Source organism: Lutra lutra, chromosome 1 (assembly GCF_902655055.1).
Source record: "Lutra lutra chromosome 1, mLutLut1.2, whole genome shotgun sequence".
Taxonomy (NCBI): Eukaryota; Metazoa; Chordata; class Mammalia; order Carnivora; family Mustelidae; genus Lutra; species Lutra lutra.
Window position 1 is genome coordinate 55,450,739 of NC_062278.1, and position 72,089 is coordinate 55,522,827.

Sequence of the window (72,089 nt, forward strand, 5' to 3'; positions counted from 1 at the left end):
AGGCAGCTGTTTGCACAGAACTCTCTGACTCTACAGAGTGTTTGCAGATATTTGTAAGATAGTTTCTTAGAAGAGTAAAACTTATCTTTCCCATAAATATAATATTAATGTTTCTGTCACCAACTAGTTTACAGAGCCTGTTTTACCTAAAATGTGTTTAAATAACTTACCCTTTTGGATTTTTTTTTTAAAGATTTAATTTATTTGAGGGATGCTTGGGTGGCTCAGTTATTAAGCATCTGCCTTTGGCTCAGGTCATGATCCCAGGGTCCTGGGATCGAGTCCCATGTCAGGCTCACTGCTTGGCAAGAAGCCTGCTTCTCCCTCTCCCACTCCCCCGCTTATGTTCCCTCTCTTCCTATTGTCTCTGTCAAATAAATAAATAAAATTTTAAAAACAACATTTATTTGAGAGAAAGTGCAGGGGTAGGGGGAGAGGGAGAGGAAGAAAGAGTCTCAAACAGACTCTGAGCACTGAGCAAGACACAGGGCTTGATTTCACAACCATGAGACTATAAACTAACCCAAAACCAAGAGTCAGATGCTTAGCCAACTGTGCCACCCAGGTGCTAATTTACATCCAGTATTTTTGCAAATGTGCATCCAATATTTCAACCTAAGTGGCTTATCATATGGTCATATAAACCTCATGAAATATGGTTTCTCAATATACAATCTGATAAAAACGTGAAAACACATCCAAAATGGAGTCTTTTATGGTAAGCCCCATGTCGCCAAACTGAGACTTAATTAGTTTCAGCTCCCAGAAATGGTATCTTAAATCAGACAATCATGAATTGCCTGATCAGCGCTAGTTCAGGGATCTGATAGGCCCCTGCATTCTGCTAAAGGAAAGTAATCTTACAATAACCAACTCACATTTTGCCTCATAAAACTTCTTTGTTCCTACCTTTTTTGCCTATAAAAGTCTTTCACTTTGTATAGCTCCTCAGAGCTCCTCTTTATCTACTAGACTGGATGCTACCTAATTCATAAATTACTGAATAAAGACAGTAAGATCTTTAAAATGAGTTCATTTGAATTTTGTTGTTTAACACATCATAGGAGATGAAGATTAAAAGAAGCCCTACAAACAGGCTGACCAACTCTCAGTCTACCCAGCACTGTGAGGACTCCTAGGACAAGGGACTTTCAGTTTTAAAATTGGGAGTAAGGGATTCCTGGGAAAGTCCCAGGCAGACAGAACAAGTTGGTTACTCTGCATCTCATCTCATCCAAGCCCTCATTTCACAGGTAAAGAAGCCAAGGCCCAGGACACAAATCAGATCAAGCAGTTAGTGACCCACGACACCTATACTTTTTCTCTTATTTACATGGACTTGTTCAGCCTGTGGACATACTGTGATTTCTCTGATTTAATCACTGGTTTAATCATTTATCATGTACACTACCCCTTAGGGTCTGTATATCAAGAACTCAATCTCTGTTCCCTTTGTATTTTCAGCACTGGTCCAATTCCTGACTCAGTGTGTGCAACTTGATATATGCTTGTTGGCTGCTAGTGAAGAATGAAAGTGTGTGGTCTGGGGGAACCGAGATCTTTATTCAAGTTGTATTGGACCAGAAAGACAATAATACATCACAGATAGAAAGCTGAGAGCTGCATAAAGGAACATCTTCACCAATTTTTTCCTTTATGTCCTATATATTATACAATAAACATGTATTACTTTATAGTGAAAAACAATCATTTTTAAAAGAATGCTTATCAGTGCTTTGTTTTTCCCAATGAACCAGAGGACCGCTGGATCTGCAGGCAAAGGATAAATGTCATAGGATAAATTACCACCTCAAATGTCCTGCTTGCCACATTTCTTGCCAAGAGAGCAACAACAGAGAACCTTCTTATCCTCCCTCATTGTGCCTCACCTGCGGTCCTCACAGATTATTTGTGGAGACAAAAAGGGCAACCGGTGAACAGATTCTGATCTGTTTTCAAACTATATTAATAAACATTCCCTAATTCCAGTTCATATTGAAATCTGAACTGGCAGTAGAACATGCTTAAAAATTGATGTAGCATTTGAGATATGAGATTTCAAAGAAGGGACTTTTTCTCCAGCTGTGCTGCATCTCCACATCTGCCAAAATGCTCATGGTCTGACTTTGCACATTCTGAGTTACATTCCTCCCTCTTAAAGAGATGAGAATCATGTGCCAGAACTCATTAAGAAATTACCCAGTAAACACTCTGGCTCCCAAGCGGCTTTCTGACACCAAATAAGTTTCTTTGATCAGTAGAATGGTATATTATATTCATTATAAAACTTTAAGGGGGAATCACTGCCAAAAAATTCCAACAGAGATGAAAATACCAGAATTTTGAAGTTGACCAACATTGCTTCTTTATTCCACAGTCCACAGTGATTCAAAGAGTTTAATTCATTAATATTTAACTTTGCAAAGTTAAATATTATATCCACTTAGAAACATCCTTTTTCATTTTTTGCCTCCTTAAAACTTATTGAGTATCACTGTCCTGTAACTTGAAACTATACCCTGGGATTACTTTATTATAGGTGTGAAAGTAGATTTCCAGGGATCTGTGGGCTGCTGGTTGTTATTTAATGTGTGCAACAACTCAAAAGTGGTGGTGCATGTGTGGATTTCCCACTCCCAACCCTCTCTCATTTCCATAGGTTAAAATGAGCAGTGTGTGTATACAGGGAGAGAAAAACACCCATCACCAAAGGATAGTCTGGACTGAGCATCTAATAGGAATCAAGGCTAACTCTTTCTTTAGGAGAGACTATAAAGAATTTTCTCAACATAGATGGGAGATGGTTTTAGCATCAGTTTATAGGGTCACTTTCTTCTGCACTATTGGCTACTTTTCTTTGAGTTACTGAGCAGAACAAACCCTCAAACCATAAAGCTTTGTAGGACAGCCTTGACGAGCTCAATACCAAATACAATTCTTAGAGCAGCATTCATACTTTTGGGTACAAAACACAGAAACAAATTTTAATCCAGTGGAACCTATATTAGAATCACTTGGAAAGACTGGCCAAATTACTCAAGCTCACTCCCATTCCCAAGACACTCTGAAAGATATTCATGTTCACCCACCCACACTCCCATTAAAAACTGTTGTTCTTGTAGCCACAGCCTATGTACCACAGATCCACAATGAACTGTCATCAGGAGGTCACTAGTTAACCTACCATTCCAAGTAACAGATATCAACATCTGAAATGTGCACAGCCTGTGATCCAGCAAGCCCCCTTGTAGGAATTTATCCTACTGACACCTGCACAAGAAGGCAAAAATATGCAAATGAAATATGAAATTTACCAGCTTGCAGTAAATAAAAAAAAACTAAACAATTAAATACATTATGGTATCAAAGCATTGGAATTATTCTACTCAGCTGTTAAAGAGGAAGAGGAAAATCTATATTCAATTATATGGGAAAAATAACTCAGTTTCTCAAATATTTTGACTGTCTCTGAATGGGCTTTTAGCCATCATTATTACATAGGATTACATAAGAAAAGGGATCTTGGGTCTGGGTCTCTGTAGCACATTCACAAGAGCACCTACAAGGTGCTGTGACATGAAAGCCAGAAGACTTGCAATAGAATTTCCTGGCCTGCATGGCACAGTACACTGGGATGATGTACATTTCCTATAGCTATGCCAGGACACCCTGCTCCCAACCACCGCCCTCAAAGTGGCCCCATAAGGCAGAGGGCTGCCTGGACCTGTTATCTCCAGCAGTGAGCAGCCTCTTCATTCACTCTGACTGTCGCACCAGTATCTGTGGTCCTTGTGTGCGGAGGGGAACAGGTTTGGGAAGTTGTGAATTTCAGGAACTGAAAAAGTTACCAGGATCCTGTGTCACTGTTTGTGTCAAAGGCTAATTTCTAATGGAAAGAGAACAAAATACTGACTGTAACTAGAGCATCTTATGCAAAAGAATGAAGATAACTGGGGTTATTTGAAACTTTTACCTTAAAGTCACTTTGAAATGTTAAATGAGGGGTGCCTGGGTGGCTCAGTGGGTTAAAGCCTCTGCCTTCGGCTCAGGTCATGATCCCAGGACCCTGGGATCGAGCCCCACATCAGGCTCTCTGCTCAGCAGGGAGCATGCTTCCTCCTTTCTCTCTCTCTGCCTACCTCTCTGCCTACTTGTGATCGCTGTCTGTCAAATAAATAAAATCTTTTTAAAAAAAAATGTTAAATGAAAGAAGCCAGACACAAAAGATCATAAAATCCATGATTCCATTTATGTGAAATGTCCAGAAAAGACATATCTATAGAAACAGAAAGTAGACTGGTAGTTGCCTGGGGCTGGGGGTAGGAACAGACTTGATTGCAAATGGACATGAGGAATCTCTCAGGATGATGAAAATGTTCTTAAATTGGACTGAGTGATGGCTGCACAATGCTGTAAATTTACTAAAAATCACTGGTGCTGTCAAAATGGGTGAATTTCAGAATATGTAAATTGTATTTCAGTAAAGCTCTTAATAAACAATTTAAAGTAATATTACACAATTTATAATTTTAGCCATATTACTTAGATGTCTATACAACAGAAATATATTGAGGTTATAAAAGGCAAGTTGCATATATTGATTTTTTTATTTAAAAAAAGCTGTAATTTAGGGGCGCCTGGGTGGCTCAGTGGATTAAAACCTCTGACTTTGGCTCAGGTCATGATCCTAGGGTCCTGGGATCGAGCCCCTCATCGGGCTCTCTGCTCAGCAGGGAGCCTGCTTCCCACCCCCCCACCGCCTGTCTCTCTGCCTACTTGTGATCTCTGTCAAATAAATAAATAAAATCTTTATTTTTTAAAAAAAGCTGTAATTTAAAGAATCAAAAAATGTATTTAATCTTCAGTATGCATAGAAAGTAACTAGAAGGAAATAAAAGGAATGTTGTTTTTAGAAGGTGAGACTAGAGTTCCCTTGCAGGGAATTTTTTACTTCTTACTTCATGCATTTTCACCCCATTAAATATTGTTATAGGCAAATATTCCTGTTATTTAATAATATGTAAATTATCTTCAATGTCTACATTTTTCTTTTGCTCTCAAAAAACCTTGTTATCGAGATCCTCAGAATATAAGTATTCTTTTTAAAGATTTTATTTCTTTGAGAGAGAGAGAGAACAGAAGCATGTGGAAGAGGCAGGAGGAGAGGGATGCAAGGCTTGATCCCAGGACCCTGGGATCATGACCTGAGCCAAAGGCAGACACTTAACCAATCGACCCACCCAGGTGCCCCATAAAGTAAGCATTTATAATTACATATTTCAATTCCACAATAAAAAAGTAAAATATTGACTGATTCTGGAAATGTGATTAAATATAATACACACTGTCTCTTGACAAGTGCACTACAGTAATGTTTTACAGAATTGTTTATGTGTTCTACTGATGGCATGGAGATAATTTTAGGTCAGAGGTTGGTATATTTTTTCTTATAGAACAAAATAATAAATACATTAGTCTCTGTGTGCCACTCTGTCTCTGTTTCAACTACTTCATATGTCAAAAGCAGCCACAGACCATTCATAAATGAAAAGATGAAAAGAACAGGTTATAATGTTCTCTGTATTCAGTGGGAGAATAGGGGTTTTTTTTTTTATTTTACTATGTGCCTGAAAATGTATTCGAAAAATATAACAAGCTCATGAAGCCCATGCATTCTTAAGTATTATAACTTGGGTTAGGCTAACTTTATTTAAGTTTTTAAGAAAACTATTAAGTAAATATACAACAGAAGATACCTGGGTATGACAGAAATCATGGGGAAAAAAGAAATTGTGAATGTTATCTGCAAATGACAAATATTTGGGAAAACTGCATTTGAGCATAAATAACAATTTATTAACAATAAACAGTAGAATGAAGAAAATCTCTCCAGATTAGGTAATTCTTACTAGAACTCAACCCAAAGGAAAACTCCTGAAAGAAATATCAAAATGTAGACCAAAATCCCCCAAAAGTAGTGATCCTTAATATTTACTGGATCATAAGTTACAAACCTATTATCCAGGGGGAAAAAATGCAAAAACACTGTGCTTTCTGAAACACTTCCAAATTCAGAGACTTCAGCTTGGTGAAAGAAAAGAGAACATACCCAACAGCATCATTCCAAGATTTTTTTCAGGCACTCCAGTGCACATGACCCGTGCTCAGCACTTCACTCAGCAAATCAAACAGGCAGACAAAGAATGCAGTGCCCTCTGGGAACCAGTGCCCTCATCACATACCAATTGTGATGACACAGGAAACTGTGTATTGTCAAAATAAAGTAATGTTGTTGCCGACTACTGTCCCCATTCAACTCAACATGCCACAATCCAGGTCAGAAAAAGAACAGAGTTTTAAATCTTTTCATTCTTCCTGCACTTTGCTAAATACAGCCATAATTTACAAACTGATACCTTAACCAAAGATAGGGTGTTTTCTACTTCAGAAAATCTGAATTGAGAAAGGGCAGAAGAGGATAGATGGTAAGGAGAAAAAGGAGCTAATATTTTTGAGCAACTATGTACTAAGTACTCTCCGTTCTATGGAGTGCTTACAACAAATCTAAGAGATATATATCATTATCTTCATTTTAAGAAAAGGAAATGGAACTATGTGTCTAGATTTATCTCCCTTGTCTCCTCAAGATAAAACTTTTATATCAGTAATACTGAAGAGCAAATATTGATCTATAAATATATTACTCATGTTTCCATTAACTTTTGCTCATGCTGCTAGAATGTTCTTTCCATACCTATATTCAACTGAATTGTACTTGGCTTTGAGGCTCAGCTTAACCATGACTTTCCCTGAAAAGCCTTCCCTCATGCCCTCCCCCATTCATGATTCACCCTTGCCGTGGTGTTACTTCCACAGGGCATCACCACCGTACACAGTCTCATGTACACTACTGAAATTGATGATTTAGTTGCCAATCTCCCCTTGTAGATTAAAAATTTCTGAAAGTTCAGAGACCACTTCAATCTGACTTCTCTCCTCAGAGCTTTAATACTGTGTCTAGCACAAAGTAAGAACTCTGTAATCTGTTGAATGAATGAATGAACAAACTGCATTGCCCAATGTCTAACATGCAAATGGTAGAACCAGGATTTGAACCTAGTATCTCTTTCCAATATACCATCATGTGAGCACCTAAATAAATAAATAAATAAATAAATATTTATGATTAATTAATTATTAGTTGCTCTTTAGGATATTAAAGGATTGTCTACCAGTGACTCAGTTGCTCCAAACTGCCTTGGAAGTCCTTCAAGATGTACCATAAACTGCCTTTTAAGGGACCAAAGAAAATGTTCTAAAATGTCTTAAATTCAAAGAAAATAAAAATTCTGTCCTATAAAAAAACATATATAGGCACTGTACTCAAAAATAAAACCATCAAAGTCAAATAAGTGTATCCTTGTTAAGTCCCTCTGGCCTCATAGCAGGCCAAAAGTATTTCTGTCGTTCCATTTTTAACAAACCCTCAGGAAGGTCCAAGGTGGAAGCTAGCTCATATCATATTGCCTCTGAAATTTCCCTAGAGTAGTTCATAACCCCGAGCACCCAGGAATCTCTATATACCCCATCACCCCTGGCTGACTAGGAAACAAGTTGAGCTCCCCTTTACTACCAAGTTGCTTGTTCCTGCTTCTCTTGACTTTTCTCAAACACTTTTGTGATGTATGAATGTGGGGAGGCCTGAAGGCCTTTGCCAGAGCGCATCCCCATCCTGCAGGGGCATAAGAACCCACACGCTGCTGGCCCTACCACCATACCCAGCCCTGTGGTTCCAAACAAATTTTAGAGACTGACATTGAGCAACAAGAAGCTATTGCAAGGTTATAAACAAAATAGTGATCAGACTGATGTCTGAAATGTTCCAACTATACCCTTATAATTGTTATTATCATTATCATTACTATTATTGTTAGTATTATTACCTCTACAATAATGTGTTCTCAGGCACATTCTCCCCAGAATGGGACAGAAGGCACAATTACAGCTGGTATAACATGAAACAATGTTGAGGAGGCGTGTAAAAATGTATTTAGAAGCTGAAACAAGTATCTTTCATGCCTGTCATGAAGGGAAAATGACTGGCAACTGTTGCTTTAGACTACAATATTCTACTGCACTGACAAAATTAAAAAGTATTTGTTGCAGGCCTACTGTGTGCAAAGCATCACACCAGAGGCTGCTGCATCTCTATATATAATGAAATGAAGAGATTTGTTGGCTTCTCAGGCAAAAATCTCTGGAGAAATTTTGGGGAAATCATAACCATTGTTTAATATTCTTGAGCCTTTCTGCTTCAATTTTTCTAAGACATGGCACACTCAAAATACTTAAATAGAAAGAATCTTCTGCTATGTTTTGCAAAGAATATACTTTTTCCAGTGACCAAAATATTAGTATCTGCTTTCTATGCTATTGTCTTTTAAGTATCAAGGTATTTGAGAAATTCAATTATTGATAAAAACTTTGGAGAGCACATACTGAGAAATAAAAGACAACTGGTTAATTTTAAAGGGTTATCGTATGAAAGTTTGAACCATACCTGCTCCCAAGCTATCCCTAGACCAAATATGCCTATGCCTTTAAGTCATATGATCTCTCTTCTTTGAATAAAGATGTCAACTGCTGTGCTCGCTTCGGCAGCACATATACTAAAATTGGAACGATACAGAGAAGATTAGCATGGCCCCTGCGCAAGGATGACACGCAAATTCGTGAAGCGTTCCATATTTTTAACATGGACGGGACTGGAAGAGATTATGCTGAGTGAAATAAGTCAAGCAGAGAGAGTCAATTATCATATGGTTTCACTTATTTGTGGATCATAACAAATAGCATGGAGGACAAGGGGAGATGGAGAGGAGAAGGGAGTTGAGGGAAATTGGAAGGGGAGGTGAACCATGAGAGACTATGGACTCTGAAAAACGATCTGAGAATTTTGAAGGGGTGGGGGGTGGGAGGTTGGGGGCACCAGGTGGTGGGTATTGTAGAGGGCACGGATTGCATGGAGCACTGGGTGTGGTGCAAAAATAATGAATACTGTTATGCTGAAAAAAATAAAAAAATTTAAAAAAAAAAAAAAAAAGATGTCAACTGCTTACACTCAATCACCCTTCATGAAAAGTAACACAAATACCATCGTACCATGTAATGGAAGTTGCAATACAATGAAATATATTATATTTTTCATTTACATTCCCACTGTGTCTCTTTAAGGATATACCCTCATCAACTCCAGTGGATTTCGGCACTGCTCAACTCTGTAACAGCAACACAGTTAGAAACCAACTCTTACAATGGCCACAGACACAGTTCATTCATTTAATAAGCAATTACTGAGCTTATGTGCAGGATATTGCTCTAGGTGCTATGAATTCAAGCAAAGATGATGTGGAGACAAGCAGGTAGCAGATAAATACAATCAGTGTGGTATGTGTTATGATCAAAGAAGTGTACCTAATTGGGCTTTCCTGGTCACTGGTATAAGGTAACCAGTTGAAAAATCATGCTAAGCTCATCCACACTAAGCTAATTAAAAGGAAAAATTAGCTCATCGGGCTGCTCCAGTCAATGGCCAATCTTTTTCTGATTTCAACCCCATGGACAGTTCCTATGGGAGATACCATGAACAGTAAATACCCTCTTCACCCAAACGACCTATAATCTAATTAAGGCAATAGATACACATTTAAAATGATGCTCCAGCAACAGAAAACTTGGGATGAAGTCCTAGACTTGCCACTTACTAACTATGTGATTTGGGACAAGTTGGTAGCATCTCAAAGCCTCAAGCTTATTGTATAATGGGTAATAGTATATACTTCATGTGACTGCAATAAAGATGCAATGAAATAGTGCAACCAAAACACTAAGTCCAAGCCTGAGAACTCAGAAACCATTAGCTATTACAAAAATATCATTAACATAATTAATCTTAAGTTGAGTGCTCAAATACTCAAAAGAACCAACAGTCGGTTTCAAATGTGGTTGTTTAAAAAAGATTTAGCAGAAACACTAAGATTTGAGCTCCAACTTAGAGGCATCACAAAAAAAAGATGATCCATGATGGAGCAAACCACAGTAAGGAAACTCAAGATGATGACAGTTTCTCCAGCAGGTAATGAGAAGACAATATGAGCAGAGCTTGTGTAAGGAAGTGAAGGAAAACAGAACTTGAAAGGCAAACTGGTGCCAGATGACAAGAGGCTTTCAGTGCCCGACAAACAAGTTTGAGCTTTGTCCTGTTCTTGATGGCGACTGAAAGGTTCTGCCGAGAAAAGTAAAATGACCAAAGCAGTGCTTTCTAAGACTAAGTGAAAAAGTTGGGGGTAGGGGGTAAACAAATCAGTTAGAATGGATTGTAACAGTCTTGCTGCTTGGCAATAAGGACATACTTTGCAGAGGTGTCAGAGGAGAAAGTTGGAGACTGGAAGCATTTTGAAATGAGAAGAAAAAAAAAAAAGATACATTTACTGAATGCCAAGTATTAGTCACAGTCCTGCTCTAAAAAAGGTTGTCAAGCCATACTTTCCCAAGGAGTAGTTAAGTCTCTAAATTAAAGTTATGAAATTCCAGAGATATGTTGATTCTTCCAGGTATTTTAATGACTGAGAAGGGTACCTTTCTTGCTCACTATAAGCATTAAATCCATGTTGGTGCTCATAATAATGTGATCTGCATTTGTTACACCCATTCTGCTAGCAACATTATTCACAACAGCCAAAAGGAAAATAATCCAAACGTCCACCAATGATTAGGTAAACAAAATGTGATATTCACATACAATAGATTATTATTCAGTTTTAAGAAGGGCTGAAATTCTGAAACATGTTACAATATGGATGAAACTTGAAGACATTAAATTAAATGAAATAAGCCAGAGACGAAAGGACAAATACACTATGATTTCACTTATATGACCTACCACAAATAGTCAAACTCACAGAGACAGAAAGTAGAATGGTGGTCGCCAGTACCAAAATGAGAAAACGTAATAGTGGGAATCTGATGCCCTGAGAAGCAGGATGTTCACTCAAAACAAGATGAAGGCCTGCTAAGTCCTTTAGCCTAGCTGCCCAACCAAAAAAGACCAACTCTCTCCCCAGGTCAGACATCATTAGATAGGATGTCCAGCTTGAAAAATAAAAAGGAAAAAAGCCAACTGGATCACCCCCATCAGAATGATAATGATAGCCCAATGGTGCATGCCTCTCTGCTTTTAACATGCCCTGGTCTGACACTAAAGGAGGGGGGAGGGGGAAGCCATTTTACCAAAGTAACCCCTTACCTTGGCTCCTTTAAAGAAAGGAAACTTGAGGAAGGAAAAGTAACTTGCTGAGATGTCTCTGTGCCCTTAATGCCACAGCCATGACAAATGCTCTAGAGACAAACTGAGTGAGCTTTGAGGGACGAGAATTACTTAATATATTTCTAAATTTAAATTTCCCAAGTAATACAAATGTAGTGAACTGAAGGGGCACCTACACTCCCAATGAGTTTGGCAGCAATGTCCACAACAGCCAAACTATGGAAAGAGCCTAGATGTCCATCGACAGATGAATGGATAAAGAAGATGTGGTACAATAGAATACTACTCAGCCATCAAAGAAAATGAAATTTTGCCATTTGCAACAACATAGATGGGAACTAGAGGGTATTATGTTAAGCAAAATAACTCAATCAGAGAATGGCAATTATATGATCTTACTGATATGTAGAATTTAAGAAACAAGGCAAAGGATCATAAGGGAAGAGAGGGAAAAAATGAAACAAGACAAAACCAGAGAGGGAGACAAAACATAAGACTCCTAATCTCAGGAAACAAACTGAGGGTTGCTGGGGGGTAAGGTTGCTTGTGTACCTGGGTGATGGACGTTAAGGAGGGCACATGACGTAATGAGCACTGGCTATTATAGAAGACTAATGAATCACAGTACCTCTGAATCACTGTACCTCTGAAACCAATAATACCTTATATGTTAATTAATTTAAATTAAATTAAAAGATAATAAAATTAAAAATAATTTTTAAATAATAATAAAATTTCCCAAGTAGTTTACTGTTTTCAGCACTATGCTAGATGGAATGCAGATATTGGAAAAGTTTAAGATACGGTCCTTGCCTTTTAAGATCATATAACTTACTCAAGAAGACAAGAATCATACAGTGATATAATAATGAACATTATGAGACAGAATATAATTAGGTGCTAAATTGTGTAGTACAGATTATAAGTACTCCAGGAGGTCATAAAAATGTCTAATGTCCTATAGAAATGAATAATGGGACAGGAAATCTTTACTCACTGCCCACTTGTAGGAGCAAGCAGAGAAACCTATAAAATGAAATGAAGGCTTTTAAAATATCTATTATATTTTAATTTTATGTGCAATATACCTCCTCTACCAAACAGTCCTTTTCTTAACTTTTTTTTTCCAAATTTGCTTTTTTCTCAGCCTGTTTACAAGTTTCACCATTTGAAAGAATGTGTAAATTACCGTGAAACAGTGGTATTCAATGAAAAATTAGTAAATTCAGGCTTCATAAAAATAAACCTTTTATTGAAAGCCTGACTTGTTCAAAGCCAAGAAGAAATAGCTATATGAATTCCCCTCCTTCCCACATGAGGGCTAATGAGATCCAAGGACAATTTTATTCATTTAGCTTCAGAATTCAGACCATCTGTTTTAAAATGGGAATTTCACATCCCTCTGCATGACACAGATCAAAACAGACAGGGATTTTGTTTCTATAAGGACTCAAACTGTGAGTGTGTATCTTTTTGTTCTGGCCAACCTCACACGTTAAAAGTTGCGTGGCTATGTAGCGTAAGCAGTGAGCTGAAGAAGCAAGGCATTAAATTCTATTTCCTAGGCTGCCAGTGACTATAATCTCTCCTCACTTTCTTCATCCCTTCTTCCTGAGTAGCAATCAAATATATTCTACTCCATCAGAACTGAGTAAATAGAGGGTTATCTGGTATTTCGCCTCACCTATCAGCACCATGTGAATACTGGCACACCTTGCAGGTAGTTGGGGTAATACACCGCTGCATAACAATACTTTGTGGTTTAAAACCACCATTTTGTTTCACTCATGGTTTTGTAGATCAGAAATTTAGGAAGGCTCAGCTTGGTGGTTCATCCCACCTACCTGGTGCCAGCTGGTAGCTGAGGCCAGAGGATCAATATTCAAGAAGGTTCTCTCACTTAACTGCCTTGTAAAGCTGTGGTTCTTCATGCTTACTTGTGTGCACAAGTGCATGCACCTGTGTGCTGTCTCCCCCCACCCCCAGCTCTCTCTCAACAGATGGTGTATCATCCTCCAGGAAGAGTGACAACTAGAGCAAGGCAAGAAAAGGTGCCTTGGCCACAACATTTAAGGAGGCAAGTTCCCAAGTGCAGCCTCTGTACTTGTTCAACCCTAAGATTGAATGCTTCCTTAAAATGAAAGCTTCCAAAGTGCAAAATTTATAAACTTTTCTTCCCATTATTCCTGGAACACCATAACAACCTTCTAATTAATATCACCCCCTCTAAACTTCATCTTCAGTTCAGTACATTGAAGCATATTGCTCGTTAGCGGACCTTCCTACAATAACTCTCATTAGTACCCTTGCTTAAAGTTTCCAGTGGTCCCCCTGGCTTATAAATAAAACCCCTACTCTTTAACCTATCATTAAAGTGTTCCCTGATTTGGTGCCATCTCACTTGTTGTTGGTTGAACTGTATTCCCCCCCCCAAAATATATTCAAATCCTACCCCTCCCATACGTAAATGTGACCTTATTTGGAAGTAGGGCCATTACAGACGTAAGAAAGATGAGGTCTGGATCGTTGGGCTTGTACCCAGTGACTGCTGTCTTTATATGAAAAAAGAAAGAGATCTAGACACAAAGGCACAGAGGAGACACAGGAAAGTAGGCCATATGAAAATACAAAAAGAAAAGGAGTGATGCATCCACAAGCCAAAGAATGCCAAAGACTTCCACGAGCCATCAAAGCTAGGAAGAAGCCAGGAAGGAATCTTCCCTGGAGCCTTCAGAAGGAAAATGGCCCTGCCAAAACTTGATTTCAGACTTCTGGCGCCTTGACCATAACACAACAAATTTCTGCTGTTTTAGGCTACAAAGTTTATGTTAACTTATTATGGTAGACCTAGGAAATTTGTTCAATTCTACCCCCAGTGCTTCCTAACATGCCCCTTTATTTAGGCAGGTTTCTTCCCTGTCACTAATCTGCCAATCAATTACTACATCTGTCTCTGTCCTTAACCTCCATTAAAAGGACAAAGCAGAGCAGCGTACACACTTATATATTGTAGCTGACTTATAGCTGGCATCTTCTGGTACTCTGCCAGGCAGGGATACTGGTCCCAAACCTGAGTCAGAGCACATTTGGCATAGAGTTGCACACATGGGTTAACTTTAAAAAAAAATGTTGAGAGGATATTAAGTTTTCTTAATAAATGCTTAAAGTCAGAAGTAAAACAATTCTATCCCTGTCATGTTCTCTGTCCATCAAAAAGGAAAAGAAAATGTTTAAGTGAGAACTAATTTATAGAAAGAGATCATGCAAAGCTATAGAAGCCCTCCCTTGGCTATTTACCTCTTAGCTGTCAAAAATGTATGAATTACAGTGATTTTAATCACCTGGACCAAAAATGACTTACAAGTGGTAATTCAATAATCTGGAGCTTAAGCAAGGTTGCCCTCATTATTGTTCCCATTTCAGTTGTTGGAGAAAGTGTATTAAAACCTCCTCAAGGAAGTAGGGATATCATTTATCCTTTTTCAAAAAATGACCTTACATGGTAACATGAGCAAAATAAATACAATTCTTTTTAATATGGTAGGGAAAGGACATCTTATAAGCACATAGTGATAACTCAGTTGTGAATAAAATTCATGCCAGAGATTGGAGGGATAGTATCAGGAATGTAGGAAGTGATCGCCGGGCTGTATCCTGTTTTAGTCAGTTACACCTGGAGCCCTGAATACCCCTGGTGGGTACCACATCTATAAGGGAAGCAGAAAACCTGGAAGGTATTCAGGTGAGAAAGCAAGATGGAAAAGAGGCTTGAGGAAAAGTAGCAGAATGCAGTGGTGCTTAAAATGAAGGGTATATATATATATGGTAAAGAATCAAACTTAGTTTTTGTGCCCCAAAGTGTAACGCTAATGCAAACAAATGAAAATTATAAGAGGACAAATTTTGAACTGTCATAAAACAAACTCCTAAAAATCAATTTACTAATTATGAATAGTCCCTGGAAATGTTCATGCAAAGATATGTAACTTTTCACAATAGTAACTTATTTATCTTTATGGCCCTAGCGCATACCACAATTACTTCCATGTAGTAAGTGACTAACACACATTTGATAAAGAGAAATTCCCATGGTCTCATCTAAACCTAGGATTCCAGTATTTTAGGATTCTAAAGAAGCTCAACCATGAGTCAGTCACTAGTAGGTCACATAGTCATAAGTTTCCTTATGTTGGATATGAATTCCTCAGTAAAATAAAAAAGAATCCCAAACACCTGTTAAGAATATTTTTGGTAGTACCATGCAGTAATTAAGTGTAAAATGTGAAACACTTAACAAATTCAAAGATACAAATAAATTATTTACATAAACACTTACCCTCTTATTCAAGAAAAAAGTGACCTGCAATTTGTCAAATCTTAAGCACAGACATTACCCTCAGTGTTTTCAAAGTCATTCCAAAACATTTATTGAATATTAACTGTGTGCCAGGCATGTCTAATACTTTCAAACAATTTAGTGAGGTAAGTATTAATATCTTCCCTTGAAGGCCAAGGGAGTTATGTAAGTTGTCCAAGTTCAGGCTGCTACTAGTCCCTATAAAGCATTTGTGCAAATTTTTAAAAAGCAAGGTACCTCTTTCTCAAGACATTTTACTTCCATTTGTCAGAAAATGTGTCACAATGTATGAATTTTACTAGAGCAAGAAACTTTACTGTCCCCTGCCATAAAACTAGCACATAAATATTCAAATTGATCATATCTATTATATAAATAGTGTACATTTTGGATAGGTTTCTTTGTGCAGTATGCAATCTACTCAACAGTAAATGACAATTCTGTATGAGCTCTGATAAATGAAGCACAAGGAATATTACCCCAAAGTACTCCATTAACTCTCAACCTAAATGAGAATGATCAAGAACTCACATGAATTAAATAACCCTCCGGCTGCATAGGACTACTGTCTCCTTTCGGCATTGTTTCATTCTCAAAGCACTCATAAAATGTATTTACGTGGATGTAAACCCACTGAATACATAGAAAGCAACTAATGCTGAATGGATAGTTTCTCAGAGAGACCACCATCAGCATCTTCCAGACAAGAACTGCTTCTCCAAAGCCTATTTTTACCTAAGAGGCAAACTGGAAAATATTCTTAAGATTAGTATAAAATAGGGATGTCTGAGTGACTCAGTCAGCTAAGCATCTGCCTTTGGTTCAGGTCACGATCCCAGGGTCCTGGGGTTAATGCTGGCATTGGGCTCCTTGCTCAGCAGGGAGTCTGCTGCTCCCCCTGCTTGTGCTCCCTCAATCTCTCTCTCCAACAAATAAATAAAATCTTTTAAAAATACATACCTAAAAAAAGATCAGTACAAAATAACTGCTCTCACATCAACAAACAGTCTAAACCTACAGATCTTAATTATTACAAAAATTACTTGAATTAGATTTCACTAAGATATCAAGTGCCTCAGACCAATATTCAGGCAAGTTCTAGAAGGAAGATATTTAGATAACAAAGGCTCTTATGAAAAGATTTTGCCTTTTTCTAGGGAAAGATATCTCACAGTATGAAATGGCCTGAATACCCAATGAAAACAAAAATTCCTCAGAAAAAGCAGTGTGTGTTTATATGGTGTTTTATTTTCCAAACCACGCTTTTTGGGTCTCTATCGGGTTTTGTGTTACACACTGAGAACACAGTGATGATCAAATTCAGACCATGTGCTCCCCTCATTCCAGCAGGCACAATTAATGTAAAAAAGGAGTGTGATATGTGCTACCATAGAAATCTAGATAAAGTGTGATAGGCCCACTTGTTCTGTTCTCCGTACATGATTTCTTAGAATTTAGGTAAACAAAGCTTATAAAAATATAAGTAAGATTTAACATTCACTTAAAAACACTAATCACTACCATCATACCTGGCACACAGTAAACATGTAATAGACGTGGAATGAATAAATAGATGGACTTCCTAGCTAACATATTAGAGTCAATGGTAAGCAAACATCCACATCAATTATAAAAGAAGTGTTCATGAATACAAAATATTTTTAAATAGCCAGAAGCCTAAGGCAATTTGAATTGAGAAAGGAGGCCATTTAAATACAAACCCCATACTGACCGGCTTAAAACATACATAAATTATTTGTGAGGTCTCTTAGGGCTATTTAATGATATATTTTCAGCACCTCCGTAGCACATTTATTTTTATTTGCGAAGTCATGTGGACCCCCCCCCCCCCACCCCCCAAATCCCAACCAGATCTATCACTCTGGCTTTGGCAAGAGTAATCAATTATAAGGAGCTCTAATAATTCCCATTGTTTTCAGCCACCCAGAGAAGATCTGGGTTTAAAAGCAAAGAAAGGCAGAGGAGGATTTCCTGGTGTCCAGAGGGTATCAATATTTCCGAATTTCAACTTTTCAAGTGGATAATGAGAGATGCAGGTTTGTAGCTTCAACAATTTTAACCACCGTTTACTAACCAAGCCTCTCCTGAGATATTTTACCGAAACAGAAACAAAACGCTACAGACAGTACTCACTTTTTCTTCTAGTTCTGTGCTTTAAAGTTTTTTTGTTTTTGTTTTTGTTTTTTTAACCTCGTCTCACATTCTAGTATAAATAACCCGAGGATGGGAAGGCGGTCTGTGCCGGTCTGTCTCACGAGCACCTGCCCAGCATCATACCTCAATGAAGCATTTCTAAAATGCTCTGGGGTGACTGTCCTAGACAGTAAGCCATCTCACACAGGAAACTCAGAAGTTGGCCTAAATACTCTTAGGCAATGTCTGATGAGAATAGTCACAAAACTCTAGAATTCAAAGAGGACTTAGCACAGTTTAAATACGGTTGTCAGCGATTTTTTTTTTTTTTTTTAAGTCTGTGAGCTTCTTCCACCCTAATTCCCACCACCACTTAACCAGAAAAGAGTTCCCAAGTTTCTACAAGGAGTCTATGGAACTGTAGAAGAGGAAGAAAGGAGGTCCTAACCAAAGTGCAAACTCACACCCTTGCTGCAGCGTCGCGGTGCGCCTGCGCCCTTGGCCTTTGCCGCTTCCGGTTCCCTCTCGCCCCTGCGCCTCCTTGGTTGGCGCTTGCGCAGAGGACCCGGCCCAGGGGCCTCAATGGGCCCCTGCAGAACTCCAGTTGTCTAAAGCCCCTGAGAGAATAATGGGACACGTCACCATCACCGATGCTGGAAAGAGACATTTGTGTCTTGCTTTGTTCTTTTCTTAAGCTCCAAATTAGGCTTCATATATCCCGTATGGACTTTTATTCCTAAATTTTGGCCCAACTCCTCAGGCTTGACCTACTGGCCTCCAAAATATGAGGCAGTTGCATTGCCTCTCTACCTCCTTGTAACTATAGTAATCGGTTATGTACTCTTAATTAGAATAAACACGAGTAATTATTCACTCAGTTCCATTCATAGAATCACAGATAACTATGCTAAAAATCAACAATAGACGAGACACCAGAGAGAGGCCACCCAGCATCAAGAGATAGTCCTATTAGTCATTTGTGTAGCGGAAGAATTATGCACCAAAATGAATAGTATGTCGCCTAACACCAAGCATGTATTATAAGTTTTTGACATAATAATTTTAACCGTAATTATTTTGACCATGTCTCTTATTAATACCCGGTATGGAAATGTGTGTGCATGTGTAATATATATATATATATATATGTATATATATATATATATACATATATATAAAACTTCTCTTAGATTAAGTCCCATTCATATTATAAATGTTCTCAAATATTAGTCATTAACAGGCAGAATAAATAAAATATTGCATTACCATTGGGAAATGTATGTAACTACCCCATACCACACTTGCAAAGAAGATCCATTCCTCAGTAACTCGATGAAATTTTGGAACAAAAAAAAAAATTTTTTGGAACCATTTATGCTTACAGTTTTGTTTTATATTGGTACTCAATACAGTTCATGTAGAACAATTAAATAGGAGCAGACAATTTGAATTGCACAATTAAGGTGGCAAAAAGCAGGTTCCAAAATACTGAGAACTTTGTATACTGAAAGACTGATAAGTTAGTTCTTGATTCAAAAAGAGAAATAACTAAGTTTGAATTCCTTTTTGAAAAATAGATATTATGTTTGCTCTCTAGGTCTGATGAATAAACACACGTTTCTACCATATCTTCAGAAGGTGTGTATGTGCAGGTTTTGTAAGGAACTGCATAGACAGAAACATTAAAAATCCGTATATATTAGCAACAGAAGAAAATCATAAAAGAGGTGCAGACCTTTCTGCCTATCGGTCCTCTCCCCACGCTATAATAAAAGCACATTTTAGGGCGCCTGAGTGGTGCAGTCGATTAAGCCTTCATCTCTTGGTTTTGGCTCAGGTTGTGATCTCTGGGTTGTGGGATCCAGCCCCACACAGGACTCTGCACTCAGTGTGGAGTCTGCTACATTTTCACTCTCCCTTTCCCTCTGCCCCTCCCATTGCACTCTGGCTTGCAGTGTCTCTCTCTCTCTCTCTCAAATAAATAAGTAAATCTTTTTAAAAAAGGGAAAAAAGCACCAAATTTTTTTTTTTTTTACAAATCATTAAACGAGAGGTTTCCTCAGTACTTATAGGGTGGAATTTTTGTGTTCCTCTAGCTTTTTTCATTAAAAAAGTGTCTCACTACCCCCACAAGTTTGAATACAAATAAATATTCCTAATACTTCCTTCCAGGTCTATAGAAATTTCCCCCAACTTCACTCCTCTCCTCTATTGAAATCAAATGTACATCTGGTTTACACAGACACAGCATAGTGCTAGGCAACTAGTAAATACTCACATTCATTCAACAGATATTTATTGTAAATATACGCCAACATTGTATTAAGTGCTGGTGTACTAAGAAGTACAAAAATACATAAAAAATAGCCAGCACTCCTGATTTGTAATTTAAACAAATAAAATGAATACAAATACAAATAAAATTGAACAGTAAAGAGGAGAAGGAATGGAATGGGATGGAATGGAATAAAATGCTAAAATGAAAAGGAATAGGAAAATTATTTTTTACTTTTGTCTTCTTACATAATTATCATGCCTCTAATACTATAAAAAGCTTAAGGACATAGTCTATCCTATTTTTTGTAATATCTTTAACACCTGCCACAGTTGAGAATATAATTTAAGTGAGTAAATAAATAAATAAATAGTAACACAAGAGAAACAGAAAATGCTATGAACACTAAAAAAAACCACTGTGAATAAACTACTCAAGCATTAAAGAATCAGCTTATTAATTGTTACTGAAATAAATTATGTAAATGTTTTCTCCAATTCTTATTTCTTGAAATCCATCATTTATGCCTTTGAAGTGGGGACTGAGGTTTTAGAAGTGACATTCTTATTGATCTTTAGGGCAAAAACTAAATCTTTCAAGAGTAGTTCAGGCTGGATTGTTCAGTTTATCCTAACAGAATGTAATTTTGTATGTAAGTATGCATGTAGTTTTCTAAATATTAAAATATTCTTTTTAATCATATTCCTCATGGAGAAATTGTCTGAACAAAAACCAAATGCTGAAGCAAGGCCCCAAGCTTCTAAGCTGTTTTTACTGAGTGAGAGGGGATCCTGACACCTTATTACCCAATTCTACTGGAAACCCTGGCATGCAGGAATTAGCAGCCCATGGGCTCTACAGGTCTGAAACTTTGAACAGGTTTGAAACATGGAACAGAGTGCCAGAGGTCTGAAACCTGACTTTAAAAAAAAGAAAAAAGGGGTTACATAAAACCCCATGCTCAAACACGCACATCTGACTTCCACCCAGGATATAGCCCTGACCTCTTTAGAAATTGCAGAGTAAGCCAAGAAATCAGCTCCAAGGATTATGTGCTCTGCTTTGCTTCAGGAGCCCCAATTTACATCCTAATGGTTCTGAGGAGTTTCCAAGACCAAACCTAAGAACAAAAGGCAAGAGACCTGAAGGCTCACAAGTGACGCATGCTGGCTACTCTGGACACAGGCCAGTTTGTACCCCACTCTCTGAGGAATGCAAACGGTATGTTCAGGATTGAACTGCTTTCTCCTTGTTGTACATAAATTATTCATTACCCCCTCCTTTTGCACATTTTGTCCTCTATCTTCTCTGTGTTCACCCTGCTTTCACTTTTCCAGTTTTTCTCTAAGCTACCTCAATTGCCTTGGGCTCTGCTCCCCTCAGAAACTTAAATAGAAAACCAGATTTATTAACTAAAAAACGGAATCAAAAATTTATTTTCAACATATGAGAGAGCAGGGGGAAAAAAAGCTGTTTTGTGATGTCTTTGATACTCAACTTTTCAGAAAGCAGTTGCTTAAATTACTGTTTTAAATCTTTGAACTATGTGTCCTAACATTCAGTGATTGCACGCTAACATTGCACTAAGACATAGAATGTTACGGAAACTCATTTCTGTAAGTCAGTGCCTCCACATGAACAGCAGGGGGCAATAGCATACCAAGAATGGTGGAACCAGTCCCAGGCTCTCAGAAACACTGTTGAATTGCTGCACCGGGTCTTGTGCACAACCTCACGATGATCTCAGCTCTGATGAAATCTTTTGTTTTGTGTCCTATCTTACAATGCACTGTTCAGCCTTCTATATGAGTTGTGACTTATTCAGACAGCATTTCGCTGTGACAGTTTAGCTTAAGAAAAAGAAAAGTGAAAGAGAAAGAAAAAGAGGAAAGAGGAAAGGGAAAATTAAAATGCGGCCAACTGAAACACATAGACAAGGAAGAAGTAATCTTACATGTACTTAAAGTTTGTCCCTTCTGTGTTCCCATCCACTTGAATCCTGAACACTGTTTTTCTGGACTACTATAATTCCCCACTTCCCTCACCCCATACCACACACCCATTTCATTCTACCACCTCTGCCATACAGTTTTCTGTTAAAACAACAGATGTCTTTATAAAAAGGGAAAAAAAACAAAAACCTGTTTTAAGCCAAATACTTGACTTTTGAAAAGAATTCAAAAAACTCCTATGTCATGTTCTGGCCTTTAGTCAAGCTACCCAGTATAGAATTTTAATGTTTTTATGCTTTCTGAACATTTTTAGTCAAGATACATTACACTGATACGTTTCAATAAAAATTCTTTCCCTGTAAATTCATACCTTCAGATAAATTGTGAAAAGCCATAGTTGTGAAGTGATAATTGATGTGTTTGGGGGTGGAAACTAAAATATTAGAGATTTTTAAAAGATTTTATTTATTTATTTGAAAGAGAGACAGTGAGAGCAGGGAGAGGAGGAGGAAGAGAGGCAGAGGGAGAACCAGACTCCCTGCTGAGCAGAGAGCCCTACATGGGGCTTGATCCCAGAACCCCAGGATCATGACCTAAGCCAAAGGCAGATGTTTTACTGAGCCATCCAGGTGGCCCATAAAATATTAGAGATATTAAAATTATACTCAAGGATTATTCCCATTACACTAGGCAGGTGTTTAGTAATCTAGTTCTCAAAGTCAGCGGGGATGAAAGTACTTTCATGCATAAATTGAGTTGTACCCCAAAATATAATTCTCACAAGCCTGGCTTCCTTTTCTACCTAGGCTGGAATACCCAGAGTTATGAACGTATTCCTATAGAGTTATTGAGTTATGACCGCGGACTGGCAGCAGTAATATTATTTTAACATCTTGCATGAAAATTCCTCTCGGAGGGGTTGTCTTGTTACCTCCCTGACTGACAGGGCCCTATCTGATCCTCTTTGATTTGTCCCCTCTGGCCTATCTCCTACGTCCTGCATACCCCACTCTAGCCTCCCCAACCTCTTTGCTGTTCTGGGAAAATATACCAGGTAGTCCTGTGCCTGGGGGCCTTTGCTCCAGCTGTTCTCTCTCATCAGGATAAATCTTAACGTCACTTATCCAAATGACTCATTCCTTCAACAAGTTCAAGAGTTTGTGCAAAAGTCACCTTTCCAATGAGGCCTTCCCTGACCACCTATTTAAAATGGAATATTGCCCTCACCCCTTCTCCTTTATTTTCCTCAAGAGCACTTAGCATCATCAAGTATGCTATATGTTACATATATAAATAAAATATGAGATGAGATATCTGAGACCAAACACATCAACCATTAGAGGGCTTGCCTCTGCTATTAGAAGGACAAAGGAAGTTGGTTGATTCCAAAACAATACCCAACTCTACACTTCACTTAAAAGACAAAGACATGCCTAAAATAAAATAATTCAGAAATGCTAATGAAGAAAGGATGGTGCGCAAAGGTCTACCAAGAAAATGCAAATAAAAAGAAAGAACCGCAATTTTGAAATCCAAATAACTAGAGTTCAGTCCAAAAACCATGACTGAAACAAAGAGCACCTGATGATGCTAAAGGCTACAATTCACAGTGAAAATAAAATATTTATGAAAGATATGCAACAAATAATACAGCAGCTTCTTTCATATAGCAGAAACTACAAGAGATTCAAAGAAAATAGAAATACATAAATAACAGCAAACTTGAGTACACTTCTCTTAGTCCAAGACAAAAAAAAATAATTTACAATAATTGACTCTTCACATATAATAAACACACGTGTACCTAAAATAATTAAAGAAAAACACAAATATTATGCATCAACAATACCATAAAAGTAAAAATTCAATTTATCCAAAGGATACAAAAATGCAGATTCAAAGGGGTACATGTTCCCCAATGTTTATAGCGGCATTATCATATACACATATAAAAAACTCAGCCATCAAAAAATGAGATCTTTCCATTTCAATGACGTGGATGGAGCTAGAGTGCATTTTTTTAAAAGACTTTATTTATATTTATTTATTTATTTGACAGAGAAAAAGCAAGAGAGCACAAGTAAGGGGAGCAGCAGAGGGAGGGGGAGAAACAGATAACCCTGCTGAGCCGATGCAGGGCTCAATCTCAGAACCCTGGGATCATGACCTGAGCTGAAGGCAGACACTCAAACTCAGAACCCTGAGATCATGACCTGAGCTGAAGGCAAACCACTGAGCCACCAAGATGCCCCAAGAGCTAAAGTGTATTGTGCTAAAGTGAAATAAATCAGTAAGAAAAAGACAAACACCATACAATCTCACTCTTACGTGGAATTTAAGAAAGCAAATGAACATATGGGAAGGAGGAAAAGGAAAAAAAAAATACCATAAGAGACTCTTAACAATGGAGAACAAACTGAGAATTGATGGAGGGAGGTGGGTGGGGGATGGACTAGATGGGTGATGAGTATTAAAGAGGACACTTGTGATGAGCACTGGGTATTGCATGTAAGTGATGAATCACTGAATTCTACTCCCTAAACCAACATTGCACTGTATGTTCACTAACTAAAATTTAAATTAAAAAAAAAAATCCATCACTATCTTGAAATTTTAAATTTTTCTACTAAACATAGCCTGGCTGAAAGGGAAATACCAATTGATACTGAGAATTTTTAGAAAAAAAAAAAAATAATGAAGGGGCGCGTGGGTGGCTCAGTCCTTTGGGCGTCTACCTTTGGCTCCCGTCATGATTTCAGGGTCTTAGGATCCAACTCCATGTCCTGCTCCCTGCTCAGTGGGGAGTCTGCTTCTCCCTCTCCCTCTGCCCCTCCACCTGCTTGCGCACTCTCTCCTCTTTCTCTCTCTCAAATAAACAAATAAAATCTTTTTAAAAAATAATGAAAATATGGCATCAGAGTCTGCAAGATAATGCTGACTATTTATAATAAATTCATAGACTTAAATATTTATATCAATAAAAATGAGACAAATAAATGAGTGAGACATCACACTCAAAAAGTTAGAAATACTTAAGTCTTGTTTTGGGGTTTGTTTTTTTTCTAATTTGTATTTAATTTGTTTTTTTAATTAACCTAGATTAGAAAACAACCTGAAAAAAACTAAACCTAGTTGCATTAAACTACGTTTAGCACTTTTATAATTAGCTATAATATTGGTACTGTTATTTTGAAACTATATATTATAGGGAAAAGTAAGTAATTTTGTTAATATTATTAGGTACCATGTGTTTCAGCAGAAAAGTGATGTAATATAAAATCAAATCAGTTAAGTAAAAACTTCTATAATGTTTCATTAGAATTGGAAATCAGCACAAATTTATGATTTATTTTTATCTTTCTTTGAAAGATATATATTCTAGATTTTGCATTGTAAAGTCTGAAAAGTAACAACAAGCTGTTTAGCCATGAACATCCTTAAGTGCATGGATCATGGTTACCAAATAGGATTTCCATGGAAAGTAATGAGGACTCCTTTGACAAACTGCTGATTTTGGTCTAGGACAGTAAATGCTCCAATATGACACTGGGACTCTTACAGCATCAGAAAGCAAGGAAGCTATTAAAACATTTGTGGTTGTCAAATGAAGTTAGGAGCCAAAGATGGGCAATTTGAGCTCTAAAATGAATAATCACTGCAATTACATAAAAATGAAAATAGAGTTTCCAATAGAATCAATGGAAAACTCCTAGAAGCAACAGGATTTTCAATACAGTAGCAAGATGTAAAATGACATATAAAAATCAATATCTTAGTATACTTAAGCAATAAGCAGTTATAGGGAAAAATAGAAGAGCTGACCTCGTATACAGCAATGACAAAAAAAAATACTGTAGGAATAAATTGAACAAGAAATGGGCAAACCCTCTATGAGAAAAACTTCAAAGACTTCCTAAAAGACACAAAGCTGGGATGCGAATAAAAGAAAAAGTGAAACCATACTCTTCAATAGAATTATGCAAAATTATAAATTAATACCAATTTTTAAAAGTATTTTCATGGATGTAGATTCCATACCTTATATGGAAAAATAAATAAATGAGAATATCCAAAAAAGAGGAGGGAAAAAAAACAGTTATTAGACAGGCCTAGCCCTACCAGATATTGGAATATATTATACAGTTTCTGCAATTAAAACAGTACATTAACACAAGAGTTGACAATCAGATCAACGGAAAAAAATAGAAAATAAAGATGTAGACTCAAGTACAATGAGGAAATTTATGTATTTCTCACTGGGAGAAAAGTGTACTTTTTAAAACTAAGTATTGTTTGAAAAGCTAAATGCTACTTTGAAAATAAATAAAATTGGATATAATATCACCTAAGTGGAATTCCAGCAAAAAATCAAGAAAAAATTTTTTTCAACTTGGGATTGTATAATGAAGAACCAATATGAGTATCCAAATTGAAGGAGATTCTGGTAAACCACTGGCCCGAACTTTTCAAAAATGTCAATGCCAAAAAAAATAAACAAAAAAGGCTGGGGAAGTGTTTTAAATTTAAGGGATCTCAAGAAACTTGATAACTAAATGCGATCTGTGATCCTTGTTAAATCCTGGATTTATGTTTTACAAACAACAATAGAGTAAAAGCAAGGTTTTAGCGGGGGTGAGGGGATCAATTGAGGAAATAATATGAACTATACAGTCGATTATAATAATGTAATAACATTGAGAGGATTCGGACTCTCTATGTCTTAAGAGTTTATGACCCATTGTCTAAAGACACTGTATTGTAATCCTATAGGACAGTAGTCCTCAGTAGGAGTAATTTTGCTGCTCTCTCCCCTACACACATTTGGTAGTGGTTAGAAACATTTTTGGTTGTCACAGCTGGGGGAAGGGAGGGCTGTTGCTGGCATCTAGCGTGTAGAGGCCAAGGATGCTACTAAACATTGTACAAAGAGCAAGACAGCTCCTCCGCCCACCCCCCAACAAAAAAAAAATCATCTTGCCTAAAATGTCAATAGCGCCGCGGTTGAGAAACCTCGGTGGGGGAGAACTCCTTATTCTTAGGGGATAGCTAGATATTAGGCTGAGATAAATGAAACCGTCCTTTGAGCAGGTGAAAACACTGGTAACATTTAAGGGCGAGGGGTTATGAGGTTCATAACGAACTCTCAAACTGTTCAGCAGAAACCACTGTACGTGTCCTTCCGCCCTGACTTCCCTCCTCCCTCCGGGACCCGGGAGGGTCGCCCCCCACGCTAGCGTGGAGCTGACGGGCGGAGCCTGCGCGGTGAGAGGAGCCTGACAGTGGTCACTGCGCAGGCGCCGGGCAGCTCGCCGCACTCCCGCTGCGTTTTTCCAAAAGTTGCAGTCCAGCGGGTGGACCACCATCCAGCGCAGCTGCACACAACAGAGAAGGGAAAAGAAAACTCCCCAGGGGCTCCGCTGGCTTCTCTGAAAGTGACAGAGATGCTTTCCCACTAGAAGCCCGGAAGCCTCCTCCTTTGCAATTGGATGAGGGCTGCAGTGAGCACCACTCATTCTTATAAAGCCCCCTGCTAGGAAGAGCCAGTTGTGTTTGGGCCCGCGGTGCCTGGCCATCCCCATCCAGGCTGGATTCTGCAGAGGTGAGTTTTTTATGCTCTCTTTAGTGCATTCCCCTTCCCGTATCTGACACGCCTGGGCAGTCAGTACTCCATCTCGTGACACCACTGACTGAAAGTGCCCCGGGCAGGCGCATTCCACACCCAGCGCCTCACCAGCAAGCGCTAATCTAGGTGACGTTTAAAATACCTTAAAATTCTTTAGCCCAGAGTCCCTTAATCAAGGAGTTGGCACACTTTTCCTGTGAAGAGCCAGATAGCAACTATTTTATGATTGGCACACCAGGAACGGTCTCTGTCGCATAGTTGTCTCCTGTTTCAACAACCTCTTAAAAATGTTAAAAAAAAAAAAAATCTGAGCTGCTGGCCTTATAAAAACATGCACATTATAATGATTAGATTGATCACTCACTTTACCCAGCTTCTTTCAGGCCTGCACCCACCCGTCCCAGATCCCACTACAGTTTTGCAGTAAAGACGGGTTCCACAAAGGCTGTAACCCACCTGAGTTTCGTGGCTTCGCCTTCCCAGATTTGTTCTCCATCTTCTGGGTGCCTCCACCTGCACCTCTGCTCCTCCTCCCTGCCGGATGGCCCCTGGTGAGTTCCTGAGTCAGCAAGGCTACCAAGAAACCGGCAGAGGAGCAGCCAGACCCTTCTCTACTCTAAAATGCCAGTTGATTCCTATCTAGGACCAAAAGCCAAAGTTTCTACATTGTGAATAAATTAGAGTAAAGGTAATACAGGAATATGTCAGGCAATTGTGCTTTCATAGCATTTTTTCTCATGATTAGTGTAATCTATGTCCACTGTAGTAATTGGGAAAATACTGAAAAATGTATAGAAGAAAGTAAAAATCCTCCATAACCTAACCGACAAAAAGAGAAAAAACAAACTACTAAATGTTTATGTACTCTTTAGGTCCTTTTCCCAATACAGATCCTTAGGACGAATTACTGAACAACTGGATTTTTTAAAAATATTTCTTAAGTAACTTTTTTGAAGTCCAAAATACAGAAAAGTGTGCAAACTATAAATGTACAGTTGAGTAAACTTACAAAGATAAAAAGACTAAAGCAGATATACCCTTGCAACCACCATCCAAATCAAGAAATCATACCAAGCCCGCTTAGTCCCCCTGCCCAGTCAGAAGCAGCTTCTCCCCCAAATAAAATCATTGCCTTATCCTCAAATACACAGAGTAGTTTTGTAAGTTCTTAAATTTCAATTAAATGAATTATCCATTAAATTTTCTATAATATTTGGTTCTTTCCATTTATATTTTAATTGAGATTCATCCATGTCATTATTGCTTATAATGGGTCTTTTTTTTCTTTCTCTATTTTATGCTGTTTGGCATCATTATATGAATATAATAGATTTTATCCTTTATACTATTATTTTTTAAGTGACAGATTTATCGAGATATAATTCTTCTACAATTCATCTATTTGAAGTATGCAATTCAGTAGTTTTTTAGTACATTCACAGATAGAGCATCATCACAATTTTAGAACATTTTCATCACCTCAAAACAGTTCCGTACTCTTCAGCTCTCACCTTGTAGCCATGTCCCACCATCCTTTCCAGCCCAAAGTAACCACAAGTTTACTTTCTGTCTTTAAAGGTTTGCTTACTGTGGACATTTCATAAAAATGGGATCCTATAATGCTGAGTCTCTTGCAACTGATCCTTTTTACTGATACTGGATGTTCATGTCATTCCTAGGTTTGGGGCTATTACAAATAATGCTATGGGGAACATTATTATACATATCTGTATTATATGTATCTATAGATAGATTTGTATCACACAGATACATATTTCTATTGGGATATATACCTACGAGTGGAATAGCTCCGACATAGGTTATGCTTATGGTTAGTTATAGTTGATAGTGCCAAATTCTTTTTAAGTTCACTCTCCAACCAGCAGTGTGTAGTGAGTTTTCATGACTACACACCCTCACCAACATTTGGTGGTTGTGTGGTTTCAGTTTATACTTCTCTGATGATGAATGAAAAAAACATCTTTTCATGTGATAATAAGTCATTTGAATATCCTCTTTTAGTCAAGGACCTTTTGAGTTCTTTTCTGTTGGGTTTTGTCTTTTTCTACTTGACTTATTTATTCTAATGTGAGTCCATTTTCATTTATCAGTGCTGTCCAAAAACACCTTACCCTAATCTGTGGCTTGCATTTCAATTATCTCATTGTTAAATGTTAATAAATACAAATTTTTTATTTTTATAAAAGTCTGATTTATCAGTCTTCCTTTATGGTTCATGCTAGCCTGCTTAAGAAATCATTGCCTAGAGGCGCCTGGCTGGTTCAGTTGTTAAGCATTTGCCTTAAGCTTGGGTTATGATCCTGAAGTCCTGGGATCCAGCCCCATAGTGGGCTCCCTGCTCAGCAGGGAGCCTGCTTGTCCCTCTCTAGCTCCCTCTTGCTTGTGCTCCCTCTCTCCTATCTCTCTGTCCTGGGATCATGACCTGAGCCGAAGGCAGAGGCTCTAACCCACTGAGCCAATCAGGCACCCGCTCTGTCATAAATAAATAAAATCTTAAAAAAAAAAAAAAGAAAGAAAGAAAGAAATCATCGACTACAAGGACATCTAAAAACTCTTATGTTACGTATAGGAACTTACAGCTATGTTACAAGTTACATCTAAAAACATACTGTTTTTCTTTGAACAATTAGATTTAACCATGTAGAATGGATTTTGAAGTACGGTATGAAGTAAGGGTTAATTTTATTTATTTATTTAGTTAGTTAGTTATAATATAGTTATCCTACTGACCAAGGTCCAAAAGACCATCCTTTTCCCACTGCTCTGCAGCACTGTCTTTGTCACAAGTCAATAGAAAGGCAAATCAGTGAAAATGTTGGAATTAGTAGACAAGGACCTTAAAATAACCATGACAGATGCATCAGAGAATTTTTTTTAATGTATCAAAAATCCTATTAAAGAGAAGATAAAATAGATGAACAGATAGGAAATTTCAAAAAGATACAGATAATATTTTTTAAAAATGGAAATCCTAGAACTAAAAAATATAATATCTGAAATTATTTGATAGGTTTATCAGTGTGTGTTGGACACAACAATGAAAGTATCATTAAATTTGAAGACAGGTCACTAGAAATGATCCAAATTTAAATCTACTGAGAAAAAAGTTTTTAAATAAACAAGCATCAGTGACTGATGGAATAGTAGCAAGTGATCTAACATACATGAAATTGAACTCCTGATAGCAAGGAAAAGAGAATATGAGGCAGAAAAATATTTGAAAAAATATTAGCAAAAGATTTTTGAATTTGTTCAAATGAATTTATCCTAGGATGTTTACTTGTTTTCAGTGGAAAATTAATCCCAGTATCCTAGCTTGTTATGAATGGAATTTAGAAGTTAACATAAATCTACACGAATAAGCAGGACATTTTAAAGTCACACAAAATATGGAAAAATACCTTATTGATTGGAACTGTCCTGAGCATTACTGTATTTTTATAAATGTTGCCTACTTCCTAAAGGCCAGTAGCACCACCCCAATCATAGTAACATCAAAATTTTCTCAGTTTTTCAAAATATTACTTGCTGTATATGTAGCCCTATATACACTGAGGACCCCCTCTCTCCAGTGGCCTGCCACTTTCTCCTTTGTCCACCCCTTTTGAACCTTATCTTCTAATCCTCACATCTGTCTAACCACACTGACCCCATTCCATCTCAAGGCTTTCCTCAGATGCTCCTCCCCTAGATATCCATATGACTGATTCTTTTCTCCTCCTCCAGTCTTTGTTCAAATGTTATTTCCTCAACAAGACCTGTAGGTTGAACAAGACAAAATAAAACCTTTCACATTCTTTCCTTCTACTTTGAGATGCTTTTATTTGAAATGGTGTGTATCTTAATTATTTAATTTGCTATTGTCCGGGTGCCTGGGTGGCTCAGTCACTTAAGCATCTGCCTTCTGCTCACGTCTTGATCCCAGAGTCCTGGGATGGAGTCCCACATTGGGATCCTTGCTCAGCAGGAAGATTGCTTCTCTGTCTCCCTCTGCCTACCATTCCCCCTGCTTGTGCTCTCTTTCTCTCTGTTAAATAAATAGAGGGTTTTTTGGGGTTTTTTTTTGTTTGTCTGTTTGTTTTAATTTGCTCTTGTCTCACTTACCCCACCACTAGACTATAACTTCCTGTGAAGGAGCAGGCAAGTTTACCAATTTTGTTTTCTGTGGTGTCTTCAGTATCTTAAATGAGTAAAACATTATCATTGTTAACATTTTTCTCAGGACTGACATGTAGGCAACCTTAATTTATTCCTGCTAAGTCCCTATATCTTTCAGGCTATTCCTTCAGTTTTCATGAATAAGTAGGCCTGGTAGTACTCCAGTAATTTACATTTTTAAGGTATGTTTGAGTTTCTTAGCCAAAAGAATTACAGCAGTCACAGTTCCAGCTTTTTAACCAAGGAGAATAAGAAATACCATATGACTGTTTCCAAAGCAACAAAAAGCTTTACCTGATTAAGTAGACTGAGGTTTCCTCCTTATTAGATTGAAGTATCCAACCAAATTGTCGAGGGCCCCCTCACAGAGAAAAACTGCTTAGAGCTATTGTCACCAAAAAAATTTGTCTATTCAATTATAAGCTAATTTGAACCCAACTTTTTTTCTTTAGGCATTCAGGCTTCAGGATGGATAATGAACTTTCAAATAGGAAAGAGATGGAAAATCATCAAAATTACCATAAACTGTACTGCCAACTGAATGCGTGTTTCTTTGTAGCATATGCAGAGTCGAGGACAGTTATATTCCCACATTATACAGCCTGCTAACCTATTGTCTTAATCCAGGTGACTCTTGAAAGCAGAGCCTGAGACAAAGGTAGATGCATACTCTATTTGGGATTGTGATTCCAGGGAGCAGGAATGAAAGAGAAAGGAGTGAACAGGGGTAAAATGGAAAGAAAATCCAGACAAAACAGGTAGTGTTATGGAGTAGTCCACCACGGTTAATGGGTACTTCGCACATGCAGATCCTTCTAGAGATTCTTACTCAGTTTTGTCTCCAGAACTGCCCACCCCTGAAGGATGAAAGGGAGAAGCATTTCTCACTCCACAGCCATCTCTTCCTTGCTGAGGGCCGCTCCCATAGGGTGTTAACTTCTCCATCCCTGTGGGCTGCAAAGATGGAAGAGCCTTCGGGTACCAGAATATCATACATCGCCACACCAGAGGAGCCTTGGGACTGGAAGGTAGATTCTTGGTGCATACCTGAAGCGAAGCACTATCAGCACCAAGCAGAGCGAAACCTCCTCCAAACTATTCACCAGAGCTGTGGCTGGAATTGGAGGTTACAGAGAGATGTGGAACAGGCATCTCATAAGTCTATAGAAGGTGTTCTTAGCCTTGTCTAAATCTGTATCTTCCTTTCTATAATCAAATTTTCAGTTTCCAGCATCTAGGTGGTTCATTCGGTTAAGTGTCTGCCTTCAGCTTAGGTCATGATCTTGGGGCCATGGGATCAAGCCCTGCATCAGGCTCTGTGTTCAGCATGGAGTCTGCTTGTCCCTCTCCTCCCTGGCTCACATGTACTCTCTCTCTTTCTGTCTCTCAAACAAATAAATAAAATCTTAAAAAAAAAAAAAAGTCCAGAACAAGGTTAGCAAAAGGGTTAAATTAGGAAGGTTAAATGTATTAGAAGATGTATGTTAATAATCGTTCTAACCTGGAGTGATGTTGATTAGAAATTGATATGAGAACTTGGAAGATTAAAAAATGATTGTACTTGAAAAATTGGACCATTGGATAGAGATATTAGACTTTGCTGAAACTCATGTAATCTCAGAAACAATCATGAATTGTTTGGGGGGAAATGGAAAAATAAAATTAACCATTTCTGTGTCTCTGTGAGCTTTATAAATCAGTGTCATTAAGTTTTCCTGAAATATTGTTTTCTACTGTCACATAGCACCAGTGATATGGAGCTTATAACCAATTAAGGGAAAATTGGTAGAAACACAGAAAGGAAAAATATTGGGATGATTTCTATCACATAAAGTGCTGTCATTAGTATTAGTGGGAATGGGGGGGATACTTTATGTTTTAACTTAGAGTTCCTCTATGAGGTTCTGTCTTTTTTTGGTGGGGGGAATATATTCTTTTTTTTTTTTTAAGATTTTATTTATTTATTTGACAGAGACAGATCACAAGTAGACAGAGAGACAGGCAGAGAGAGAGAGAGAGGGAAGCAGGCTCCCTGCTGAGCAGAGAGCCCGATGCAGGACTCGATCCCAGGACCCTGAGATCATGACCTGAGCCGAAGGCAGCGGCCTAACCCACTGAGCCACTCAGGTGCCCCTATGAGGTTCTGTCTTACCAGAAATGGTTTTCTCTCTCCCTATACCTTGTGGCATTATTATCATCCTCTCTTATTTGGTCTGGAATTGCCACAAATGAGATAAAACTTTCGAGTTACTCAATTCAATATAAGTTGAGCTTCCAATATTTCCTGTGTATTTGCACCATACATATCAATAAGACATAATATAAAATATTACATTCAAAAATTTCAGAATACATATTCTTTTACGGTTCGCCCAGAATATTCACCAAAATTGACCATATGATGGATCACAAATCAAATCTCAACCAATTTCCAAAGGTTGAAATCATATAGAGTATGAATTAAACTAGAAATCAGTTATATAAAAATAAATAAAATTTTTCCAAGTGCTTGTAATTCTAGGGACATACACCTCATTACCCAAAAGTCAAACTCTAAATCACAATGGAATTTAGAAAATATTTTTAAATGAATGCTAATGTAAGTACCATATATCAAGACTTGTAGGATGCTGTGAAAAGAAATGCTTATGGAAAATTTATAGCTCTAAATACATATATTAGAAATTTTACAAAAAGATTAGCTGTCAGTGTTCCAAGGAGCCGGGGGGAAAAAAAGTGTGTGAAGTAGCTTTTAAGACATTGGACAACTGGCAGTAAAGGAGTGATCACTGAGGAGGAGGAGTAAGGTGACTATACCGTTGCCCTGCTTTCCTGAGTTGCAGCACTCTGGATCATGTTGCAGTCTTGCTGAGTTAAGGAGGCAAAACCTGGGCTTGAGTGAAACTGAGATGTCTTGAATTTTCAGGGCACAGTACCAGCAAGGAGGAAGTTTTGCAGAGAAAGAAACTTCAGAAATCCGCACACAGATCCCTTTGTGTTCACTGCTGAACACTGAGCTTAATTCCCAAAACCAGCATGAGAACGGGAAACACTTAATTTCCATCCAACCTAGTCCTTACTGGGAATTTCAGACATTACTAGGATCCCAAGAAGGTTATACCTTATGTAAGAAAGGATAAACTAGCCTGAGAGTAAAATGTACACTAGACTTGCCCCCCCTAAAACAGCTTAAAAACAAGCCTTAGTAGTATGGAGCTGATTCAGAAGTAGCTACCTGCCAAAACAAAGTTCAAATGTGTCAGTTCAGGTCCCCTAAGAAGCACAGGCAAAGACAGGATTAGATTTACAAGAGATTTATTTGGGGAAATGGCTATGACCGTTAAAATAGAAAGGAAGTCAGAGAAAGCAGAGGAAAGAGGGAAGGAAGGAGGGTTGAGTAGTAAGAGTCTCAGACTGCAACACAACTCCAAGAAAACCAAATACCTAACAACCAGGAAAGAAGATGGAGGCATCTCATGAAGGGGCACCTACTTATCATCTTGTCAAAGAGGGGCTTTTGTACCATCTTCCACCACAGGGGAAGTCCCTAGCTTTTCATAAAGTACTATTCAGGCCCATACAACTGGATTGGTAAATTCTTCAAATATTTAAGAAGAGAAAAATACCAGTCTTACACAATTTTTCTACTAAATAGGAAAACAAAATCTGTCCTAACTTGTTTTATGACACAAGCATAATTTTGATTCCAAAACTTGACATTATAAAAAAAGTATATTATAGATTGAGATAATACAAAGCAGGATCATCAAATCAGACTCAAAGACTCACTGGAATAAGAGATTTTATCCATTATAAAGTTTTGCTAATAATCTCAAGAATATAAGCAATCAAGAGGACAGGCAAGGCAGAAAGAAGTCTTGAACAGTGTCTACAGTTTCCCAGATTCTTCCTTCTGGCATTGGATGGGCTATTTGGCTAAAATGGAAAGATACGTTCCCTAAGTGAATTCACTACATACAACATGGAGCATTTTAGGTCATGACACTTCTCTAGTTTATACCCATATAATTATGCAACTTATATGACATAAATTCATAGATTTTGGTTTTGTTTACCAGAGTCAATCCTGAATCAAGGGCTTCCTGCTAAAACACTTCATAGATAAGGACTCACCTTCTAATAATTCATACTACTTTATTTACATGAACTCTGTTATCAATATGTTTACAAGGAGATTAGCCTAGTTTATCTGGGTTATGTTCCTTCTTTCTTTCCAGGAAACACCCCCCACTATGTTTCCAGGTGATAAATTAATTGGAGGTTAGCTACTTAACTCTCTCCTGTTCAAAAGCCAATAAATCTCACAAACATAGATGCTAAAGTACTAAATAAAATATTATCGAATAGAATCTGAAATGTAAAGAGGCTAATACATCATGACATTGGTTTAACATTTGAAAATTAATTCATATAATTTATCATGTAACAGAATAAATGCGAAAAAAGACATGATAATCTCAATAGAGGCAGAATAAGCAACTGACAAACCAACACTCATTAGCACTGTAAATTATCAGCAAGCCAGAACTAGAAGAGAATTTTCCTAACCTGATAAGGCTATCTACTAAAAACTTACTGCTAACTTAATCGCTTAATGGTAAAAGCTGGAATATTTCCCTTAGGACTGGAATTAAGGCCAGGATGTTCACTTGCATCATGTCTATTTAACATTGCACGGATGTCCTAGCCAGGACAGTGAAGGAGAAAGAGGGAGAGAAAGAAAGCAGAAACATATATTGCAAAATCATATAGTTAACCATATGATTGTGTAGGTAGGAATCTGAAATCATCTACAAATAAGCTTTTCAAATAACTGAATTTAGCAAGGTCAGAATATCATAATACCGGGTCATTATCAAAATCCACTGCAGTACACATCCTGGTACAGGATCGATTGGAGAAATTAAAATATTTAAAATTTACAATAGTATCGAAGACATCAAATACCTAGAAGTAAACCAATTGTAATATTTACGATTTTTCTACAGGGTAAATTATAAAATACTGCAAAGAGAGGGGCACTTGGCTGGCTCAGTGGGTCAAGCATGTGACTCTTGGTCTTGGGGTCATGAGTTCCAGCCCCACATTGGGCATAGACATTACTTTAAAAAAAAAAAAGTTCAAGAAATTAAAGAAGATTTAAATAAATTAAAGTATAAATAATGTTAATGGAAGGAAGACTCAATATTTTAAAAATCAGTATTTTTAATTTGCTCCAAATTTATCTATAGTGTCAATGTAATGCCAATCAAAATCCTAGAAGGCTTTGGTTTTTTAGTTTTTTTTTTTTTTAGAAAATTAATGAACTGAATCTAAAATATATATGGAAATAGAAAGGACCAAGAACAGCCAATAGTCTTAAAGAAAGGACAAGGTGGAAGACTTACCATGACCAGATATCAATACCGATCACACAGCTATAGAAAGGAAGACAGATAGTGTTTGCACAAAGATAAACTAATAGATAAATAGAATAGAATAGAATAGAATAGAATAGAATAGAATAGAAGATAAAAGTATGGGTATTTTTCTCTAAAGCAAACAATTTGTTCTTACACCAGCACCTATCTCCACGAAGCTTATCCCCCCACTCAAACTAGATAGTAAGCTTCACACCTTGAGGAAGAGAGGCTATAAAACAAACATGCATAAGAAATGTTAGTTATTGACTTTTGAGGTTCCAAAGACCAAAATCATGTCATAAATTTAGGGTTAGAGGGATATTTGTCTAGCTAATCTCTTCCATGCCCTACTCTCTCCAAACTCACTCAAAGGAAGAAAAAAAAAAGCACTAAGTGAGAAGAAAATAAATCACAGTTGGAGAGAAAACAAATGAGTTAATGGCTGGTAAGGGTTTCTGAAGAGCTTCAATATTCTAAATTAGAGCATAAAAGAACCTCCAGAAAAAATTTATCTGATCTGAGAATGGAGAGACCAGTGCTCTACCTAGTATCTGGTTATCTTGAGAAAGTTCCATGGTTTTGACATTGTGATATTAGAAACTGGAGTAGAAATATCTGCATTGGAACAATTAGGCAGATGGATCCTGAACTACGTCACAGACATTATGGGTCACAGGATCGAGCCAATGTTTTTCTTGATGTGATTAAAAACACTTGAGAAATGACTCCAAGAACTGACAGACCTGAGGGACCTCTTGGGCAAAGATGTGGTATGAACTCGCTGAAGAGGTTCTGGATGGTAATGCAGACATCTCAAAAGATGTCAGCATGGAGGGTGATATCAGTGTGAACAGATGCCAATCCAGAATCAGATATATCCCGTAAAGCATGACATGACCTAAGTCCTCTGGAACTCAGCTGCAACCCCAGGTAGAAAAGGAAAAGATATTGTAGTAAATCATTTTAAAATATAAGGTCCACATACCTGGAAAATTATTAAAGTGAAGGACTTGATGAACATGTGTGCGTTTGCCATCACAGAATGGGAGATTAAGAATAAAGTAAGTTCAGTTACGGAAAAATAAAATCACTTTTCCCTCATACCTGAGCATGGGACTTACAAGCCTATTACAAGCTTGTAATATACCAACAGCAAAGTTTTTGAGCAGGACCACTGGGCAGGATTGCCTGGAGCAAACCATCTGTATTCAGTCCTTTCAACACAGCCTGCAAGGCACTGTAAGATCAGGGAGACATTTACCAAATTATGTTCTGTGGAACACTAGCTCCATAAGATATGACTTGATGTTAGGAGACAAAAGAAGTGGGAAGGTTTCTTCAGTGCCAGATTCTCAAAGGCATTCCTATTTGAATGTTTAATGCAACTCTCCAAACGACATGATTTGGCCTGGCCCATATGACAGCATTGTGATATATGGGCCCAGATCCCCCTTCAAAGAAGGACTTGTTCTTCATTTCCTGGGTACCATGAGCAGGCAGCCTACAGCTCGCAGCCCTCTTTGGGAATTGCCCTTGCTGCAGAGAACCAACTTACCTAAGGTCACTCCTCTTCATGGGGTTGCCCATATTCGGTGACCTATCAGTGCAAGGGTACAAAGCTGTTCTCTTGCCCACCTTAGGACAACTCTGAAGGTCATTTCAACTCTAGATCTCCCCCCATGACACTGGCCAAAGCTATGGTTGGACCTGCATTACAACTCAGCTTCTCCCTTTCTTCCTCTTTTCTACAAGTGTTGGTCCCGTTGTCTCTTCTTAATAAACCTCCTACAGGTAAAACCCATCTCAGTGTCTGAATCCTGGAAAACCCAGTCTGAGACACCTCACCCCCTGCCCCCCAATTCTATTTGCCCACTAAAACCTTTCTTCTCCAAGTACCTAACAAGCATAGCGTTGAAGCAGCACATTATGGATGACTGTAAGTACAAGCATGAGAAGTGGGTATTTGTGTGGAGGTTGGAGGAGGGGTGCCTAAGACTTGAACACCAGCCCATAATTTCCTTTGCTGTTTGAAACCAGCCCAATTTTGAAATATAACTGTCTAATATTTTAAGTGCTACAGAATCCATTATCTACTAAAGTAGATGCAGAAGTTCTAAGTATTTTATGATGAATGCAAATAAGTTTTCTTTTTTTCTACAAAAATGCTTAAGTCTCTAAGGTGATCAGTGGTATTGGATAAAATGCACTCATTTCCATTTCTGACTTATACAACTATTTTGTAATCACAGCTGTCTTCAGATATTTAGTGGGAGAAAAAAAGGAAAAGTACAACAAAAGCCCTTGAAAATCAGTTTTCAAGAAATAAAAACTGGGCAGTAGGATTTCCACAAAACTGAAAAAATCTTAACTGGAAAACCTATCCCAAAGAGTCCAGTGAATTATAACACACTTAACTTAAAATACTTATGTTTGGCAAACCACTGGGTAATATCATTTCAAGATGTTAATTGTATTACAAAAAGGGGGGGGATAAATTTTCTTTTTTTTTTACAAATTTTTGAAATAATCACCGTTTTAATTTTAACACTATTCTGGAACAAGGAGCTGGCTTGAAAGACTAACACCTAAATGATCAGAGACAGTGAACTATGAGACGGCATGATCAGCACAGAATGATTCCCAACCAAGAGGAGATGCATGCAACCTCTACAAATATGGCTGGGGAGGAGTTTGCTTCAGCTCACTTGAATAAGCTACTGTCTACGGCTCACAAGGGTCCCGTTCTTAATGAGGTGGTGCGTAGCAGCGGCACACTGTGAATCCAAATACCAGATGGCAACACTGTTGAGTAGGCTGGCAGTCTGATGTCTAGCCACCAACTGGCAGCAATCATTATTAAACTGATTCATGTGCCCAGGGAAAATCTCCATAAGAGTCTTAGCAAATGTGAGCAGTGAGAAGCAAATGATCTGCTATTCCTATCTTCTACGGATACTACGTGTATTTTAAAAAATATTACCCCCCAAGGCAACCCACATGAGGAAATGGCATGCCCCAGTGTGAACTAGAGCCCTTATTCCTTTCTTATATACTCATGTACCTTTAAACATGATAGCTATGATTTCTCTATTGGGTAAATAGGTTTTACTTGAAGGAAATAACTTCATAGCTTTGACCCTATGGACTCAAGGCAAATATTCAGTGACAGGCAAGCACTTACAAGATTCTCTAAATAAAGCTTCCGTGAAAATGGTACTGTGAATCTAGTGATAACATATTCTGTCTCACATAACGAAGCAATGGCCTAAATTGCTCATGGTCTATCTGCTGAAGTCAGGTAACTCATCCCTGGGTGAAAAGCTTATTATTGTAACTCTTGGTTAGGAAAGCAGAGTGAAGGAGCAACTAGATTTAGAAAACTGCTCTCATGTAAGGACCTTTCTCATAAGTGAAAAATCTGGAAGGGATTCATTTTTAAAATTCTGTCTTTACAAATCAAAATACTAAGCAAACAGCATTTTTTTTCTTTTCAAATGTTAAAAAGATCTGTTATATGTCACCAATAAAGCCAATTTCTACATCACTATATATTAATAAGAAGACTTAAAGTAAGGCTTTTATTGAAAAACAAACTCCTGTTTCATTCACTTTTAATATGTTTGCACTTACATTAAAACAAAACAAGCTTACCTGTTCTCTAAATCTTTATTACATTTATTTTCTAAAAAGAAGAAACTAGGTTTCCCTTATGTCATGTGCTTAACATAACAAAGAGAAAACACTACAGTCAAATGTCAGGTATATCACATGTCTTAATCACAAATATCATACATTCTTTTTATGGTAATTTTTAATGGAAGCAAAATTTTAAACCTTTTTTTTTTTTTTTAAGTGTTAGGCTCTCTCTGAATAGATTCTCTTTGGCTCTAACAATGTGATCATCCAATTCAGGCAGAAATATCATTTATAACTTCTAGAGAGAATTCCTGTGTCCTGGGCCAAACATGAGGGTGATTCTCTCCCAAAGTTAGATACCCTAGCCCTGACAAGAAAGCTCAAAAACAAGGCCATACCACATCTCTCGAATCTTGCAATATTATCCAAATAAGAAATCAAATGCCATAAGTCATGTACTTTAATATATTTTTTCAAGATTTTATTTATTTATTTGAGAGAAAGGGAGAGAGAGTGAGAGTGAACATGAACAGGGGTGAAGCAGGGCAGAGGGTGCAGAGAGAGAAGCAGACTCCCTTCAGGGAATCCGATGTGGGGCTCAATCCCAGAACCCTGGGATCATGGCCTGAGCCAAAGGCAGCCACTTAACCAACTGAGCCACACAGGCACTCCTAGATTTCAATATTTGAGGCCAAAAAATGCAAATCAGTGAAAGGTTTACTTAGATTTGCTTGTCTCTTTGTTACTTTATGAGAGATAATTTATATCAGTGTTAAAAGATAAGATGTCTGTATCTTTCTGGGAAAATAAGTGTCATAGGAAAATAAGTATCATGTATTAAAAGATGTCTAAAAATGGTGGCACATGAGTTCCTTAAAATGGCTAGACGCTCTTAAAATATTCAACAACTCATTAGACAATAAAAGTTATGTTTTTAATCAAACATTACAAAATGGTATATATTAGGAAAATAAGATAGAATGATGAAAGTTTGTCCCTGGATATTAGACCCTACCCAATGGTAGGTAAAAAAAGAAAGCCAGCAGTGAATAGGTTAGCCCAAAGGACATATTTCCAGGTATTTATATACAATGATTAAAAACTTGAAGGTGAATAGGAAATAGGATAGTAATATTATAGATCCTCAATTCGAGTAAATTGGCCACATTACCAAAAGAGGAATATTCTCTTTTAGAAAAGAATATTAGCAGTCATGAGCTAGGGATGCTAGAAATTCATTCCTGAGAATTTGTATGTACCAAATGATTGTTTTCTCTTCTCCGACCTTTTCCTAAAATGGCCTTTGTCAAAGACATCTATGATATCTTCTTGCCAAAATCAAAGTTTCATTCTGTGGTTCTTGCTTACTTTGACTGTCACGGGTATTTAATGCAACTAATCTACTACCACATCTTTTGAAACACTTTCTTGGCTTGGTTTCTAGGCCAGCAGTGCACTCGTCTGGTTTTCTTCTTCTCTTACTGCAATTCATTGTCCATTTCCTGCTTAGCACTTCATCAAAATCCTGACCTTTGGACATCTGAATATTCTTGCATATTCTGCTGTGTACATTCTTATGTCTGAATGAACTCGGGTATTTTGCTATGTACACTCTAATCAGGGCAAGGACTATGTGTGTCTGCTTTACTGCACAATGTCTAGTACGTAGTGGGCATTCAAATATTTGTTAAAGGAATGAATGAATACTGGAACAACATACCTAGTTTGAATAAATGAGTGTAAGCATGATGATGATGGCCTGGAAATAAAAGAGTTCCTAACATGATTTCATTGAGGTCGGTATAAAGATCATAACCCTCATCTTTTTAGAACAAGAGATTGAAGTTTCAGCAGGTCAAGTTGCCCAGTAACATGCAGTATCTAAGTGTCAGAGCCGACATGTGTACTATTGCTGTCATAGTTCAAAGGCTGTGGTCATAATTCACTGCTGTACTTACTGATGAGTACAAGAGAAAATGAGGACTAGGAACCCTAGTTCAGCTTATGTATCTCCTGTTCCTTTGCTATAATAATACAGTTTTGAAGTTGATGACTCTGATGATACTAGGACTATAAATGCTATTTTTCTCACATTCAATAGGAAAATGATCTGCATCATCTCACAGTGGTGGGTTCAAGCTCCATATTGGGATTCTCATTCCCACTCTGCTCCTCCCCACCCACACGCTCTCTCGCTCTCTCTCTCTCTCTCTCTCTCAAATAAATAAATAAATAAAATATTTTTAAAAAAAGAGAATGACCTGTTTCCTTATCTATAAAAAGGAGATGAAAATACCATTAGTCTATCTTTCATAGATTGTTATTTTTAGGGCAAAATAATAAATATGCAAAATATACATTGTTATACAAAAAATGGATAATTTCCATTCATTAATTATTAGTACTAAGAGGTACTAAAAGAAGTGGACAGAGAGAAAAATCTCCCTACAGACAGGAATAGACTGGAGGAACAAGAGGACAATCAAGAAAGAGCTAGAACATCCCTCACTTACCTAACCCTTTCAGTTAGGCAAATAGAAGAGAAGAGAACTAATGTTCTCTAGTTCCCATGTAAAAGATAATGAAGACTCTTTACACAATGAAAAGAATTAAAAGAATAAAAAGATCATTGACTTAGCCATACTACATTCAAGAAAGACAATCAAAAGGACAAAAGTCTACCAAAGCTATGAAAAAAACCTGGTAATTCTGCAGTTAATTTGTTTTGTACCTCTGTGATTTTACCTTCCATCGACTCCAGAGACATTACCATTAGCATATCCCAGGGATGACTGGAGATAGAATAAGCAGGGGAAATTAGGTTAATGAGGCAGCATGGAGAAGGCAATTCTATGACCTCCTGGTCCTCAGAATATACAGGTCTTTAAACTGTAATCAGGTAGCACAGTTAGGAATACTCCCAAGATTTCTTTTCACCACTGGATTCCAAGTTGTAGTATTCAATTTTTATAGCAAATGGTGACCGGGTTCAACTTAAATTCTGGGATTTCACTTAAAAATTTACTAAGGGTACTTTCTTCCTTTATTAGCAATATAGCCATCAGATCTCCCTTAGGGAGAGTAAGGCCTGTCACTACAGATACCCAGATTTCTTGGTGATGTTTGTGTCTCCACTGTGGACATCACATAAGACATTTCACTTAGATAACCAAAAGTGTTTCTTAACTCAAAAAATACAAAGGTATGGCCTTGTGGGTAGAGCTCTGGAGTCTGTTAGATCAATATCTGAGTATCAGTTCACACACTTAGCAAATAGAAGAGTCAACTTCAGCCTCACTATGCTCACTATTTAAATAGATACAACCCTTCACAAGGCAGTTGTAAAGACCCATGATAATAAATTTAAGGTGATCAGATTGCCTGGTTGAGTCCATTTTCAATAAAGCATGGCTGTGATTACTATCAAGGTTGTTAATCATTGGAGTGGTGATCCCAAAATTGGCTACAACTTTATTTTCACCACATTTGGGTTTTTTTGTTGTTGTTTTTTGTTTGTATAAAAAAAGAAATCCTTAAATGTGTTTATATAGTGCCTATTATAAAGATTTAGGAATTTATGTGACAATCAACCCCCAGTTCTCTTTCAACTTTATTAATAGACACTAAATGCCAACTATGTGCTAAGTATCAGGAGTCTAGGATCTAGAGTAGACACAAAAATAAATATAACACAGAACCCACTCTAAGATACTAAAGAATAATTTCAGGAAGAAAATAAACATCACAAGAGAGGCATAAACAAAATACCATGAGCGCTCAGAGTACATGGCTCTTCCAAGTGAAGGAAACTGGGAAAGAATCATGGAGGAGGTGGTATTTGATCAGCACCTTAAAGTAAGCACATAATTTAGCTATGCAGAGATTGAGGAGGAAGTAGATAAATGAATGGATGATTTATGAATGATTCACTCATTCCAAAATCTTCCCATGGCTCTACGCTCTGGAGATCAGGTTTTGTGGTGCCTACACTCTGGTGATGAACAGCAAGGCCACAAGAAAGCAGAGACATGAGTAAGAAACACAGAGTTGTTTATGATGGCTGAAGAGAAGAGTGGCTGATAATAAATCTGGAACCTGATCATGGAAGGTATTAAATAGTGAGGTAAAATATTTGGACTTTATTCAAGTCTTTTGGAAAGAAATTTCAAAAACATCAACCCCATATTGAAGTTAAAAACAAAAGTTAGAAGTCTGGATGAAAGGACAAACAGACTCAGAGAACATTGCTAAAAGATAAACTGAGGCATATGAAAAATTGCAAGAGTTCCTGTGAGCAAAAATCAATCTGAATCAGGCAGCCCCAAATCGGAAGTGGTCAGGAGCACTCTGCCAACATGAGCCAGAGGAAAGACTTACACAGGAAGAACACAGAGGCAAAGACAGGAAATTATTGATCAGCTGTCACTTGAAGCCTAGTTGAAAGGCTGTGATTGGTTTCCCTTAGTGTTTTGGTTTTTTAACCTTGAGGTATTTACAGGCTTAGATCCTGGTTTGCCTTCTAGGCTACCATGACATTAGAGCTATGTCAGGCTAATGACCTCCTTGTTTAATTTAACAACGTGCATATTAAGATTGGGGGAATGGGAATGGTGTCTAAAGTTCTTTCTAGCGTTGTTTGAAATGTGTCAGAAGGTAGGAAGTCCAGAGATAGGGACACAATGGATAGGAGACAATTTCAGTAGGTTAGGAATGAAGTAATGAGGACCAAAACTGAGGCCAGAAGAGACAGATGAGACACCATGATGGTGCTTCATGATGCTTCATGACTCTTCATAACTCCATTCTCCCTTCTCCCAAGACAATGAACTTGGTTAAATTAAAAAAAAAAAATTCAAGGCCGTGTCTCACTCAACATTTGTACTTAACAGGGATGTAAACATTTCCATTTCAAAATTATACATGAAATAAATAGCAGGTGATCGAAAACTCAGTTATTCTGATTCTAACACGAGCCCATACTGTGTAAGACAGCAGCTTCCCAAACTACCCATTATTTTTCACTCTGATATCACCCCATCTGTCTGCCTCCATCTTATCTCTGTCTTCCTCAAAGATTTTCAGTTAACTTCTCCTTTAAAGTCTAAATCAGTTGACAAATACTGAACCCCTTTTGTGGCTGCAACCAGCAAGGCATATCCTGCTAACTTTCAATCTGGTCCATTTGTGTGTGATGACACTTTCTTGAAGCGACTAATATTATCTCTATGAGAAAAAGCCCTATGTGTGACTTTTCATTATAAAAATATCCACTGGGTACATAACATTATTCAAGAAAACATGAAAGCTTACAGAACAAGTAAGCAGCTGAAAGAGCAGCAAGACAAGATACATGTTTCCTAATAAAAACATGGGAATATATTTTGTTATCTGGGAAAAGCAGAGAGGTTATCTGAAGAGATACATAAGGTGAAAAAAATACCATGAGAAATATGTTCACACATAACTATGAACATATGAATAGAGATATATAAAAAATCAAATTCATCATATTCACATCCCCTCAGTGTCTGCTTATTTTCACCTCCCCTCAACCTACTCCACTCTACTCTTCATCCAGTTATAAGAACCTGGCAAGTTCACTTAACCTGTCCTTTCCCCTAATCACCTATGCTTCCTTATCTTAAATGTCCAGGTTATAGTCTACTAAGTAAGTTACTCATGCCCTTACCTAATTTCACCAATGCATTTTCTCCCCTCTTCTGGTACAGGATAAAGAGCAAACTCATTGTGGCATAAAGGTCCATTAGGTTTAGCCGTATTATAGCCTTTTCTCCTATTCTCTATTTTGCACGCTTGCACCTGCTGTTCTCTCTGCTGACATGGTTCCTTCCACTGTGGATGAACTCCAACAAGAAAGCTCAAAGATCACTTTTCTTGGTGCAGCCGATGGTGCTCCCAACTGCCCAAGCTTGTTTTCTTAAAACACTTGTTACTTATCCTTGACATTTTCTATAATTTACCTGTCTCCACCACTAGACTTAATGAAATTCTTGAAATCAGAGATGTTGTGTGATCCATCACAGTGAGAATCAAACCACGTGCCCTGTGCACACAAACACGAGTTCACTCAACTGAATTTTACTACTCAACTGTCTTCGTTAGCAAAACTTTACTGTTCTAGGAGACTCCTTTTCAAGAAGATAACACTGCATGCAAATAATTATATGGTCCATCCCAGGAATTTCTCTAAAATCCATCAAATCAGCAGAAAATATCAAACAACTGGTCACACATTAAGACTCTTTAATAGGGGCACTAGGGTGGCTCAGTCCTTTAAGCCTCCGGCCCTTGGTTTCAGCTCAGGTCAGGATCTTGCGGTTGTGGGATCGAGCCCCTGTCCAACTCTGTGCTTCAGAGTCTCTCTCCCTCTCTCTGCCCTTCTCCCCACTCACGCACTCTCTCTCTCGAATAAATAAATAAACAAACAAATAAATCTAAAGTTTAAAAAAGACTCTTTAATAAATGTAGATGAAATAAATATCTTTAAATATATTGCAATTATAATAATAGCCACAGAATAGTGAATGAGGCAGCATTATTACCAAATAAAATATACAAGTTGATTACAGTCCATTTGACTAGTTCTTTCTCTACAATGTCTGGCAATTCCTCCGATTTTACTAGCATATTGAAAAGAAGGAAATATTCCTATTTTCTGAGCTCAGCAGAAAAATATTTTCCAGATAAATCTTTGATCAGAACAAAGGCAGGGCCAACAAATACCTGAGTCTATGCAACTATCAGTGACATGAGAATTGTTATGGTGTTTTTTAATGTCTCAGACTTTTTAGGGCAAAAAATAAGCACACATATACTAAGTGGTTTAACATATAACATAAGTTAGTATTCACCAAGCTTTCATTCCCCACCTTCTTTTCTCCTCCTGCTTATTAGTTTGACCCAATGTTCCGTCCTTTCTCTAACTCCAAGAATCTTTCTCTCTGCTATTATGATATTATGACTTGTCATTGTTACCAAACTATCAATTGCAGGCACTAACTCAGGAAATGAGGAGGTGAGCCCCGGTGCTGACACCAACTGCTCCTTCCCAGGGAATCCTGAGGGTGCTGGACAAATCAAGAGCATAGCATCTGGCTGGGCTTGCCCACACTGTTGCCCAAGAAACTAATTCCAAGAGAGACCAATAATTCAAGGGACAAGGGTTTGGAAAAGAAAAAGGAAGAAATTTATTTTGGGTGCCAGCATCCAGGGGAGGTGGCAGGCTCAAACCTGAACGACTGACCTCTCCCCCAGCAAGTTGGGCACCTACAATTTTACAGAAGAGGTTTGGTAAGGTCCATGCAGGAGAGCAGGCAGAGAGCAGCTATCATAGGTGGCAGCTGGGATATCAGGGCCTGTTCGCGGGCAAGGCCTGGGACGTGCAGCATGTAGTCTTCTAGGCATTCTTTTGCTATCAGGACTTTTCTGGTCTGGTGGTTGGAATGTTCCATGCATTGCAAAACATCTTCATCAATGCCACAAGAAAGTGTGATAAGAAATAACTGTTGGGGTCTACAGTTGAGCAAGAGGCTTGCTGACATCATCAGCAAAATTACCTATATATTCAGCTTTTCCTCTGGTTAGTTTCTTTACCTTCTTGCTTTAACTGAAAGTTGGCAGTACCCTAGAAACACAAATTACCCTTGATCTTCCTCTCATACACTATCTTGGGTTCTTCAGATAAATGGGTAATTCTAGGCCTGGGGGTTGGATATACAAGATGGTCCTGGACTCTCCCATCAAACATATAACAAGGAACGTATCAACAACCACCAGGATCATGTCAAAAATACTCAGAGCTAACTTAAAGAGGCTTTCAATGATCAAAGAAGGGAAAATTTGGGCATCACTAAGAATAATACCTACTGTAGAGTAAAGAATAATAAACTCATTTAAATCCACAAGTTCATAAATTATACTAAACATGATAATAATTGGTCAACATTAGAGGATACTAGAGAATCATCTCATTATTTTGAAAACAGATTAAGGAAAATGATCATGCATCTACATGAACTATACCACTGGTGTACCAAATGTTAGATGAGGAGAAATTTCTGTTCATAAAAATGTTCTAAGGGATTTCCAGTCTCAGCCATGCATGATAAAGTAGCTGGTATTAAACTAACTCTTCTGCCAAAAACAACTATAAAAGCTGGATGACATATATAAATCAACTGTTTGAAGGCATTGGCAAGAAACCAGGACAGGCAGGACTCCCTCAGTCCCTCAGAGAAGGGAAGCACATATGGTGAGCTCTACATTCATGCTATGGCTTTTTTATGAGGGCATTTTTCAAATCGTGATACAGGGAATAGAGCTCAAACAGAAAGTGACAGTCTTATTGGACTGAGGAAAAATAGGTCTAAATTTGGGACTGCCAAAGTGGCTTGGAATTGAGCTTCAAAATCCAAGACAGGAAAGGAATTGAGAAAAAGATCCAAAAATCTGCATTCCAGTTCCCCTCAACTCATGTTAATGCCGCATGGTGTTAATGTATATGGCACCACTAGCACAAATGGTGGCAGGTGGGTAAATGAAATTACACTGTGGAATTCTTACATTGGTCAGCAACTAGTAAAGCTACTAATTTAGGGCAGACCATCATAAGATATGGGTGAGTATTGTAATTCTATGGAAAAACTAAAAGTATAATTTTTAAATGCATAAAAATCTTTTAGAAGGAAAATGGCCTAAGAAACACACCTGATAAGTCCAAAGTAATTCAGGAAAGGAAAAATAAAGGATCAAAGATGGGATACATAGAAAACCAATAATATGTTGGTAGACATAAACCCAATTGTTTTCGCCCATTTGGGAGGTTTAGACCAAAACATCAACGGCTGGATAGCTTATAAACAGGAATTTATTTCTTACAGTTCTGGGGGCTGGACATACAAGACCATGGTGCCAGCACACTTGAGCTCTGGTAAGAAACCTCTTCCAAGTTGCAGACTGCTGATTTCTGATTGTATCCTCTATATAGCAGAGAGCAGAGAGTGAAGCAAGCTCTCCTTCCTAGACTACTAATCCCATTCATGAGGGATCTGTTATTATGACCTCATCTAATCTTAATTACCAGAACATTCAGTCCATTGTACCAACTAATAGTTATATGAGATGTGAATGGAGCAAAAAACTTCAATTAAAAGACAAAAGCTGTCAGACTGAGTGTAATTTAAAAAAGAAAGAAAGAAATGCTGTTTATAAGATACATGAAATGTAAGGACAGAGAAAACTTAAAAATAAAACAGAATGGAAAAATATATACTATGCAAAAATTAAGCAAAAGAAAGCTAGTATAACTTTATTAATAGCAACTAAAGTTGACCTCAAGTATTACAGAAAAAGAGTGATTTTTATAAATGATAAAATAGTCCATGACATAGGAAGATAAAATATTCTTAAATTTGTGTCATTTAATGTATAAAGGCAAAAGAGATAAATCCACAATCATTCTTAGAAACATTATAATAATTGACAGAATAAACAGAGAAAAATCGGTAAGAATAGAGAAGATTTGAACAACATAATAAACCACCTTAACCTAACTGACATCTAAACAACACTGTAGCCAATCTCTGCAAAGAACAAAATTTTTTACAATGCACTTAGACATTTGCCAAAATAGACCAGAGCAAATCTTAACAAATTTCAAAGAACTTGAAATCATAGAGTATGTTCTCTGACCAAAGTGAAATTAAACTAATGGATAATTAGAAAAGGTAACTAGAAAAATTCCTAAATGTTTGGAAATTAAACAATACACTTCTAAATATCTATGAGGAAAAGAAAAAATTATAAGGGAAATAGAAATAACATAAGATCTTGCAAAGTCATTTCATATAAGTTGATTTTCTTTTGAATCATTCATTTCATAAAACAGCTTTTGAAAACCTTAGAGGAAACTTAGGGTTTTTTCCATTCCTCCGATCTAAAATAAACTTTTTCCCCCCAACTGTAGTTCCAGCAATTGCCAGACTTATATTTGTAAATAGCTGCTAAGGGTCTGATATTTTACTGTATTTACTATCGAATGAGCTAGCCTACTACAGTTTGTAGGGTGCTAGCCCAAACCACCAGACTCCTGGACCAGATCCAAAGGACTTTATTACTTATAGCACAGTGGCAGGATGATCTTCAAGTTTATACTGGGTCCCTGTTTCCCAAATCCCATTGGGGGATGTGGAACATCTCAGGTGTACACAGCTCACAAGATTGACCGATTCACTGGTGAGTCCAAAACTGAAGGACTTCTGATATTCAGGACTTGCTGTAATAATCAGAAAAATCTCAGGCAAACTAGGACAAGTTGGTCACCTGTGTGGGTCACACAGGATTTTCTATCACAGCTGTGATGCCCTGAGCCTAGGAAACACCAGACTTTTAAAGGAGACTGCCAACAAATTTGTCCAACCTTTGCTCTAGAAAAAGACGTTATCTTTATTATCCTGGACAGCAAACAAATCTGCCCTTTGCCTCAAAGAAAGACACTGTCTTTATCTTCCAAAGCTGTTTGCCATACAAACACACTTGAAAAGATATTCCAGAAGCAGAACTGTCAATTTATCTGCTTAAGAGACATGCAGAAATACAAGAAATACATGGGGGATTGTCTCCCAGTAAAATTCTTATAAAATTACAGCATAATCATACTACAGTCACCTGTGTACTAATCTGTATCTTGGTTGTGAAAATGAAGTCTCCCATACTTTGATCAAGTTCCCTTTGTTAAGAACCGAATACATCCTACAACTATATGGTCAATTAATCTTTGACAAAGCAGGAAAGAATATCCAATGGAAAAAGACAGTCTGTCCAACAAACAGTGTTGGGAAAATCAAACAGCAACATGCAGAAGAATGAAATTGGACCACTTTCTTACAACATACACAAAAATAAATTCAAAATGGATGAAAGACCTAAATGTGAGACAGGAAACCATTGAAGTCCCAGAGGGGAACACAGGCAATAACCTCTTGGACATTGGCCATGGCAACTTCCTTCTAGGTATGTCTACAGAGGCAAGGGAAACAAAAGCAAAAATAAACTATCGGGACTTTGCCAAAATAAAAAGCTTCTGCACAGTGAAGGAAACAATCAATAAAACTAAGAGGCAATCTGCAAAAGGGAGAGAAGATATTTGCAAATAATATATCTGATAAAGGGTTAGTATCCAAAATATGTAAAGAACTTGTAAAAATCAACACCCAAAAAACAATCCCATAAAATATGGGCAGAGACATAAACAGACATTTTGCCAAAGAGGACATCCAGATGGCCAACAGACACATGAAAAGATTCTCAACATCACTCATCATCAGGGAAATCAAAACCACAATGAGATACCACCTCACACCTGTCAGAATGGCTAAGATTAACAACACAGGAAACAAGTGTTAGTGAGGATGTGGAGAAAGGTGAACCCTCTTACACTGCTGGTAGGAATGCAAACTGGTGCAGCCACTCTGGAAAACAGTATGGAGGTTCCTCAAAAAAGTTAAAAATAGAACTACCCTACACGTCAGCAATTGCTCTATTAGGTTATCTACCCAAAGAATACAAAAATACTACCTCAAAGGGATACATGCCCCCCCAAGGTTTATAGCAGCAATGTCCACAATAACCAAACTAGGGAAACAAACCAAGTGTCTGTCAACCGATGAGTGAGAAAAGAAGATGTGGCGTGCACACACACACACACACACACACACACACACACACACTGGAATATTACTCAGCCATCAAAAAGAATGAAATATTGCCATTTGCAATGATGTGGATTATGCTAAGCAAATAAGCCAGCCAGAGAAAGACAAATACCATATGATTTTACACATATGTGGAATTTAAGATACCAAATAAACAAGCAAGAAGGAGAAAAGGAGAGGCAAACCAAGAAAACAGACTCTTAACTAGAGAAAGAACTGATAGTTACCAGAGGGCAGGGGGTGGGAAGATAGGTCAGATAGGTAATGAGGATTTAGGAGGGCACTTGTGATGAGCACAGGGTAATGTATATAAGTGTTAAATTATTATATTGTACATCTGAAACTAATGTAACACTTTATGTTAATTAACTGGAATTGATATAAAAACTTAAAATAAAAGAACCCAATACAAAATGTTTGCTGTTTTTTTAATGGGTTTTTGATAAAGGCATCTACGTATACTGAAAACGATGACCTCTCTATTTTATCTCAATCGCAAAGATTTAATAATAAATACAGGTACATATTTATTTCTACTGTTTTCATTATTCAATTATACACTTACTAAACAGGTCTCTGGGCAGCTACCAAAAGACATCAGGGCCTAAGAAAAAGGCAAAAGAATTTAGGAGTGGGAAGAAGTAAATCAGAAACAAACAAACAAATAAAAACAACAACGACAACAAAAACTGGATCCCTTTTGTTGAATGAAGTGACTGAACTAACCTGGACTTCATGGAAATGTGTGCAGTTAATTTCCCAGACTTCATCAGCCTGTAGTTCTGGTGGCTCATATTAACTGTAACAATTCCAATTTCACTGATTGGAGAATTTCTGGGAGTTCCCAGGGCAGGTTTTATAAGCCTCCACCAAGTCTTCCCCCCCATGCTTCACCATCTACCCATGGCATCCACTGTCTACCACCAGGTGAGGCCTGGGTCCCACAGCACACAGAGTCTCAGCATATTCGGTCTCTGTGTTAGTCTTCTATTGCTGCCTAGCAAATTACCATAAACACAGTAACCTAACACAAAGAAATTATCTCACGCTTCTCTAGGTCAGAAGCCTACCATGGCTTAAATGGGTTCTCTGCTTAGGGTCTTCCAAGGCTGAAATCAAGATGTCTCTGGGCTGGGCTTATAGCTGGAAGCTCTAGGAAAGAAACCGCTTCCAAACTCATTCAGGTTCTGACCAAATACAGAATGAGGTCCATGTCTCTTTGCTAGCTGTCAAAAAGGGGCCACTCTTAAACTACAGAAGTCTACCTGTATTCCTTGGCACGACGCCACCTGCATATTCAACCCAGCAACAGTACATCGAATCCCACCTGGTGCTTTGAATTTCTAACTTCCTTTTCTGCTCCGACCTACAGAAAACTCTCTGCCTTTAAAGGGTTCATCTGATAGGATCAGGCCTACCTGGATAATCTCCATTCTTTAAGGTCATCTAACTTGGGACTTCAACCTACAGAATCTCTTCAGAGATGTACCTAGATTACTGATTGAATGAGTAACCATGAGATAAAAGTCTTAGTGCGGATAAAGGGAAAGCATCTCTAGAATCCACCTACCACAGCTACCTTGTGGGGAAGAGCTCTTACCTCTGCATCTGCTTCAGAGAGCTCCAGGAAAAGCATTGTTTGTACATCTATATTTGAGAGTTTTGTTTTTGGTTTTTTAGAAAATCAGGTCTTTTGGGATTTAAGTACAGATCTAATGCTCTCCTCAAGACTTAAACCTGAATCCAGTAGGGTCTTGGCTTTAAGTCAAATGAAAGTGAACATTTTGGTGCTGTATTCAAAATCACTCATCTTCCCAGATAACTAAGATTTCATTACAGGATCGTACTCTTTTAAGACAACTACTTCCTCAGAAATCTTGGCCCATCAGAAAAACAAATCTTTTGGAGAGATGGCCTTGCAGCGTACCAGGCTTGTCCAGACATGTCTGAATCCTAGTTGAGTCTGCAGTCGGTTTTTTTGCTACATTTACACATTATTGATATGGGATCTCTGAGCTTCCTGTGGGTCAGCCCACTGAGCACACGGAGCTCCTGCTCTCTGTGGAACAGAGTAGCTTGTGTACTTGCTGAGTAGCCAAGTGTATGACTTATAGTTTGAGGTAAACAGAAATTTATGCTTCCCTAGTTCATGTGCCTCCCCAAGGGACAAGCCACAGGGTTTTTGTGCTTGAAAAGGGTAAGGGCAAAGTAACAATTAACCAAACACATTTCTACAAAGCATACGTAGAGAAACAATGCTGTTTTTGCAAGAAAGTCTGCAGGGCCAGAAAAGCAAAAAATGAGGCTTTGTTTTCTGAGTAGAGAGTAGAGAATAGCAAAAGCAAGGAAGATAGAGTTAGCATTATAGGAAGAAACTGTTGTTTCCTTTCTCTTCACCTTTTTCCACCCAGTTTGCTCTAAACACACAGACAGCCCAAATGTGGACTCTGAATTGTAAAGGAGGCAGGCACAAATGTAAGGGGAATAGTTAAAGGCCACCAACAGTCTTTATTTTTTATTTTTATTTATTTATTTATTTATTTATTGCTTGTTAACTGGTGTCGGGTAAGATCTTCCTTGGCAGAAATTAACTCTAAATGTAGGAAAGACCACTATAACTCAAGCTATATAAAATGTGTCTTACTGTATTTTTTTAAGTCTAAGATCCACATAAATATGTTCAGCATCTGTTCATGAAAAAAAAAAATTGTTATATGTCCTGACTTCCGAAAAAATGTGGAAAAATAGCAAAGTAGATTGTTCAACTTGTTATATGTTTTCAGGGAGTTGTTCTAGTAAACCAACCAGTCAACAAATAGTTGATAAAATGAACCAACAAAAGCAATGGGGAATTTAACTGCAGAATTTTATTTTGCTTTTTTGGAGTCTCAAGATTATTTATGTAAGAGAGAATGATGCATATAAAGAGGTTTATATTATACTCACCCCAAAACTAATGAAAAGCTCTGAGCAAGAAGTAGGTTATGTGTTTATGCTCAACCCAGAAAAAAATGATAAAATCTCCTATGAGATTTTTGTTTCTAACTCCACAGTCTTAAGTCAGAAAAAATAAAATAAATACATAGGAAAAAGGAAAAGCTATCTTCTGTCTTGTGTGTAATTAAGGTATTAAATGGACTTTCACAAGAAAGTTTAAATCAGATCTAAATTATTGATAGGTAGGTATATATAAATCTTTTTGGTGTTGTTACAGAGAGAGGGTGGTGGTGAACAGCAGAGGGAGAAGGAGAGAGAGACACTTCAGATCCTAAGCAAGTACCCTACCCAGTATGGAACCTGATGCAGGGTTGGATCTCACGACCCTGAGATAGTGATCTGAGCTGAAATCAAGAGTCAGGCTCATATCCGACTGAGCCACCCAGGCGCCCCTAAATCATTTTGATATTTATATTCAATAATGACTTTCAAAAAATGTATGCAAGTAATATAATTCAGGGAAAATTAGAAATACTAACCTAAATCACTTAAATCCTAGCTTCTGTTAACCATAAAGATACAAATGGTGCTATAAAGTGCGATTTCTGGGAATTACAAAGAAAGCTTTGGGATATAATACTACATGTCAGAACATGAAGTCAAGTGGACTCAGATTTGGTGCTTAATTCTTCCCCTTTTTGACTGGGTAGCCGTAAATAGTTTTCTTAGTTCCTCAGAGCCTCATTTCTTTCTCTGAAAGTGTAAATAATACCTCTCTTGTTTTTGTACTGCATATATCTTACATGTGTTCTCTTCATTCATTCTAAGATAGCGTGACAGACACTGACTAGATGTTTCTCAAACCCATTTCCTATTTCTGGGCCAGCAGTGAAACTACATTTCCCAGCAGCCATGCATCCTGGTAGTTCATGAGACCTTCTCTCCAATAGAACATGAGAAGTGCTATGCCTCACCCAGTCCAAGGCAGTTTCTTTTACCCTCACTATTCATGTACTTTAATCAGTTTCTTTGCTTTCCAATATCACATCACAGGTACTTTTCCAAATAATGCATTTTTAATGTAATTTTTTAAAATTTAAAATTGCCTCTAATGTTCCTAGAGTTGTATTTTCTGACTGATAAAATTCAAATTGTTAAAATTTTCATTGAAAAAAAATTGAAAGATAACAAATCCTCAGCCAAATGGGACACAGGGACAATGTGAACCAGGATTTTTCTGGGCAAACCAGAAAAATATATACAACCAAACTAGAGAACCAGAGAGAGAAAGAGATGAAGAAATAAACAGATATTGATTTCCTATGCACATGTCAACCCTCCTCAGAACTAAAGATCATATTTCTAATGGTGAAACATTAGCAGCAAAAAGTAAGAGGAATCAATTATGAGAAAACAAATGATAATTTCACATCAAGCCACTGTTGACATTGCATTTTTTTTGTCTTCCAATTGCGATTTTATCCCTATTTTACTTCTTAAGAAATGAGTAAATTTCTTATTTCCGGCATTTTGTAGCCAACCATCCCATGAGAAGAGCAAAGCTGCTAATAAAATGCCAAACAGAAAAATCATATACCTGAGGAATAGACTTACACCTACAAAATAACAAGTCGTGTTTTAGTGGACAGAGTGTCCTAATACCAATTCACTCCTCTTAAATGGAAGCTGCCCCCAGAATAATTACAAGGCCACACTGGGAACAGTTGCAAGTTAGAGAAAGAAGAAATTTAGAGACAATTACTATCTCTTTTAGCCTTCAGGGACACAATTCCAAGTGGAAAGCAGCCTTCCTCCAGTTTAGGTAGAAGAGTCCTTCCCTCCATCCCATCCCCCATTTCTCCCTGAGGCTAGCAATACGAGGTTACAAACTCTCAAGAAGATCCCCATAAGCACAGCCTACATGTGGTTACTCAGCTTCACAGAACCAGTTCAGGGAGCAAAGGATAAATTCTAACTACTCACTGAAGTTACCTTCGAATCCAGAATTTCTGTTTTCTCAGTACGCTCTCGTAGCAGGAATTATTTTTCTCAAGAACCACAAGAGGGAGTATTCTTACCTCTTTGTCACAGTCCATCTGACACCAAAGAGATACATACGCATTCTCCTTATGCGTGTCTAAAAATAAGACGTATTATTAAACACTACACAATCTTCTTTCCTATTCATCTAAAATTCAAGGGATTATCTGCTTGTCTTTCATTGACTCATATTTATTATATCCAGTGTATTTTCTTAGCCACTCACGAGGAAGAGAAAACAGACAGTCTTTCATGCTGGTTCTTTCTCTCATGTTTACTATCTTGAAATTGTGAAGGAAGATTTCCATCTCAGGTTGTGTTCAGCAAGTACAAGATAGCAAAGGCAATTCTCCCTAACTAGGAGGAAAGTTATCTAAAATATTAATACCACTGCTTTGAGCTGATCTCTTGCCTAGTCCCTAAAAAAGGGTGAAAGCAAATCACAAACATGATTCTGTCAATTATCATCATATGCCTGCATATAAGATAATGAGGTGGTAACTAACACTTTCAATAGCCAACAAGTAGTGAGAATCATAAAGCTACTGGCCTTATGTAAAATACCACTTTGTAAGACAACTATCATATGATCTCCCTGATAGGAGGAAGTGGAGATGCAACATGGGGGGTTTGGGGGGTAGGAAAAGAATAAATGAAACAAGATGGGATCGGGAGGGAGACAAACCATAAGTGACTCTTAATCTCACAAAACAAACTGAGGGTTGCTGGGGGGAGGGGGATTGGGAGAGGGGGATGGGGTTATGGACACTGGGGAGGGTATGTGCTATGGTGAGTGCTGCGAAGTGTGTAAACCTGGCGATTCACAGACCTGTACCCCTGGGGTACAAAATACATTATATGTTTATTAAAAATACATTATATGTTTATTAAAAAATAAAAAAAATTAAAAGTTAAAAAAAAATACCACTTTGTATTAGCCAAAGTAATTAACACCAACTGCTAAAACGAATAACCTAAAACATCCCTGGATTCTCACAAACACACACACACACACACACACACACACACAGTTTATTTCCCAGTCAAATCTCTATATGATGTGAGTTGGGTAACTAGCCTGGGTTCCTCTCTTCCAAATGATGACTTAAGAATTTAAGTTCCTCCCATTGTCAGAGTTCATCATCTTTCCACTGAACTGTCTCTTGACTGACAAGCAAAGAGTGGAATAATTTTAGGGGAGAGAGCTGGAAGTAGTATACTTCACTTCTGTCCCCGAACCTTTCTCTAGAACTCAGTCCATAACCAGCCTAATTGCAAGAGAGGTTAGAGAGTGAGGTTTCCCGTGAGCCTGGAAAGAGGATATAGAATCACTGAGATTCTAGATCAAAAGTTTGGAACATGGGGCTCATGGACTGTCAAAAGGTCTATTAGTTTGGATGCAAAATAAATTCTGTCCTAACCCCCACTTAAAATTTAGCATATACCCTTCTATATTCAATAAATGTAGGTGTAATGGATGCTGCTGATCTTCAAAGGCACACCCCACTCTGTCCATCTGATTTCTTTTTTTAAATTTATTTTTAAGTTAAATTCAATTAATTAACATATATTATTAGTTTCAGAGGTAAAGTTCAGTGAGTCATCAGACTTATATAAAATACCCAGTTCTCATTACACCACGTGCTCTCCTTAATGTCTATCACCCAGTTACCCCATCACTCCCCTCTAGCAACCCTCAGTTTATTTCCTATCATTAAGAATCTCTTCTGGTTTGTCTCCCTCTATAATTTTGTCTTGTTTTATTTTTCCTCTCTTCCCCTATGATCCTGTTTTGTTTCTTATATTCCACATATGTGTAAAATCATTGTCTTTCTCTGATTGACTTATTTCACTTGGCATAATACCATCTAGTTCCATCCATATTGTAGCAAATGACAAGATGTCTTTTTTTTTTTTTAGTCCACCTGATTTCAGTGCAGCTGATGTAAACAATCCCATGCATATTGTGAGCATCTCTCCTCAAGTATGACATCTCTTTGTTTCTCTGCTTCAGGAATTTCTCTGAAGTCTTGGAAGGTCACTGAGTAGATGCATATAGATGGTCAGTAGACACAAAAGTGAAAAAATGTTAATAACCATAGGAAGAGCCCTCAAACAATGTTGAACAGGAGTTTTTATATAAACAGACAGGACTCTAGTTCTTTAGCAAGACATTTCTGAGGCATAGTCTACAAGGTTCTTCAAGGTTCACGAGTAGGATCAAATGCTAGCAGTTCTCAGCAACAACCTGCTCAATAATATGCCCTTTGTTGGCTTTTCTCTCTCCTGTGTCATTCTCCCCTCTCTCACTTCTGTTTCCTGGGATTATCTTCCAAATAAACTACACTCCCTGAGTCATTGTCTCAGGCTCTGCATTCATGAAAACCCAATTAAAGAACTGGAATGGGAAATGGCTCAAGAAAATAGCTCCTCGGGATAGGATTTTGAACCTGAATCACCCAATAGTCAGATAGCAACCACTGCAAGAGGCAAGTGTGGGAGGGAGGTTAACTCCTAATGTGCTGTGGCATCACAATGACTAGGACGCTCATACATGGTATGTTGCAAGGAGGTGCAGCTAAAAGGCAAAACGTTAGCGTATGAAATATCTCTAGTACTTGAATTAACATGTAATTAAAGAATGGAAAGCGCTGGCGGATTTTGCCTTAGAAGCCTTAAAGAAAGGCTGTTTTCTATTAAAAGTCTTTTCAAGGTGTTCAGTTTTCATTAATACTACCTGAGTTTCCAAAGCAATTCCTGTATATTTTAGGGTATGTGTGTATGTGTGTGTGTGTGGTGTTGTTTGGTTTGGTTTGGTTTGGTAACAGCAGAATCCCCAGCAGCACTTCCAGGTGCCAAATACCAAAATCCATTTCATTTATCTATTGTTAGATAATAAACGACCCAAAATATGCAGGCTAATAACAACAAAACACATTTTGCTTAAATATCAACAATTCAGGTAGGACTCAGGACAATTTATCTATGCTCCACTTAGCTTTGATTGGAGCAGCTGGAATTATCTGAAGTCTTGCTTATTCAGATGTCTTCTGACATCAACGTGCTGGACATATCCTGGACCCTTGGCTGTGGATAACAATCAACACACTTACATCTATTCTTTACGTGTGACCACACAATATGGTGACAGAGTAACGAAGGGGAGCTTTTCAAAAAAGAAAGCCTCATGGAAGCTGTATTCCTTTTCCTACATGACCTTGAAAATGACACACCATCACTTTTCAATGTACTCTGTTTGTTAACTACAGTTCATTAAAATGACACTGAACACTATTCAAGGGAGTGTAGTTAAAGTGAACCTTTTGAAGGGAAGAGTTAAAAAGTTTGTGCACATGTTTAAGAACCACAAATGCACACATACTTTACATAAAACAACTTACAATGTCTCCTATATCTCACTGATGTAACTCACTGGCAGCTTATCTTAATACAACTATTAATAATAACACTTTCTTAAAAACAAAATATGGCACAAATGTACGACTCAGCAGGATACTAGGGATTTCCTTATACCTTTTCAAACAGCATGTTTTTAGAACTTTACATGTCTAATTAAACACTCCCTGGATTGGTTCAATAGCAGAATAAAGATAACAGGAAAAAGGATGTGTGGGACCATACCAAAAGATCTAATATTTGTGTAGTTAGAGTTCCAGAAGGAAAGAAAAAAAGGTTATACAGAAAAAAATATGAAGAAATAGTAGCTGAAATGTCCTACTTTTGGAGAAAATCAGAAATTTACAGATTTTAAAACTTCAGTAAACCCCATACAGGATAAACACAAGGAAGTTCATTCCAAGACATATTTTAATCAAACTTCTGAAAATTAAAGAAAAAAATATATTCAAAGTAGAAAGAAAGAACAATGCATTAACTATAGGGGAAAACAAGTCAAATGTTGTTTCTTATCTGACATCATGGAGGCCAGAGGAATTAGCTCAATATTTTCAAATGCAAAATTTTCATCAAGAATAAAGATAAAATAAGTGCTTTCTCTTTGAAAATGAAGGAGGGGCGCCTGGGTGGTTCAGTGGGTTAAGCCTCTGCCTTCAGCTCAGGTCATGATCTCAGGGTCCTGGGATCGAGCCCCACATCAGGGGGGGCTCGGCAGGGATCCTGCTTCTCCCTCTCTCTCTGCCTGCTGCTCTGCCTACTTCTGCCTACTTGTGATTTCTCTGTCAAATAAATAAATAAATAAATCTTTAAAAAAAAATGAAGGAAATTAATTGCCAGAGAACTCACTTTAAAACAATTGTTAAAGTAAGTTTTTCAGATCAAAGGGAAATTATATCAAAATAAAACTTATAATATCAGGATTGAAGGAAAAGCCTCAGAAATGGTAGAGACTTGGGTAAATACTACTTCTCTTGAGGTCTTTTTTTTTTTTTTTAAGATTTTATTTATTTGACAGAGAGAGAGAGACAGAGCACAAACAGGAGGAGCAACAGAGAAAGAGGGAGAAGCTGGATCCCTGCTGAGCAGGGACCCTCCCTCACCCCACCTCAGTCATCCCTGGGACTCCCACTGGAGTCCCAGGACTCCGGGATCATGACCCAAGCCGAAGGCGGATGCTTAACTGACTGAGTTACCTCTTTCTTGAGTTGCCTCTCTCTTGAGTTCTTTAAAATGTGATTGATAGGTTAAAACAAAAATTATTACATTGTCTGGTCATTTTTCAGTGTACATTCATATTACATGGGACAACTATAATATAAATGGGAGAAAATAAAAGAATCTTTATGGTCATAAGCTTTCTACATTCTAACTGAAGAGTAAAACATTGATTTCAAATAAATTGTGAAAGAGTTAAGTATGTCAATTATAACTCTTGAGCACCAATAGACTATGAAGAGAGTGAGGAGAGAAAGAGAGATAGTCAAAAACAATAGATAAATGAAAATGAAATAATAAAAGAGTTCATATAATCCAAGGGAAAACAATAAACGGGAAACAGAAAAGCAAAAAATAGAGAGGAAAAAACAGAAAATAATAAAATAATGGATTTCAATGCAAATATAATAATAATTATGTTAAATGTAAATAGTCTTAACACATAAAGACATTGATTGTCAGAAAGGATTTAAAAACAAAAGCTAGGTATGTTAAAGATAAAATGATGGAAAAAGGTGTGGCATGCAAACTCTAATCAAAAGAAAACTAAAGTAATAAGCAGGGATATTACATACTATTAAAAGTGTCAATCCACCAAGAAGACAAAACAATCCCAAATAAGCAACAAGGTTTCAAAATATATATCACAAAATGCACAAAATTCAAAAGGAAATAAATCCATAATTATACTGGACAACCTCAAATTCTCTCAGTAGAATAGATAAATAAGCCAACAAAACTCAGGAAGGATATAGAAAAACTGAACAACACCATCAACTAAGTGGATTTGATTCATATTTATACAATACCCAATAAAGCATGGTATACATTCTCTTCAAATTCACGTGGAGCAATCATAATACAGACTAGATCCTGTTTGCTACAAAACAAAACTTAAAAATTTTAAAAATTGAATTCAAACAAAATATGTTCTCCATAATACAAATGAACTAGAAATTCATAAGAGAAAGATAATAAGAAAATTTCCAAACACTTGGAAATTAAACAACATACTAATAAATCATTCACAGTTAAAAAAAAAAAAAAGGAAATCTCAAGGTAGTTAAAAAATATACTATACTGGAAAAAATGAAAGTCCAAAATATTAAAATTTGGGATGACCCTAAAGCCATCCATTGATAGACATTTTTAGCATTAAATGCTTATGTTAGAAAAAAAGGAAGGTCTCAAATCACAAATCTAAACCTTTCCATTAAAAATTTAGAAAAAATTAAAAATTAAAAAAAATAGCATAAGAAGGAAAAAACAGGGAGCCTCGGTGGCTCAGTTGGTTAAGTGACTGCCTTAGGCTCAGGTCTTGATCCTGGAGTCCTAGGATTGAGTCCCACATTAGGCTCCCTGCTCAGGAAGGAGTCTGCTTCTCTCTCTGACCCTCCCCCCTCTCACATGCTCTCTCTCACTAAATAAATAAAATCTTTAAAAAAAAAAGAAGGAAATAACAAAATTAAGAGTAAAAATTTAAAAGAGGAAAAAAATAGATGAATGAATTTTGTTTTATTAACCTTCACAAAGGTTAATAAAATTGATAAAGCTCTAGCAAAACTTTAAAAGAACAAGAGAGAAGACACAAATTACTGCAGAACAGGGGATATCATTATAGGCTCCACAAATATTAAAAGGAAAATAGGGGACTACTATGAATAATTAAAAGCACATAAATCCAATAACTTATACGAAATGGACCAATACCTCAAATAACATAAACTACCAACACTCATCCAAAATGAAATAGATATTCTGAGTAGTGTTATAATTATTAAAGAAATTGATTTTTTAAATTGAAAAACCATTCCAAAAAAATCTACTGATTCAGATGGTTTACTGGTATATTTAAAGAATACCATCAGTTCTATAGTCTCCCCTAAAAATAGGAGAGCAGAGAAGACTTCTCAAATTTGTTTGTGAAGCCTGCATTCCTGTGATATCAAAACACTAACAAAGAGAACAAGAAAATAAAAGAAAATTGCAGATCAGTATCACTCTTGAACATTAACACAAAAATCCTCTATAAAATATCAGCAAATAGTAGACAGGAATATATATAAAGAATAATGACAACTGGACATATTGAACAATCAATGTATCTATCATCTCAACCACGTAAAGAAGAGAAATCAGGAGATAACCAAGAGATACTTGGAGAAAATGTAACATTTCTTCATGATTTAGAAAAAGGCTCAACAAACTAGGAATAGAAAGTAACTCCTTGGGATGCCTGGGTGGCTCAGTCATTAAGCATCTGCCTTCGGCTCAGGTCATGATCCCAGGGTCCTGGGATGGAGCCCCACATCGGGCTCCCTGCTAAGCAGGAAGCCTGCTTCTCCCTCTCACTCTCCCCCTGCTTGTATTCCCTCTCACCGTCTCTCTCTCTCTGTCAAATAAATAAACAAATAATCTTTTTTAAAAAGTAACCCCTTCAGGATGCCTGGGTGGCTCAGTTGGTTAACCAGCTGCCTTTGGTTCAGGTCATGATCCCAGCGTTCTGGGATCCAGTCCCACATCCGGCTCCTTGCTCAGTGGGGAGCCTGCTTCTCCCTTGGCCTCTGCCTGCCGCTCTGTTTGCCTGTGCTCACTCTCTCTGACAAATAAACAAATAAATAAATCTTAAAAAAAAAAAAAAAAAAGTAATTCCTTCAACTTGTTAAAGAGCATCTGCCAAGATAAATAAATAAATAAAACCTCTCACTAATATCATACTTTTTAAAAAAAAGCTGAACTCTCTCCACCCTAAGTGAGGAGCAGAACAAAAATAGCCACTTTTGGGGCACCTGGGTGGCTCAGTGGGTTAAAGCCTCTGCCTTCGGCTCAGGTCATCATCCCAGGGTCCTGGGATCGAGCCCCACATCGGGCTCTCTGCTCAGCAGAGCTCTGCCTGCCTCTCTGCCTACTTGTGATCTCTGTCTGTCAAATAAATAAATAAAACCTTAAAAAAAAATAGCCACTTTTGCCACTCTTATTCAACATCAAAAAGATTGGAAAAGGAAAAATAAAATTGTCCCTATTTGCAAGAGACAAAATTGTCCATGTAAGAAATACAAAGTAACCTACAACAACAATAAAACAAAATAAAACATGGGACGCCTGGGTGGCTCAGTTGGTTAAGCAGCTGCCTTCGGCTCAGGTCATGATCTCAGCGTCCTGGGATCGAGTCCCACATCGGGCTCCTTGCTTGGCAGCGAGCCTGCTTCTCCCTCTGCCTCTGCCTGCCACTCTGTCTGCCTGTGCTCACTCTCGCTTCTCTCTCTATGACAAATAAATAAATAAAATCTTTAAAAAAAAAAATAAAACAAAACAAAAAACCCAAGAACTAATAAATGAGTTGTGGAAGGTATCAGGATTTATAATCACAAAAATCTTATTTCTATATGCTAATAGTGAACAACTGAAAACTGCAAATAATTCTTAAAAACATAATAGCTCTAAAATAATGAAATGCTTAGGCATAAATCTAACATAGTATTTGCAAGATCTAGATGCTGAAAATCACGCAACACTAGTGAAAGAAGTCAATGCAACTCCAAATAAATGGAAAGATACATTGTGTTTGTGGATTAAAGATTTAACATAATAAAAATATCAATTCTCTCCACCTAAAATTGACTTATAGATTTAATGTAATTCCAGTTAAAATCCAATAAAATTTTATAAATATATGTAAGTTGGTTCTAAAATTTATATGGAAAGGGAAAGGCACAAAACAATTCTGAGACAGTATAATAAAGTTGGAGGTAATTTAAGAATTATCATAAACCCATAAACTATAATAATCAAGGCAGTGGGTTATTGATAAACAGATATACACAAATATCAATGGAATACAGAGACAGACTAATAGAAACAGGGCCAATTGATCTTTTTACCAAAAACAAACCCTTAATAACACCCTTTTAAAAAAGGTTATTTATTTATTTATTTATTTGAGAGAGCGCGCATGAGAGTGTGAGAGAGCATGCATGGGAGAGAGCATGAGCAGGGGGAGCGGCAGAGGGCGAAGGGAAAGCAGACTCCCCACCAACCAGAGACCCCAGTGCCTAAGCTCCATCCTAGGACCCTGAGCCAAAAGGGTCCAAAGCTTAACTGACTGAGCTACCAGGCACTTCTAAACCCTTACATCTTGTATAAAAATTACTTCAAAATGAATCCCAGATCTAAATGTAAAACATAATACAATAAAGTTTTTGAAGAAAACACAGGAGTAAATTTTCATGACATGAGTTTAGGCAGAGTTCTTAAACATGATAATAGAGGCACAATTCATAAAAGAAAAAACTGATAAATTGATCTTCATCAAACTTAAAAACCTTTGTTTTGTGAAATATTGTTAAGAGGATGAAAAGACCAGTCACAAACTGGGAGAAAATATTTACAAGTTACATACCTGAAGAAGAATTTGTACTCAAAATATTCAAAGGAGGGGCGCGTGGGTGGCTCAGTGGGTTAAGCCGCTGCCTTCGGCTCAGGTCATGATCTCGGAGTCCTGGGATCGAGCCCCGCATCGGGCTCTCTGCTCTCTCGGGGAGCCTGCTTCCTCCTCTCTCTCTGCCTGCCTCTCTGCCTGCTTGTGATCTCTCTGTCAAATTTAAAAAAAAAAAAAAAAAAAAAATCTTAAAAAAAAAATATTCAAAGGATATTCAAATAACTCTCAAAAGTTGCCAATAAGAAAGCAACACAATATAAAAATGGACAAAATATTTGCACAGACACTGCACCAAGGAAGAAACTTGGTTTGCAAATAAGTGTATAAAAATATGTTCAGATTATTATGAAAACTCCAGTGCAATACCACTTCATACCTACCGGAAAGGCTTTGTTGTTGTTGTTTGTTTGTTTGTTTTAATGATAATACCAAATGTTCATAAGGATATACAGCAACTGGAAGCCTCATCCATTCCTGGAATGAAAAATGGTACGACCATTCTGTACAACACCCTGACAGTTTCTTACAGAGTTAAACACATCTTTCCCCATGACCTAAAAATCCCACTCCCAGACATTTACCCTAGAGAAATGAAAATGTATGTTCATGTAACCTATGTTCATCCAGAAGCTCTATTCAGAATTGCCCCCAAATGGGGTGCCTGGATGGCTCAGTCAGTCAAGCATCTGAGTCTTGATTTTGGCTCAGGTCACGATCTTAGGGTTTCCAGACGGAGCCCTGCATAGGGCTTTGCACTGGGTGTGGAGCCTACTTAAGATTCTCTCTCTGCTCCTCTTCTTCCTCCTCCTCTAAAAATAAAAAAAAAAAAAAAAAAAAAAAAAATTAAAACATTTTAAAAAATTGCTCCAAACTGGAACTAACCCAAACGTCCTTCAATGAGTGAACACATAAACATACCGTGATACATCCACAGGATGGAATACCATTCGACAGTAAAAGGAACGAACTGTTGCCAAAATAAAAACCTGGATGAATCCCAAATGCATCATGCTAGATGGAGAAGCCGGTCTTAAAAGGTTATGTTGCATAATTCCACTTATATGACTCTCTAGAAAGGGAAAACTATACCAGTGGGAAAAGATCAGTGATTGTTCTAGGTCATGGGGACAGGGAAAGAGTGTGACTTCAAAGGGACAGCATGAGGGATTTTTTTGGAGGGGGGATGGAATTGGTCTGCATCCCAATTGTGATAATGGTTATGTAAATATTTACATATGTTACTGCTCATGGAATTATATGCCAAAACCATACACCAAATTTTATTGTATGTCAGTTTTAAAAATTAAAAAGTAAATAATTTTTTAAAAATCTGGACTCTGAGGAGGACAAAGAATTACCATTTTCAGCTAAGTGCCAGAAAGTTGCTAGCTAAGGGGCTTATAGTCATTAACTTACTAATCTTTACATAACCCTGTTATTTAAGTATCCTTTTCTACCAATTAGGACATTGAAATGTAAAGAGAGAACTTGACCATCATCACACAAATAAGTGGCTGAGTCAGGATTGAAATTCATATCTCTCCATCCAGGTCCATAGCAATCATCACTTTGGACATTAAGACAGAAAGCCAATTTTGGAAGAAGACTGATAGGAGGATATTTCTTTCTGATGGTTAAGATGGGTATAAACTAATACTTACTACTGGCATCAAAACTGAAAGGAAAAGTATTTTGGAAACCTGCCAACTCTCAAGATACTTAAGAACTGTAAAACTAGGGGCGCCTGGGTGGCTCAGTGGGTTAAGCCGCTGCCTTCAGCTCAGGTCATGATCTCGGGGTCCTGGGATCGAGTCCCGCATCGGGCTCTCTGCTCGGCAGGGGCCTGCTTCCCTCTCTCTCTCTCTCTCTCTCTGCCTGCCTCTCTGTCTACTTGTGATCTCTCTCTGTCAAATAAACAAAGAAAATCTTTAAAAAAAAAAAAAGAACTGTAAAACTAAAACTTTCCTTTATCTACAATGCAAAAAGCTAAGAAACTCAAATAACAGAAGTTGGTTGTTGTTTTTTTACTGCAATTTACTTTTATGTGAAAAATATAAATGACAAGTAAACAAGCTGATATCAGGAATTTTTGAAGCAATTTTCAAAATATACCACAGGGTCAGCATATTTTCAGCCCAATTTCTTAGACTGCCTTCTTTGAAGTGCAGAATGAAAATCAATAAGTATTTGACCACCTACTATTTATGTTCATTATAATAACTGCATTACTTCAGGATCCTGAAGTGCCTTCTGAATCATTAAAGCATGTTTAAAATTTGTCCAGAGGGGGGGCGCCTGGGTGGCTCAGTGGGTTGAGCCGCTGCCTTCGGCTCAGGTCATGATCCCAGGTCCTGGGTTCGAGCCCCACATCGGGCTTTCTGCTCAGCAGGGAGCCTGCTTCCTCCTCTCTCTCTGCCTGCCTCTCTGCTTACTTGTGATTTCTCTCTGTCAAATAAATAAATAAAATCTTAAAAAAAAAAATTTGTCCAGAGGGTTTTATGACTGTTTGTTGAATCATCCCCCCACCAAAATTGGAAACCTATTCCTATATAGTAATTAGCCAGATTATTAAGTTAGCTATAAAATCCCATTACCTCAATCATTTCAATGATCAGGAGTTCACAGCGTATATTGTAAAAGAAAAATTAAAAGCTACAAAACTAAAAACAAAATCTTCATTTTTGTTCAACATACTTCCTGATTACTGATTTTGAGCTCGATGATCAAGACACATCAGAAACTTTCAATTCCTTCTCTTCGTCCGTATAGTTTTAGAGTTCATGTTCAATTATTTTTAAAATAATTTCAGCTGTGGTGAGGGAGAATGCATTCTCAGCTTCTTTTCTCTGCATCCACCATACAATGCTTCTGCTTTGGGACACTGGGAAATTCTGCCAATTTAATTTAATTCCTTATAATTCTTAGTACTATGTCAACTATTGTATTAGATTTTAAGAATAAAAAATTAAGTCAAGCAAGAGTCTTATTCTCAAGGTAATCAGTATCAAATAGAAAGACAAACATTTAAACACATGACTACAAAATCAGACTTATCTCTAGAGTTTAGAGAGACACAAAGGAGGTAAGAAGCAACTTTGGCTGGGTAAATGAGGGCAGTACAGAGCATAAAACTACTGACTGGATCTTAGCCCAGCTGTACCTCCATTACTCTCCTCTCTTCCCCAGAGGCCAGTATACAAGCGACCATAAAGAAAGCCCACGAGGTCTTTAAGAAAGTTTTATGAAAATATGTATTAATCCAGAGATCAGCAAACTGCCCCCCCAACCCCGCAAAGGACTACATTTCAATTATTTTTTACTCACATGATCTCTGAGTGAAAGTAGCTATAGACAATATGAAAACAAATGAGCATAGCTATGTTCCAGCAAATATTTACAAAAATAGGTAAAGGCTATCTTGGGTCTTCAGCCCATCATTTGCCAACTTCTGCATTAATCAACTCAATACAACTTAAAGTCTGAGCTTCAAATTTAAATTACTTGGTCCTTCATTGATGAAACAAAGGATTAATGTCTATGAAAAATCTGACTTCTTAACAATAAGGTTATAAAGACTCAAATTCTTCTGTTTCAGATACCTGAAGTGCAAGAACCTTCTCCTTATTTTTTTTTTAAAGACTTTATTCCTTTATTTGACCGAAAGAAAGAGAGACAGCACTCAGGTAGGGGGAGTGGAAGGCAGAGGGAGAGGGAGAAGCAGACGCTCCGCTGAGCAGAGAGCCTGATGCAGGACTCGATCCCAGGACCCTGAGACATGACCTGAGCCGAAGGCAGACACTTAACCGACTGAGCCACCAGGTCCCCCAAGCCGCCTCCTTATACATAAAACCCACACTCTGAAGAACTTTGTTCCTGACTTAACAGATCGTTACTTGTCACCTAAACTTAGGCGTATATTAGGACACACTGAAATTAAAGAGGAAGAGTTTCATTCATCATGTTCATCCTGTTGCTCTGACACTTCTGTGCTGAAGCATCTTAGGATTTGAACAGATGGAAATGTGTGTGACCTGCGTGTGGAAGTGCTTCCATGTTCCAGTGTGGCTGATCAGGTCTTTATCCCTTAGCGACTCACACTTGGATAGCATAGCCCTGCAGAGAGCTTCTCAGCAAGTCTTAATGGAGCCCAGTCCGCTCCTTGGGTTCATGCTTTGAGTTTGACCCTTTGATTTGAGAGTGACAAGAACTACTTGTTTACGCATAATCCCAAACTTCTTTCATGACAGTATCTGAAGAATAGTAAATGGAACCAACCCCCACCTAACCATGTGACAACAGACAGGGTTGGTGTCACGGAAGTGTGAATGCCGTGGCCAGACTACCCTCGTTTGTGGCTAAATCTGGGATGTTACTTTCGAAAGAAGTCATTCTGGCGTCATCAAGAGGCACTAAAGTTCAGGTGAGTCAGCGGGTCAGTAACAAGTAGTACAGCTTTTTTTCAACTGCTGTTTTTTTAAAAACACAGTAATTATCATTGAATACAAAGTGCATCCTGCTTTAAAAAATACATTCTGATGCTTTAGCAAAGGTAATGCTTTTATTTCATTATAAACTGCCCACATGTACTTTTTAGGCTGTGATTCATCTGAACAGTTTTTCATGTAAGAACATTTTATTCTAGAATGAAAAAAAAAAAAATCCTTTATGCTAACCCCACCGTGGTGTGGGGTTAGCATAAACATGGAATGACAAGCAGTTAAATCTAAAACCAGAAGAATAATATAATCTTACAGTGTATTAAAGCTGCTGTATGATTTCTTATGTACAGTATTTTGGTTTTCATGACCATGATTTCAAGGGCCATATGATGAGTCATGGTCCCGTTTACGGTGCTTGCATTTTGTTCTCCCTTGTAACTACGATGGGAGTCCAAAGAGATTTTCAGCTCATTCTAATTTTCTTCCCTGGAGCTGCTATTTATTGTCTGCGGCTGATGCTCTTTGCAGAAAGTATTTTGGATAGCTCCAGATTTCAGAATCTTAAGGATATCTCCTAAACAGAGTGCAAGGACCTAAAAGCCCTTAATTAAGTTTCTAATCACAAGCAAGATAGTCTTGCATTAAGAGCCCTTTGAAAGTAGCAGGAACCATGTCATTGTGCCTCTGCCATCATATGCAACAGGATTCTTATTTTAGGACCAAGGGCAATTCTTTTCTTGTAGAGAGTGAAGAAGAGAAACTCTCAACCGTTAGGCTGAAGAACAGAGCACAGCAGATCAAAGCACATTTTCTTTTCTCTCCCACATGGCTCTAGAAGCCCATTTTATTTTATTTAACAATTCCATAGCAAATACTATTTTACAACTGTTAGGTCATTTAATCCTCATGGCAACCTTATGACATAGTTACTACTGTTATCTCCAAT

At 37.5% G+C, this 72,089-nt stretch overlaps 1 long non-coding RNA gene and 1 other non-coding gene across 2 annotated transcripts; both read left to right on the forward strand.

The window, feature by feature from the left end:
- Positions 1–8,645: 8,645 nt before the first annotated feature.
- On the forward strand, positions 8,646–8,752 carry LOC125089562 (U6 spliceosomal RNA). Its single transcript, XR_007123975.1, has one exon. It is a non-coding gene; the product is annotated as a U6 spliceosomal RNA (small nuclear RNA).
- Positions 8,753–27,239: 18,487 nt separating this feature from the next.
- LOC125096711 (uncharacterized) lies at positions 27,240–33,545 on the forward strand. The gene is made up of 2 exons (XR_007126359.1): positions 27,240–27,663; positions 32,319–33,545. It is a non-coding gene; the product is annotated as an uncharacterized LOC125096711 (long non-coding RNA).
- The last annotated feature ends 38,544 nt before the right edge of the window (positions 33,546–72,089 follow it).